Source organism: Falco punctatus, assembly GCF_963210335.1.
Source record: "Falco punctatus genome assembly, chromosome: 2".
In the NCBI taxonomy this organism is placed as follows: domain Eukaryota; kingdom Metazoa; phylum Chordata; class Aves; order Falconiformes; family Falconidae; genus Falco; species Falco punctatus.
In genome coordinates, this window is record NC_137581.1 from 89,485,536 (window position 1) to 89,557,624 (window position 72,089).

The window sequence follows — 72,089 nt, forward strand, 5'->3', positions numbered from 1 at the left end:
CTGTGAAGCGCTGCTCATTTGCAGTTCATCTGCCCCATCTTCCCCAGCCAGTGGAGTCAGAGCTCAGTATCTTCGTCCCCTTCAGCAGCATTTTGAAATCAGCTTGATGGGTATCCGCCTTCCTGGGGAGCTATTTACCACTTTAGTGTTCCATAAAACGATTGTATCCAAACACAGGTACCCCACTGCTTTGATGCTGGACGTACTGCTGTTACCTGGGTTTGTGACAAGGCTGAGGCATTATAGAAGTGAGACAGAAAAGGTATGTCTTTTCTCAGCTCACCTTCTACCTCTCCCCTCCCGCACGGAAGTTCCCGTAAGTGATTTTATGTGCTCTGAATTTGTCAGACGCAGTAAGGCTTTGCTATCAGAACAAACATTAAAATGTGAACTACTGTTTTTTAAAAGGAAAAAACAATATTTGCTGCTGAAAATTTCAAATCCAGCAACTCTGTCCTCCTCTCCTCCCCTTTCCAGTGCTTTATTTCCACTGGGCAACATGTTTTGAAGCCAGCTGTTATACTCTGCTTGGAGTATATGGAAAACCTACAGTTCTTCCTCACTTAGGAGTGGAATATTGAGCACATTTTGAAATTTGGTAGTGGTAAATGAGGCTCACACAATCACTGGTAATTGACCCTCATAAGATCAGCTGCCACTTAACAAAAATAATGGGAGTTTTACTCGCTTTCCAATTTTCTCCTTCCTGCTGTGGCCACCTTCATTTCCAAATGAACTAACAGAGGAAAGAGACAGCAGGTGCAGAAAACCTTCTAGGGTGAGTAAAACAGTTCATATTTTAAAAAATGAGTTTGATTTAAACAAGGTCTCTTTCACCAAACAGTTATCTCAATAAAACCTGCAATATGAATCTCAGACGGGCTGCGTAGCATGAAACCAAAGGCTGACAGCTACCAAGCACTGGAAAAACACAAGCGTAAGCATGCCTGGATGGCATTCACAGCACATCTACACCTTAGCGCATTTACAGAGTACCACAGAGGCCAGTTTTTCTTATCAGCTTGTAAAGAATATCAAAAATATGAATGCCCCCTTGTGCAAGGCTCTCTGTTGAAGGATTAATAAAGCTTTGCCCCACAGTGGCTTGGGTAGGGCTCGTGTCCTCTTACACCCATGCTGGTCCGTGCTCACCTCTGTGTCCCGGGTCTTTGGTCACTCGGGCAGTGTCAGAGGGACCATCTGCCTCAGAAAGCCCACTGACAAAACAAAACTCAGCCTTTGGCTTCAAGGGGAAGAGGAAAACAGTCGTCTGGAAAATGATGGGCTGTGCTTTAAACAAGTGTTACTAGCTATAACTCCCATGAAGTCTGTGGAGGGGCACTGATGTACACAGAATGTATCATTATTTTCCATCATTTCTTTCATTTCTTCCATTTCTCCCTTACCCAGGCTCCACAGTTTAAAGCTCTGTTGGTTGCAGTTGTCAATAATTTCAAACTCTTACCTTATTTTCAGTCTGGTGCTGGAAAAGATCACCTGAAGAGCTCTCCAGGGCTGTGAGTACATTTGGGAGTTTTCCTGTGCAGGTTTTTATGGAGTTTTCTACAATACATTTAGGCATTTCTTATCCAAGTAAACTTCTTGTCTCCCTTTACTTTCCAGTTTCCAATACGGATTTGTCATTTCTACCTGTGAAATGTTCTCCATAAATTTATTATTTGCTTCTCACTTCAAACATTTTGTATTCTGAGATCTTGGCTTTTGAAGCACACGCTGGGCAAAAAAAGGAACTCACCAATGTTAGCAATCCTTTCCATAATTCTGAAGTGACAGTATCTCACCTTCGGATTTCCCCTTTCTAAGCTCAATTGTTTTAACCCTTTCCTATTAATTAGATTCTTCAGGCTTAGTGTCACCACCGACTGTGAGGCAACAGCCATCCCTTTGATGGAGAGGTTTGGAGAGTGCCGAATGAGTAGTTTAAATGCTATTTCTCTCTCTTTACTCTCCCCATTTCTGCATATTACAAGATTGTTGTATAACATCCCCACAGATGGTGATACTAAATATCATACGATGTCCTGACACTGAGCTTTGAATGCTTCTCCTTTCTAAATCTAATAATATATGTTATGCCCCTCATATGTATCAGAGGTATGTCAGAGCAGCAAAATGCATTGGCTTTCCCGTGATAGCTGCTGTAGCCATCCTTCCAGCAAGATCCAAGCTATTGACAGAAATGGCTCTTTTCAGAGGGGCTAAAGAGCAGGAATAATCCTGAAATTATAATGTGGCTTCTGCCTCTGGAGCCGACACCAGGAGAGACTCAGCAGAATCGCACCTCCCTTGCACCAGGGGTATGGTAGACTGACTGGCAAAACTGTCAATAGACAAGTCTGGAACAGCTTGCAATAGCATGCTGAGAGGAAAGAAAAAGAGAGGAATTCAGTTGCAGATGCTGTTGTCTCAGGAATCACCTTAACGCAGCTGGCATTTCCCACTTCTCGCTGTAGGTAATGTGCCTGAGGGCTGACTTTGTCCAGAAAGAAAACTGATCGCTTCTTCAAAAGGAAAGAAAAAAAATCCGTCCAACACATAAGTATTTTTATCAGGAAGGTATGGCTATTTCAGAAACATTAAAAGTCAGCTGCTCTTCTCTAAGTAAGAGTGGTACAAAAAAAGAGTGAGGGTCCATTTATTATTTTTCAGTAAGTTATGAGCCAGAATCCATCTGACTCATCTCTTTTTCTGTATGATACTGTATATAAATCATGCTAAAGTCTCCAGCTCCGGGCTCCAGCTTAGATTGTGAATGATATCCAGCTTTTATTCCAAAGCAATGAGGTACTGAATCTATATTTGAATTCATATAATTAGGCAGCTGTGAATTTTTATTTTCCTTACATGGATAGACCCTGTCTTATTAGACAGCCTTAATATACATTAGAGCTGCAAATCTTAGATACGCACATATAATTTTGCTCACTCCTCACTCTACCTTAGACCTTCCTTCCCTTTGCAACTCAGAAGTTTTTATATCATTTCTCTCCCATCCACCTGCCACAATAAAACCTGAGCATTTTCCTTTCTCAACAGCTCTGCACTTCTGCAGCTAGCTTCTTTGTTCCTAAACTCTTTACCAACTTCTCTGTTGCTCCTCCCTTGCTGATTCATTACTAATTTCAGGAGAGCAAAACCATTCTTCCTAGCAGCTTTCAACTATGTTTCTAGGTTGGCTTTTCCTCCTTTTTATATGGAGCCAACTTGACTTGGGCGCATAAAACCCACATAATTGGTATGGGGGTGTATGCACTATATATACATTACTGGGGCATCTATTTTTTCTGAATATAGCTGACAAATATGAAATAATTTTTACTTGCAGCATCAGTGAACAGATTGCTTATTATGAAATATAATCAGTATGTGAAAGCAAATTTTTTGCAAATTGTGTTTTCTGCCATCAATTTGTTTGTATGCATTTAAAATTTTGTTTCCAGCAAACTTCACCTGTGCAACTCAATAATTTCTAGGAAGATAAGTGTCACCCTTTCTCAAAAGCAGGCCTGCTCATGGAATAGAGCATATTTAAGGGGTCTGAATGTGGCCAAAGCGAATCAGAATAGAACATTCTGCAGTCGTTTATAACATACTCTATTAGATATAGCCTGGATACACAGCTGCTAAGGTCTTTAGGATGATTCTTACATTTCCCATATATTTTCAAGTGAACTTTTATTTCTGCTGATGGACTGTTAGATGTCTTATTCCCTGGTTCTTTCTACCTAGGTGCTTGGCGTATATTTCAGTTATTCTCTGTCATCTGAAATCAGCAAAACAAATCCTGTTCTCCTCAGTAAGTTCTATATTGCCATTAACTTTTGCATGTTTAAGTGACACTTACAGCATGAGTGTAAACATAAGCATGCTTCACTATTTTGAGTCCGTAATCCTGCCTAGTTTCTGTGCGCGTATTAGTTATACAAATAAGGAAATGTGGTATTTTGGAATGACAGTATTCTGATTTGTACACAGCAGTGTAAAAATTGCATGTAGAATTCGGACATGCCGTTCGTCAGCGTTTGTTGGGCTCAACTGTATTCCTTGATAATCTAAAAAATCAGGCTTAACCTGCCTCTATTTTGAAGCTATAAATACAGACAAATTTTCAGAATAAAACATACTGATTACACATTTGGAAAGCCTGATTTTTGTAAATTGGATCTATGGAGAATGGCACCAAGGAGCTCTTGCTAGCACAGACAAACGAAGCACACCAACATCGTACAGGAGTTTTGCTCTTTGGGTTCCCCTGTGATGCTTAGATGTAGCCTCTCTTACATTAGATAAGCAATTAGAAAACTGATGTAATTTGAGTATTTGTTTCAGCCAGAATTTTTGCCAACAGTGCTCATGGATCCCGAATTTTAGGCGATGCAAGAAAGTGCAACTGGAAGGGACAAGGTCAGGAGCCCTACCAGGTGACACAAGTCACCTGCAAGCTGCAGCCCACACTTCCCACTAAAGCAGCTGAAAGCCCTTGGCAGCCAAAACCCCACCAGCTCCCAGGCCTGCCACTGTTTGTGGTGACTCAGGCTTGGGTCTGGCTCACCTTGTTTTTATACCAAACTGATTCTTATCTCATTGCTGCAACCAGGTACGACAGAGCAGCTGTAACTCTCCCCCTCATCCCTTGGCGTGGTGGTTTGCTCCTTCATCGAAGCAGTCAGTCCAGGTGGGCTTATGGGGGTGCTGCTCCCCTTCCCCAAAACATTGGCAATGGGTGGTCTTCCTGGGTGTGGGAAGAGGACAATGGACCACATTAATGGGAAGATCCTGGGCCAGTGGCTGCAGTTCTGCTGGGGAGTGTGGGGTGTGGGTCTCCCAGTGATGATGGGGCTACCTAAGTTTGTCGATGCTAAGGTGCTGGTAAGAAAATTTTAATAGTAATAATTTTGTTCAATAGGAATACTTCAAGTCTACCTACCAGGGCTTGGTAGGTCTAGTTCTTTGTGTGAGCAGATAACTCTGGATTTTTGATCAAATCAGACTGAGACTTTTACCTTAGCTGTTGGTTTGCCTGCTCAGGCTGGGGTTCTGCTGCTGGATTAGCTAGGAACCCCTCCAAAAAAAGGATTTGGATCCCAGTAACATAGAGATGAATAGAAGCGAAGCAAATGCATTTTCCCTGTGCTTGCTGCTGAGCAGTGTGCAGCCCACAACGAGAGAGGCTACTGGAGAAGCAGCGTGCCCTTCATCTTTGGGATGCTGCTGGCTCTGTGCTGCAGCAGTTGCCCCTGAGCAGCTCCACCACCCCTCTCTGATGGGAGCTGGGGAGGACACACAGCCTAATTGTTTGGGTTAGGCCAGGTAAATCAGTTTGTTAGGTTGGTGATGGCATGGGACTTCTATAGCAGTTTGGGAGCACAGGAAGCAAAGAGAGAGACAGCCATTTTATTTTAGGCTTATGCTATACATTGAGATTCATTGTACAATTTTTTTTCCCTAAATTAATACAAAAATAGTAAAAATAGGTTAAAAAAAGCCCAAACAAAACCCCCTGACATCTTGCAAGCCATTTATTTGACGCACAGATTAAGACTTCTTGGAGCTTAAATAACCTAGAATTATTTATGCTGATTTTTTTTTTCCTTTTCCCAAATTAAAAAAAAGGTGATGACTTGCAGAACGCCAACGACATCAGACCAATTCATGCCTGAGAGGTGGCTGCACCAGGCAGCCACAGGTGATGCTGAGGTGCCCTCTCTCCAGGCAGGAAGCTGTGCCAGGACCACAGTGGGGAGAGTGGTGGCACATTGGGGCATGTCACTCTGCCCCTGTGTGCCATGGGAAGGAAGAAGTTTTTGAATCCCCCTTCTGGGATGCCTTTGCCATGTCCTTCTCAGAAAAAATCCCCCCAGCAGCTCTCCCTTGTGCTCTCCTGGCAGCTGATGCATTTCCTGGGGGCCCACACCCACCACAATCTGAAGCTAAAACTCCTCCCCGTTCTCTAATGAGATTGGGGAGGGGGGGGATGGGGGATAAGGTTTCCCCTGCCCCTGCACTGGGCTGGGGTCCCTGGGGTCCCCTGCAGTGATGGTGTGGTGCCTGGCCATGGGTGGAAGAAGCTGCCCACCTTTGGGGAGGGAAAGGAGCTCCTTCCCCTCCATGAGCCCTCCTCATCAGACCTGTGCGCACCCCAGGAAGGCTTACTTACTTCAAAATATTTGTGAGAAAATAAATGACAAGTAATTTTAGTGATAAATGTAGGGATAAAGCCATGGAAGAAGTATTTTGCCCTTACGTAACTAATTGTACTATTTGATTTATATGGATTTGGGTTTTAATACCTGCAAAGGCAGGGGAGGAAAAGGCTCTGGGTAATCCTTTCTGACCAAGGTCTTCCAAAAAGTGGCTTCCCAGTGGGCTCACGCCTTACCACAGAAGCTCTGCTCTGGCAGAACCCAGCAATGCTGTCATAATGTGAGGCACACGAGAGCTAGCCGTGTGTGCACGGGAGCCTTGCTCTCTCAGAGCAAGGAGCTCTGCACGCTGCGGGCTGTGCACACCCCTGGGAGCCACTGGGCCGGGCTGTAGGACGGGGACGTGGGCAAGGACCCCCCTGCAGTGCCTGGTCTGGTGTCCCCAAAGCCCACGCAGCAGAGCTGTCCCTGCCCCTCCCGCGCTCCCATCCTGCTGCCAGCTCCCGACCACGTGGGAGCAGCTACATTAATTGGGGGTCCACAGCAAACTCAAGGTTAACTCTGCTTCCCTTCCCTGCACCTCCTGGAACGTGCCATCTCCTTCCAAAGTTAACAAAAAGAAACGCCAGCTTGCTAAGTTTTGAGGCAACCAGTTCTTCTCCCACAAAACCTGCTTGCAAAGAGCTGTTTCTGGCTTCCTCACTGTTTTCAAGGGAAGTTACAGCCTTCCTTCTGCCTCTCCCGAACTCCGCCCAGTTGTGCTGCCGCTCAGTTTTGTTTTCTCTTTGAATAAAAATAAACCAGGTGTTGGCTGAGGTGGGACTTGGTGGCTCACAGGAGGACAGTCAGCCTCGAGAAAAGCATTTAAAAGTACACCTTTCAATTTACAGTACACGTTTTACCTGAATTCAGTGCTGGCTCAGCTTCTGACAGCAGATGCGAGTCCTCACGTGGCTCAGCGTAACCTCAGGCCACTTTGGTACTGTTTTCCCTCCAGGTTCGTGCAGTTGACCATGATAAGTGTGTTTGCTCGTCTTTGGAAAAGAAGCTCTTTTCCTTTGCCAGACAGGTTTCTCTCAAATTTCACAGCTCCAATTTTAATCTAACGAGAACATTTTCACTTAAAGGTTTGGGCAGAAAATTCTGGCTTAATCAATTAATTTTTACACTGTTGTTATCCCAGCTATACCAACTTTTCTCTCTTCATTTTTTCCTCCAGTTAGAATACTTGCAAAGTGAAAATGAACTTGTGCTGAGACAACATTAAAATTTATGTTACAAGAAAACTGGACTGATCTTGATGGTCATATGCACTTAGGTTGGTTCTTTTCCCCCATGCTTACCCTGTGTAAAAATATACTGTACATCATACCTTACTGTACGGAAATTTTAATGTTTGTAGAAGATATATGTGCTCAGGGAGCCACAGTCCTATATAGTCTTGTTATCCTTAGCTAAATTTTTGCTGTTACATTTTAGTCTGTGCCTGATAGCGTGTAATACTCTGTTCTACTCACTGAATTTATACAAAAAATCGGGTCATCTATATTGCAAACAAAACCACAGTGATGTCTGGGCTAAAAAGTCACTTAAGAGTATGACAAAAAGCTACTTATGCCCAGCTAGTCTTCCAACACAGAGGTTCACCAGTAAGGATAAAATCCTATGCACAGTTAGCCACTGGGAGTGCTTTGGACTGAGAACAGAGCAGAGCATCTGCACCTATTAATCAATTGGCGCAGTAAGGACCAATCGACTTTGGTGAAGATAATTGCTCCAGAGGAAAAAGTCAAAGGGAAGGAAGGCCAAAGTGGCTTAGCATAGTCTGAAACCTTGAGAACATGCCATTTCTGGTTCATGTTGAGGTATTCATGTTACCTGTGGAGAAGGACTATTTGGTGCATCTCAGACACATCAAGATTCAGGCAGAAATGTCACAGACCTGGGCTGAGTATGCCTTGGACGTGTTCATGGCTTTACCGTGCCAGGCCTGGAGGTGGGGAGTGGAGTAGCTGCTTGAGATGAAACACGGTGAAAAATGTATGTAAGCTGCGTTTGGCTCTCTTTTGGGTTTCCTCCATTTTGGGATGCTTCAGAGACTGTCTCCTGCCTGTCCCGTCCTTCCCTGTGCAGATAGGGGCACGGCTCCTCTCCCTGCTCCCAGTCCTGAGTGGCCACCAGGAGTTTCTAGTTACTGGTGGGGTAACATGGCACTGGAGGGAACTGCTAGTGGAAGAATCTGCCCTTAAAAAGATTTTTAGGAATGGGCTGGACAAACATCCTTCAGAAATGATTTAAATGTGATTGGCTCTGCCTTGGGGCAAGGGGGTGGGCTGCATGACTTCTCACCCTGTCTTCTGTGGACACCCAAGCACGTCCTGAGGCACTTTGCCACAGGACTGCCTCCACATATTTTTTTCTGACAGGTTTGGAGACAGAGGAATAATTTTATCACTGGTTTTATCACCTTCCTTGAAGATCTCTTAAGGCTTCACATGCTGAGATTTAATGAGACATCTGTGAAACCAGAAGCTTGTCTTTGGACATCTCTTTAAAGGCTCTCCTATCTATGCATTTCAATTAGATGTGAAGAAGTTTATGGTAGCCATCTTTGCATCTGGTGTTTGTAAGTGCTAGCATCAGGGATAGCAGAGGTGTAAAATCAGTGTTTGCCATGCATTCCTCTCTGCAGTGTACAAACAACCTCTTTCACACATCTCCCATTTCCAGGTGTCCCACAAGCCCGTAGATTACTGCTGCCAAAAGTGGTTTGCAATTCCGCTGTAACTCTCAACTAATTTGCCAACGCTCTCAGAAGTTTAAGAGCCACTGCAGCTGCCTGTTGAACAGCCAGGTGATAGGGTGACTCTTATTTAAATGACATAGTGACCATCACAGAAGAGCTACAGTGAAGTATATTTAAGGAATGATTTTTTGCTGGAAAACATAACCCCAAGCCTGAGTCTAAAGAAAACAGGGAAAACAGATCTTCCTCCTAGCCTCACACTCATCTGGCTGTCTTCAAGAGAAGGGACCTATCCAGGGGAAGGTAAATGTTGCCAGCTGCACCGCTGACTTGTTTTGCTAGTCAGTGCGTAACGTTTTGCTTCAGGGCAAAATACCTGCTTATCTTATTTTCTGGCAGGGAGGAAGCTTCGGAAGTACAATAATTTTGCTTGAAAATGAATGTTCACTAGGTGGTATTTACGGGTTTTGCACAGGGCATTTGCAGGGGTCACTGTCCTTGGATGTTAAAGGGAAGTTTCATGCAATGAAGCACACCCTGGGTTTGTGACCACGGATATGCTAATCACCATATGGGTGACACCTGCAGTGCTCCCAGTGGTCCCAGTGGTCCAAGCCCCATGGCTCCTGCAACATCCCTTCATCTTCCAGATACTGTCCTTGAGGCAAACACTGCCAACTGCTGAAACCTTCCAAGTAACCCTGCTTTCCAGGAGAGCTGTAAAAAGGAGTCTGGTTGCAATACCTTCACCTTGCACCATAAAGCAACAGCCCACGTATTCATGAGCCCATCTGACACACCAGCCAGCTTCCTGCAAATGGGTTTTCACAGGCAACATATAGTCAGAATGCTCTCAGCAAAACCTACAGAATTGGCTTACGTATCCCTACTGGGGTTCAACTGCATGATAAAACCTTACAGTAATGAGCCTGTCACTCTTAAGGGTGGAGGGGGTGGAGGAGGAAAGAGATGCTGCTTTATCTGTATTACTCCACATCACAGATGCTGACAGAATTATTGATTTAGAACTCACAGCTCCAAAAAGACTCAGTAATGTAATCTTTTAAAGTTGTTTTTGTTGTTTTTTTTTAAATTCCCTCAGATGCAATGTTTTCAATAGGCCCCATAGATATGGGCTCTTTGGGGACGTTGTTAAACCTGCTGCTGCTAAACTGCAGTGCCAACCTTTGGTTTGTTCCATACAATGCTCACGATATACTGTCTCTTGGAAGAGCCCATAGCTGCAAGGTCTATTGCTTTACAGGTACTCTAGGAGATTGAGGGATTAAGTTATACATTATGTAAAACTACCCACTAATCCTCTTAGTGTGCATTACCAGTGAATGGCCTGAAATAGGCTCTCTCTAAAAGAGCCCTAACATTCACTTTCTTGATGACAGTTTAGTATTTGAGGTTTGTGTCATGGATTTTGGTGCTGAAATATTCAGTACACCATCTTCTGTCTGCTGCTAGACCCACTCACATGTGTTAGTAGAGTGCTAACAAAATTACAGTTGGTAAAGCAGATTACATATTTAACTAGTAGCGAGACGTATAAAATAGAATCATATATTTTCCAGAGTGACAGAGTCACTGGGATTTTTTTGTTCATTTTTTTTGTTCTTTTTTGTTTTTATAAGAAAAAGAAACAGCTATAAAACCATGATTAAAAATATTACAAGGGATGATTTACATTTTAAAATAATGATATTTTTAGGAAAAAAAAAAAGTGATTTATAACATAAAAATATTTGGAAAGCATTTGGTTGCTGTGTACTGCCTTCTTTCCCAGTACAGTTTGCTATCTTTTATACAGTCTTGCATAAATGTTTAGATTAGGGGAGAAAAGAAAAATTAAATGTGATGGCTAAGACCTATAAGAGCTGACTCACTGACTTGAGTTATTGCTGTGCAGAAAGTTTGTAAAGCCTTTACATCCAGCAAACATTTAGTGCTACTTCAGCCTTGACAGTTGACCTTTCAATCTGATTGGGTTTAGCCACAATAATTGCAGCATCTGCAGTACAGGCGATGCAGACGGCTGCTTAGGAACCCAACTTCCCTCATTAAATCTTACTTCATGTCTCTAAAATTCAACCCCTCTTTGCATGTGTGTGCAAATTCTCTCATAATACCTGTTATAGGAGCTGAGCAAGGTACAATTCCCTGGCTCTTTTTTAAAATTTATTTTTAATTTCTCCCATCATTTTATCAATATATCCCAATATTCCTGGATTTAGCTTAGAGGGGGGAATGAAAACCTCCAAACCCCTTCCTCTCCCCAGATATTTAGTCAGTACTGGTTTCTTTTGTTGTTTTTTTTTTCCCTCAGTAAGACCTAGTATAAAAAAGCAACAAACAAACAAGTTAGACTGTTGTAATTTGGTCAACCACTCGGGTGCTATCCATATCCACCATTTCAACACACTCTATTTCCTCACGGTTTTCAGGATTCTTCTTCTCTTTCCTCTTCTTCTTGGACGGTGGCAGAAAAGTCAGTATCACAGGTAAAATGGCAAAGCAGTGAAAGAAGGTGACTAATGCTATTAAAAACAAGCACCTGAACAGTGTACGGGTCAGATTTGAAGGCACAGCTGCAAGAGGAATCAGACCAACAATATAGCAGAGGTAGCTCTGCAAAATAGCTACCCCATGCACTTCCAGGGCATTTTTCACCCATTTAGTTCTTGTGAACTCTTTGCCCAGGACAAAGGTTGATAACAGTGGAGCACAGTTGTCAATTGTATAATTAATTCCGTAAATTAAGCACAACACAGAAATACAATCTAGTTCCACTTTCCACAAGGTCATAAAACCTATAACTCCAAATTCAACTGAGGCAACAGTTAGAGTGAGCCACACGTTGATCAGAGAGTCTGCCACCAGGAATGCAGAGAAGAAGAGCAGAAATAAAGCACTAATGCAGGAGTTTTGTAAGGGGGCTCCCACTGAAGAGGCATAACGATCCATGTACACAAACGATGGATTGAAAACAATGAATTTCACCTTGGAGGTGAGAGAGAGCTTCCTCAGGGTCTCCAGGAGATCATAAAGTTCTTCCCTCTTGGTTTCCATTGTCTTGGCCACCAAGAACATCCTGGAGGCCACAACATCGACTTCGTTGTTGTATTTCTTGGAAAAGATGATATCCTCTGAAAAATGGGCAAACTGAGGGGTCTTCAGGAAGGAGTTCCTCAACATATCAGTGAAGTTCTTCTTGGGCAATCCAGTAGATATGTTGAGTTTCCTAAGGTAATTTAAGTAGCTTTCAAACCAAGATATCCTCACAAAGCCCTTGGTATACTCCAGCACATCTTCCTGGACACTGGTGTTCCAGTACTCGATCGACTCGTAGATGTAGAACCCAATCACCGGGCTGTAGTTACTGAAATACTTCTGCTGGGCAGTCGTATATTCAATAGTCCGTGTTGCAGTCGCTACGATGTTGCTCAGGTCTGACCCTTCACTGACCTGCAGGTAGCCCATTAAGGCAAAGGAAATATAAACAAGGTAAAAGAGAACTACAAAAGGCTTGACGTAAGTGTTTGTTATCCAGTCACAATAATAGCGTTTCAGGAACCACACCAAAAGATGACTCTCGTAAGTGTTCGTTTCCTCAGAATCCGCCGTGTCCTCGCTGAATTTGGCTGTCAGAAGAAACCTATACCATGCAGGCTTCTCTTGCAATACCTCTGGCTTTGGTACCTTTCTGCAGAAGATACTATGCTGGTAGTTGTTTTCTATGTAGCCAGTAAACACCAGGCTGGAACCATAAAAGGAGAGTACATAGAGGTAGTTGAAGAAAATTGCAATACAGGAATTGCAGCAGAAAATCCTGGCTGCTTCAATGTTAGTGAAGGGACTGGCACCTATTCCAAAAGTGACCAGGTACATGGCAGTGGTCAGAGAAAACGAAAGCATGGAGTCTGCAAATACAGCTGCAGTCCTCTCTTTAACGTGTTGGTCTTCTCTAGTTTTTCTCCAGGAGGACAACATTTCAAAAGTCCCATACAACCCATGACCTACAATAGAGAACAAAGCGATCGTTTAAAGTACTCGAATCAATGTGTAGAAAAACGTAATGTGGACATGCTAAAAGACTCAAAGGAGACACAGCTGGCCATTACCAATGCTTCAAGTAAATGTCCTGCAGAAGAAAGAAATTATTACTGGGGCCTAAGCCCCAGGAGCACATTCGCTACCTGACTAGCAAACCTTACTGCCAGAACTTGAGGAGAGTTCCGTACTGCTGGCGCAGGGTTGGTGGGTCAAGAAAAAAGGATTTTTTTTCTGGTTGGCTATTTCGTTTCATTATTTCAGAGTGCCTGTGATGGAAGATGCTTTGAGATTAGTTTTTCCTGGTGACGGGATCTGACCTGTGGCAAAAACAAAGAAATATGACCTTGAAGTGCCTATGCTGGAAGAAGAGCATTAGTTGAATGCTTTGTAGAAAATCTGTAAAAAACGAAACTTTCATATAAGCTGAAAATTGTCAGTTAAATCAGTCACTGATTTCTCCACTTCCTACACAAGTTTTCCATCAGGAAAAAGAAATCCTAGAAATGGAACAAACAAAAAAAGCACAAATAAATCTTAGCGATGTAGAATATTAGAACTGGTATGGAACTGCTTAAGGCATTGGTCTCCTTACTTTAATGTATCTAAGGGCTTGTAAACCCAAATACATCTCTATTTTTCTTGGCAGTTCCTACATTTTGTAATGTATTAATTAACTCTTACAATGGACTCAGCATTCATGAAAGGAGACAAAGACCTGCAGACCTAAAATCATCTGTTTAACCCCAAAGTGCAGATAAATTGGGAAAAGTACATGGTTTTATTTTAATTCGTGGTTGGTCATCTTCCTCTTATGGTTTCTATTTTGTGAATAATAATGAAGGCACATTTGGAGGACACAGACCTCTGCTCTCTCATGGTGGACCCAAGCTGGGAATACAGCCATTCAACCATCTATCAGGTGAGAGTGGCTGAGATAAAAGTAGGTTGATGTTTTACAGAGATGAACAGGAAAATATAGTCTTTGTATCGCACCTAAAATGTAAGACTGTAATATTTTATCATAATAATTCTTATCATGTTCTTAACTTAGTAGATCCTTTCCATTGAATCCCCCCCGCTTTGCTGCTTTTTAATTACTTCTGCTGCTGCTGTTTTTGTTGTCCCATGCCTACCTCTCTGGTCTGCTCTTGCATTATCTTCAGAAATTCCCAAAGGCCAGTCCACGGTGTTTTGCTCTTACCCATTCCCTAATAACATTAGATAAAATGATCAGTGCTGCATTAGTTGCTGATGACACTGACCAGTCAGGCTGGTCAAACTAATTCACAGATTTCTGTTAGAATTTCAGGCTGTCTGCAGAGTACCAAAATTGCTGTATTGGCTCTGTTCTCTCCACCTGTAGATGATTATCACTTTTGCCACAAGGGCTATGAGCATCAGTGAAGAAACCCCCAAACAAATGAGGCATTTTGAAGGACCAGAAAACCCTAAGACCAGAAAATATACCAGGGAGGTTGAAACTAGACAATCTTTAAGGTCCCTTCCAACCCAAACCATTCTACGATTCCATGATTCGATGATCATGCTTACTCTTAAAGCATCATGGAGGCTAAATATTTAATTACTCTGACAAAACACCCCTTTTGGGGTCAGTACTTTTTACTGTAGGGGCAGCTGTAGCTGATTCACTCCACCCTATTTTAACAGATTGCACAGCTGGTCATTGTTATTGCTGAAAAGAGTAGGTATGGGGTATTTTATAAAGAGTTCAAAATACAGAGCTCATAATATGAGACAATAGGACAGCTGGTGTATTTCCTTATCACGGTCATCTGGTATTTAAAGTCCACGCTCTCATGTTTATCAGATATCTTACCTGTGTTGTTATTTGGAGTCATGGCATGAGCCACGAATGTCCAATTTGTAGCAATATTACGGTCCTGGGATTGGTATAGCATTTGGCATTCATCTTAATTTTCCCAAACAATATTTTACAGCTGCTTTCAGAGGCCAGGTCAAGACTGTCAATTTAGTAACTAGCACTGTGCCCCCGCTTAAAGCTTATGGGGAATGCTGGAACTCCCCAGATGTAAAATCAAGCAAAAAGCGCAGTCAGTGACTGGCACCCTGTTGCTAATTATGCTTCAAATAGTTATGTTCTAGGCTCAGTAGGGAAAGCTATTAAGCTTGCTTTCAGTGTGTTCTTTGTAAAGACAGACTGACCTTTATTTAAATGTAACTGATCACTTGCCAAAGCAGGGAGTGAGAGGTTTAATCCATTTATGGCTCCCATAAGTCCTGCAGACAGGCTCGTCTGAGAATTTCACATGGCATCATATGCATTAGCTTGGAATGAGCAAAACAGAATAAAATGAGGTCATTGAATATTACAAATTACTTCCATTGTGAGCTTTAGCTATAGCATGTTTTTGTAAAAAAACATTTCCACATTAATAGGCTCTTGCCTAAAAGTACTCAAATAGCCACATTAATTTGGAAAGCCTGACTATGCGATGAAGAGAAGAATTTAGAGCTAGTTAAATATGATGCTGAGATGGCTTTTTAACAGGTATAAGATCTTGGATAATATCTGATAACATGACTCCTTATATCACATATTTTCTTTAAGCAGGAAACATAAAACCACGATTTGCCCTTACATAATCTTTGAGACTACCCTAAAAAGGAATCCAATTTAGAGAACTGCTCAAGTAAATGCATGAAGAGGCATCACCGCATGTGCTGCACAAAGCCAACAGAAAAAAATTTAGATACTCTCCTATTTTTAAGATATGTTCCTTTAGTTGTTTGCTACACAATCTTCATGGTAGGAATTCATATCTTCCTTTAGTTGTACAATTTGTGATTTCTCTGTCCATTTGTATAACAGCTAAAAATTTCTCATTTACCTTTAGGAAGACAAGCCCAAATGACAAACTTGCACTTTTTTTGCATCAGTGGTACTACTGACCTGATCCAGTATCCTCTGAGGAAAAGATTAAGCCCAAACTCATGCACAAATTAAGCATGGTAGTCCAAAGATCAGCCTTATTTAGCCAGAATGAGATTTACCTAACCAAATTTAGTCCTCTCAATTGCAGAATCATAGAATCACAGAATGGTTTGTGTTGGAAGGGACCTTAAAGATCATCTGGCTCCAACCGCCCTGCCCTGGGCAGGGACACCTTCCACTAGACCAGGTTGCCCCAAGCCCCATCCAACCTGCCCTTGAGCACTTCCAGGGATGGGGCATCCACAGCTCCTCTGAGCAACCTGTTCCAGTGTCTCACCTTCCTCACAGTAAGGAACTTCTTAATATCTAATCTAAACCTACCCTCTTTCAGTTTAAAGCCATTCCCCCTTGTCCTATCACTACATGACCTTGTAAAAAGTCCCTCTCCAGCTTTCGTGCAGGCATCCTTTAGGCACTGGAAGGCTGCTAGAAGGTTTCCATGGAGCCCTCTCTTCTCCAGGTTGAACAACCCCAGCTTTCTCAGCCTGTCTTCATAGCAGAGGTGCTCCAGCCCTCTGATCATCTTTGTGGCTTCCCTTGGACTCACTCCAACAGGTCCATGTCCTTCTTATGTTGGAGGCCCCAGAGCTGAATACGGTACTCCAGGTGAGGTCTCATGAGAGCAGAGTACAGAGGGCGAATCACCTCCGCTGACCTGCAGGCCACGCTTCTTTTGATGCAGCGCAGGACAGGGCTGGCTTTCTGGGCTGTGAGCACACATTGCTGGGTCATGTTGGGCTTCTCGTCCACCAGAACCCCCAAGTCCTGCTCCACAGGGCTGCTCTCAATACTTAAATACTCACTACAAGAACAACTTAGGGTGACAATCTCCAATATTTTCTAACTCACTGATGCTCATATAAGTCTAACCCACAGACATTAGGGCAGATAGCTCCATGGAAGCATTTTGTGAGAATTTCTTTTACTTTTCTGTCATTTCAGAGTTTCCATTTTTTGCATTCCTAACTGATTTGCATCAATTACCTCTATTCCTCTGGCTGGTGCTATGTCTACTCTATGTAATATTAACAAGAAGGCAGCAAATTTTTCCTTGCAAATAAATTCTGTAATTGCTTTAACCAATTTTCCCTTTTTAATAGAGATTTAGCCACAAATCTGTCATGATTTAGAGCAATTTGTTCATTATTCACAGTCATTCAGTAAATAATAAATATGAACTCGAACAGCTAATGGGCTACTGGAGATTTTTTCCTGTTGACATTTGCTATTATGATTCACTGGTTGTGCCCTACAGTCAGGCTGTACAACCATGAGCTGAGAAGAAGATGGGATTTTTTTTACAGAAAAGAGGTTCTGAAAGGGCAAAGGAAAACGTTAGAGGAATAGGAGGAAAGTTTTGGACAAAATGGGGACCAAACTCTTTTTTTCCTTATTCTCTTTTTCTACTACTTTGCTTTGTAGGAGATACTCCTACATGTCTTGGATGATGGGAAAGAAATTCTGACTTTTGTAGCCAAAGAAAATGAAGGAGACAGTCACTGTTAATTGAGGAGCTTAAATTTTTACCAGGCTGAGGTGGGCTACCTTTAATTTTAGAAGCTAGCAACAATACCAAGAAAAAACCCCTATATATTATGCCTAGCTTAAATACAGTGCTTTTATGAGTAGCCTGAAAACGCTATCAAAAGTTTCATTTGCCTCCTTCAGGATCAAGTCTTGCAATTACACATGCTTTGCAAAATCCATGCAGAGCATGCATGAGAGAAAAAAGCACTTGCAGGAAGTTATAAAAACTAAGGGAAATTTTTCTGTTTAAAATTATCAAATTACTTACCTCATTTTAGACACTACTTATGTGCAGGCACATAAACTGTTCTCTTTAGTACCATTTTTAAACCTCATTTAAAAAAAAGCATCCTTTCCCCTGCTAAGTGGTTGTTCAAGCAAGAGGCCTTTACGAATGGGCATTGTCAGCCTAGGCTTAAAGTTGGCTCTGCTCCTGCCTGCCAAACAGCGAGACCGAAGCAGAGAGGGGTGAAGGGATTTAAAGCAGCCCCAGAGCCTGTGAGAGGGCAGTGAAGTGACCTTGAGGTCACTGGAGTCACAGATCAGTTCTCTATTAGCTTAGCTTAATTGTTTCCCTAAAACAAAGGCTGCTGTCTGCTTTTGTTTTGTAAAGACTGAGAGATATGTTGAATTTTCCACTAAAATCATGTGAGGTTCTGATTTTATCGTGATAAGATGAGGTTTGGGTATTCAAATAGACTTCTTCTGTAAGAGAAAGTAAGAGGAATGACTGAGAACATGGTTTTGGTTCATCTTCTTGCAGGTTTACCCATCTATGAAAGTAGAGAATACACCGTGGGCCTCATTTTTTTGTTCTTCTGTTTTGAAGGTTGTATGTCTGTGTGTGTGTTTGATGCTTGAGTAAAATGTCTCTGAATAAAGTACCACTTACACGTTGGAAGTTAGAGCATTCTGTGTGGAAGGTCACATTTTCAGGGTAATTAATTTTATTCATCCTATTTCAATGCAGTGGCACACAAGACACTACTAATAATGATTGATCTCCACCTCAATGAAGCTGAATGCTGCACCAGTGCATATGTTGCCCATTAACTGCTGGAATTAAGACTAATAAAGTACTAAACTGCCTTCCAAAGGGGGGCAGACTTCTCTAGCAGCAAAGCTGGGATAAGGGGTGTTTCCCCCTTCTCAGACACTGGTTCCCCTCCCTTACTAAAGTTTGTTGCTCTCTCATCGCTACTAATTCGCCTACTACAGGAATGGCTGGGATTAGGAACATCACCAACCTTTTTTTTTTTTTTTTGAGGGTTACTTTTTAATCTGAAACCTTTTCCTGACACTGATGGCACAAAAGATTGGCTGAAACTGGTAATGAGTCATGGTAGGGAGCCTTGTAAACTGGGTGAAGTGGAAGCATGCTCTGACAGAGTTACTGAGGTTAAGTCTGGATTTTGATTTAAGGTTTTTGCTTGTATTGTAATGGCTGCATCCTTGTAATACTATCAGCTCAGCTGGGCAAATACTGTCTCAGTTAGGTTGATTTAAGCCTGGAATCATCCCACTGAATAGGAGCACTTGTCTGCAAGAGGAACTGTGTGTGCTGTGAAAAAGTGTGTGAATTTACAGAGGGCCTAGCTATGTTGCACCAGCTTTCTTTGTGGAAATCTGTGAAGGACAGCTTGATTCTCATTCAAAGTGGAGTGAAATATCATCCACAGAGACAAACACTGGATGAATTAACATGGAATAGCTAGGATAACATAAATTCATATCCCAGCTTGCTGCCAATGCAGGCAATGTCTCAAGAACTGCACTTGCACAAAATTAGTACATGGGAGATCAGAATCATACCACAGGAATTGCACTTTCCAAAATGATACCTGTAATAACATATGATATAATGAAGGTGCAATGAATTTTCCTAACAGACAGTATTAAAAATAACAACGTACACTGCCCAACTCAACAGTAATGTCAACAAAGAGGCTGAGATAATTTCCCCCTGCTGACTTATTTTTTCCAGCTAGACCAATGAGCTCATCAGCTCCCATCTTCTGAAAAGCCAAGTGAAACTGCTAATCCGGACTCCCTTTGTCACAGGAGTTGCAATCAACCAGTTGTTGGCTAAATACGTGACCTGACCCATGTGGCCTCTCCCAGCAGGCACGATTTTAACTTGTAATGTATAGCAGGTTCAAAGTGCTACTGAATACACAGGCAAAGCAAGAGAATTTGTATCCAGTTGAAGCAAACATCTGGCCTCATACCCCATTCTCACTAAAATAATAAAATACTGCAGCAAGCCAAGATCCTTCAGCATGCAGACAGAACTAGCACCAAGCCTAACTGACACAGTTTTCACTGAGTTTATAGCAATTTAGTGGCATGCATTGTGCCAAACAGTTAAATCATCATTAGCATGCTGTTGCAACACACTGTGGGTTACTCTAACCGCTGTGCATCTTCGTAGTCCATAAAAAGGGCCCTGGAATACTACAGTTTTGCTGCGTGAATGTCAGATCTCAGAGAGCGTGTGTATGATCGGGCATCCCACAGGCAGTCTTGCCTGTCCCAAACATTTCTGTTGAGCAAAGAAAATGCACTGCAAACCCTACTTGCTTTTCCTACACTTGCCTGAGTATTTCTGGGAGCCCAGTTCACAGTGTAGGGTAAAATCCTATAGGATACTAATACCCTATAAGGTACTTATCTGTTCTCAACTGTGTTTCCAGGCAGCAGTGTTTGTCTCAGGGGAACAGTGTCAAGGGGACTGAGGGCTGTAGACCATTGATTAGTCTTAAATGCATCCTCATTTTTAAAGTGAGTGAAGTGCCCAAGCACAGTCTGACTTCATTTCATACCTCCAAGCACAGGTTCAAGAAAGCCTTAATGCTCCATGCAGGTGTGGTACCTGGTTTAAGAAGAACACACAAAGAGTGATACAGGATGGGATGTACTGGTGTAAGCACAGGCTGCACATATTGCAACACTTTCTTTACCTCCTGTCACACAGACTCTACATGTCTGTATCGTAACTGAACTACAGGCATGACAATATACCTCTTAAATATGACAACAATGCTGTCAGGTAGGTTCAGTATTTGCAATTATTGTTTTAAAGACTACTAAATATTACACATATATCACTAAGGTGTACTATGCCAGCAGATATTAACATCCGAATTGGGATCTTCCCAACAGAGAAACATACCGAAATCAGATATGTCAGCGTGTTAGGCATCTAGGCATTATACCAGCAGATTAATCTCTGGGATTGCTTTACATTTGAATATTAGGTATTCACACTCAATTGTAAGGCTGATCTCTACAACCATGCTTACAACAGCACCGGCCATCCCAGTCAGAAAGCCCCAGGCATGCCCATGTATTCCTCAACTTGCTGCCAGGATCAAAACCACAAGCATCCTGGCGCATTCACAACAAATAAAAATCTGCCACAGTCTCCAGAGAGAGAGTTGTGTTTTGTGCTGTATCTGCTTGGCAACAAAATAAGAGAAACCGCAATGTTTAATAATACGCTCCCAGTATCTGCTGCGTTTCACAGCTGTGGGTGGCTGTGCCCACAGACACACACCGCTGAAGAGAAAGTGTCCCCATACAACACACTGTATCGGTTGGTGCCTGCACAGAAGAAATTTTCAACTGGTGCTCAGAGCTTCATGCTATGAGACCACAATGTTATTTTTAGTTAGAGATCCTTCAGAAAGACTCTCTGGGCCGTGAAGCCTGTGCTCACACTGCTTAATGCACAGACAGGAGAACAGGGTGCGCCTGGAAATCTGTACAAGGTTGATGTCTCATTTATGTCTCGTGTAGCGCTGCCAAGCACAGTTTAAAAGGGGGCTACGTTCCTCCTAAGACTCATACGGATCTGCTGCACCACAGTCATTTTGATCCCAGTCTTCTGGCAATGGATGTCTGCCATAATATCCTACATTTTTTATGTTCCTAAACTTAACTTTTGGAAATGCAGCACAGGACTAGCTCTCTGTTCTCCTGTGAAACAGTCTGTTTTGGTCAGGCGTAGTCCCTTCTGAGTTAAAAGTACACATTTGCACAGTGAATGCACTGAGAAAAAGGAATCACCCTCATGCTCTTGGTCTCACCCTAAGTGGTCGGGACACAGTCAGCGATGCTCGGGGTACATGATTCATCCCAATCATAAACTCCCCAGTACAACCTTTCCTCATGGCAAACAAGCAACAACAAGCCAATGTTTTAGAAAACGGTACGAATCACAAGCTAGTTTTAAGAGCATGAACTACATATCACTATTTCAATGAAAATCATTCTACATATAAATCCCTAGCTCTGAAGAAACACACACAAATATGCAAGACACATGTAGACACTCCTGTCATTTTTCTACCTATCTAAGGGGAAAAGAAAGGAGAAGAAGTATTTTAAATAAGTAGGGTTAAACAATGCCTCAGTATTCATAGTCCTAGTCCTCACCATGATCCCTAATCAGCAGTGGCAGTAACATGGTTCACCACTTTTTATTTTTGGAGTCTGTGATTTTAAAGCTATTCATTATAAAAAAATCATCATCTCACTTGATATTGCATTTTCAAATTATTTTTTTAACTCACACCAAATTCAATTCAAATCAATAGCATTTTATGATAATGATTATATGGATAATTTAGCACGTATGTGGTTAACCTTGAATAGTCCCATTGATTTCAATAGAGTAAAAACTACTGATTCAGGCTTTGGGAAAATGCTGGAGTTTTTCCTTGGATCACCCTTTTTTACTATAGAACCAATGTAATATTTGAGGGTTTTTGTTATAGTGATAGCAAAAATGTCAGATAAGCACATTTTAAAAACAGAAATACATTTGAGAGAAAACCTGAGTGGCTCCTTTATTTGGAGAAAGGAAGATAAGCAAAGCAAGTTATAGTTCAAAATCTATTTTTATGTATAAAGTGAATATCTAATTCCACTTAAGAATCGGTAAAGGCTTGTTTTGGTGTTTAAATAGCAGGCTGTCAGCTCTGTTTAAACGTGTTGACTTGCTCTCCTCTGTTTTCATGAAAGACCTGGCAAAAGTTAAAAGTCGTATTTCGTTCAGTGCGACAGAAGGAGCTGAGTGTTAGTGAAACCTGGTTTTAGCTGCTGGAATATTTATGCCTGCACAGCATGCTCATCTACTGACTACCCAGCCCTTGTGCAGATCCAAACCAAAAGCATTTGAGCCTAACCTGTGCCGTACATGCAAGCCTGTGGTTCCGGGGCAAACAGCAGGGGAGCACCAAACTCCCGCTCGTCTTCAAAGGGTCTCCCTGCCTGAGAGTCCCCCGCTCCTCCCGGGGATGCCTCTTACTTGTCTTTAACTCGGAAACATCAGAACATCCCCCAGGAAGCACAGCGCTCTGACTAAGCTGTTATTTGATGAGACAGGGAGAAGGGTTTAGTTTTGCCGCATGGAGGATGCCAAGAAGAGGAGGGCACAGGGCTGTGGCTGCCCGCTACCGCTGCTGGCATGGGCTATAGACTGCAGGGTGTGCGGGGGGAGCCAGGACCACCCTCTGCACCAGGGGAGCTGCACAGGGTGGGAGAGCCTGATGCCAGGATAGTAAAGGAATGACAGATGTGGCTGGCAAGATGAATTTCCCCTCCAGCGCACATACCCCACATATCACTAGTCAAGGAGGTGGTTCGATGCAGAGTTAACATGTTAAGGACCAGCAGGCTTGTCTTACATATGACATGCTTAGATTTGTATCAGCAGACAAAATTGCAAACTGATTTTCTCCACAAAGTAAGTTTTTGACAGATTTTACGCATGCTGCATAAGAAAACTACTTCGAGGTAAATGAAAGCCATGTGCAGTCACCTGTGGAAGGCTAATGTTTACCGTGTTACAGAACAGCCAAGTGACACACAGTACATGACAGCTCCTGAAGACCAAGACACAGTGACTATATCTAGGGCAAAAACATGTTTTAAATCTATTTTAAATTTCTAAGACCACAAGCAAATACAATTTGCTTCTAGGAGTGTTGTCCTAGTGGAATATGGGCCCACGGAATATGGATTGGTTTACCACACTTCAAATTCCCCTTTTCTGGTGAGAAAGCTGCAACCAAAATATCTCAGACATACCCTTAAATTGTCCTGTTTAAGCAATGTTTGTTATTACCCTCACTCATAATACATAGGTCATCCATACATGAAACACTATGTTTAAAAAGTTGCAAAACTTCAGTTAAAGCATGTAAGACCAATTCTTTTTAATGATTAAAAAAAATATATTTATGAGTTTGGAACTCAGCTTGGGCTTTCCACCAAGCACCCAGACTTAACTTATTCCAATTTAACTTAATCCATCTCTGCCAGTGTCCTCTGCCATAACGCAGAAGTCTCATGACCTGACAATGGCAGGTCCCCTCCCTGCCGCCCGTGCCTCTCAGCTATTGCCTACGTGGGGCATGTCATTTCTTAGAAGCCCCAAACGTGCATCGTCTCTCTCACAGAAAGACCTAAAATGACAAGTCATGCCAGTTCCTGCTGCCCTTCCCCAGGTCTTCACTGACCACCCAGGTCCTGTATGCAAAGCATACCACAGACATTTATTTTTCCTACCTTTATATACAGAGGTAGCAAAAGGTTTCTTTTCTCTAATCTCTGAACTTCCGATGTATTTTCATATATGTGGAAGTTTCTTTTGAGGGACTTCACTACTTGAAGAAAATTGGGACGTCAGAGCCGAACTCTCAGTCCCTTTGACAGTCTGGGCCTCCTGGGGCAAGGCCCTCCATTAAACCATCACACACGCTGACTCCTCTGCAGCAAAAAGAATGCAGACAGTAACAGTCCTTCTGCTACTTTTTGCATAAATGCACGCTCAATAAATGTGGTGCATCACCTGTAGCACACTTTTCATATGAAACAAGTGTACATTGGAGTGCCACCAGTCAAGAGGAAATGCCTGACCTTTCTCAATGACTATACAGCACTTGGTTTCAATATTAAACTGTTTTCTGGACTGACTTCCTACAGATACAGCTCCTCTTTTCCAAAAAGCATTATATTTACTGAGTCATCCCGCTCTTCTGAAGCCAAGAAGCATGTATGCATGCAAGGATTTCACTGGTGTTTGTGGTGGTGAGGGGGGAACGTGGACACACATTGCCTGCGTTGCCATCACATGCTGGCCGGCTGCAAGCTCTACTTGCTGCTTTTGCACTGCACGGGAAAGGGCTGGCACAAGTGTCTAAAATATTCTGCCACCACTTGTGTTTTAAGTCTATTTGCTTCCCATGCATTAGAGGCTTCTTGGTGTTTGGGTTCCTCCAGGGGCTTCAGGAGAACTGGAGAGAAGGAGACCAGCAGGTGGAGGAGGTGGTTAGTTACCTCACCTTTGGGCAGAAACCACTGACTTTGGTGAGGACTCATTGGTACACTGAGTGAGGAGAGGGGCCTGAGGGCCCCCTTCTGCCCATCCCTGTGAGGAACAGAAATGCCAGGTGATGCTTGAGGGACTGCAGAAGATGCGTGGCTGGGGAGATTGCTCAGGGAGAGACTGAGGGACTGAGGGGAGAAAAAAGAGAGGAAAAAAGGAACGATGAGGGAAGTGACATATCTGGGATTCTGCTCAGGTTAGATAAAATCATGTAGTTTTATTTATCTCTTAGAAGGGGAATGAAAGGAACGAAACACAAAAAGTTTCAAGACTATGACTGAGCTGCGCAAGGTTGAACTGGGACAGTTGAGCAGATGGAGTGACAAAAAAACCGTGTACTTCCAGGACAGTCTTGGAGTCACTTGGCAGTGTGAAAAAAGCAAAGGATGAATGGTGGAAATCACTGGGAAACCTGAAGCACCTGAGATACAACTGCAGGGTATGGTGAGGACCTGTTTGGGAGCCAAGGAAGTTATTGAAGAACATAGGGAAAAGGGTAGGAGCAATGGGCCCAGTTGTGGCTGAGGAGAGGGGAGGACGGGAGAGAAATTAAAAAAAAAAAACAACAACCGAAATGGCAAAGGGGACACACTGCCAGGAGTGGGGAAAACAGGATACAAGATGAAGATTTGGGAGACCAAAAGATGCTGAGAGCTGTGCAGGCATCAGGAAGGTGATGCTGTGGCCTGGAGCAGGGTGACAGGTGAGACCTGCTGGAGGAGGCTACCAGAGCCTGCACATGAGATGGATGAGAGGGGAGAAAGGGGCAGGGGGGCAGCAAGCTGGGGCAGCCAGCTGAGGGAAGGCATGCTGCTTCCCGGCACAAAGAGGCAGCAGAGGGGCAGCTGGACAGGGGGAAGAAGAAAGCTTAGCTCAGGGAATACAAGAGAGACTCAGTAAACTTCACATTTCTGTTAACTGACAACAGGAGAATTGGTGGGAAAGTAATTTACAAAGTCAAACATTTGTGTGTGTATGTGTTACCTTTGTGTGTGGACTGAAGGGCACCGGCGAGACCTGTGGAAGGACTGGTTCTCTCTCTTTGAAACTTTCTATATGTAACCAAAGTTGACACTTCAGTTTTATTGAATATAGCAAATACTTGGGTGCTTGACAGGGAGGATAATGAAGGCTTTTAGGGCGTCCAAATCTGGCTTATGTTGCAATTCCCTACCAGCACATTCTTCCAGAAAACTGAAGAAGGAGCTGAGCCGGGCACCTTACTGGCACTGAGGTGCACCCAGGGAGCCCCGTGTGCTGGCAGGTCCTGACCTGCGCACCCTCATCCTCTCATGGTTTTCGTGCCAGTTGTCAGCTGCTCTGCTTGGTTTAGCTACCCATTGCCTTCATGGCCGCTAACCTTCAGCAATTCTCTCACTTGCCATCCTGTGCTTTTCACTTCCATCATCAAACACATCGACCTCGCCTCTTCTTCTGTTTCCTAATGTCTTCTTTCTGACTTTCTTTCCCAACTGTCTCTGATCTCAGATCCCAGTTTTGCTGCTCCAACTTTCTGCATCTATAAAGCCCTTGTACAGATACCTCAGCTCACTTCTCCCCCTACTGCAACTCTCCACCAGGCAAGCCATGTGGTAGGTGTGCACATCCAACAAATTTATGTTTCTGAGAAGTGACTGGCACTTCTCTGCATATGTGAGGTGCTCCTGAGAGTTCGGGTACCTGCAGGTACCTCCCAAAGCGTTCTGCACCTCTTCTGCTCCTGTGCCCCCTCCTGCCAGGCACAGCCCTATGCAGTCTGCTTCTCCCCCTGACTTTCCCCCCACCCGTGACTGAACCTCAGGGGGACCCTGCCTGAGTCCTACCCAACACTTCCACCTGCTCCTTCCCAGTCATCCCTGTGTGGACGTGCTCTGTTGACCATTTTCCCCTTCTCTCTTCCCAGAAAGGGCATACTAACAGGGAGGGACATGATGGGAGGACAGAGGGAGGCGGTAAGAAGAGCTGTTTGCAGTCATCCCTGTTTTGCCGAGTTTCACACAAGCCTGGCTATCATTTCCATTTACAGCACACTGCAAGCTCAAGCCACTCCTGTAACTGCTAACTGGTTTTCCCCTGCCAGCATCAGAGGCTAAATATAAGCCCGTGGAGCTGGCCCTGCATCCCTGCCCGTATCTGGCAGTGCCTGGCATTCAACCATGATTTCACAGAGCCGATGCTTTTCACGAACTTGGCAGCTGAAGAGAGCTGCCTCTCCCCACATAAACTGTAGGAGTTTCTGAAGGAATAGGAAACAGATTGCTAGTTTTCTCTTCAGTGCAAAGGGCAATGTTGCAATTTCCTTTTAGGTCCCTAAGTTAAATGTTGTGCTCCACGTCTGGGAAATAAAAAAAGTCATGCCAAAAACTTCTTCAGCCAGTGCTGCTTATTGTCCAGTGATTTGTTTTGTAACACTCCAGGCTTTTTGAGGAAACTGGTATTTTTGAAGGATTGGCAGTTATTAAACAGCATTTAATGCATAAGGGAAACTTATGATGGATATGTTAGCATCTGTGCCAGACCAAACATCTGTAGGTTTTAATGGAGCAGGCAATAGAAAATCAGAATTTTAATTCTGATTTTCAGCTGACACTGTAAGTCAGCTATTTTAAATTCAACCAAACTGGAGAATTTAATTTTTTGGTTCTTAGGGTCAAAAATTAATATCCTTAGTTCAGCAAAGTGTTCCACATGAACTAGACATGTGAGTAATCTTGTCCTTAAATCACCTGTTTACACACTGATAAATGTGGATGATAGTTTTCAACAGCCACGGAGGCATATGCTAATTCAAAATATGCCCAGATGAACGGTGGGAGCCTGCCAAGTTTCATAGGTTTTAGGCTTCACTTTCACATTAGAAGTACCTGCATAAATTCAGAGCTGAAGAAAAAAAATCACCAGTTCGACATGACACGATATCCCTAGAGAAAAGAGCAGCTGCAGCCAGCTTGCCCTTCTTTGCTAGCTTGTCCCCGTGCAGCCCCTCTGCAGGGGCTCCAGCCATCGCATGCCCCCCTGCTGTGCACTCACAGCTGGACCTCTGGGCACCGAAGGGGACCTCTGCTCTTTTGGTTCCTGCTGGGGCAGGAGGTCTCTGGGAACATCTCTCCTGGCTTCAGTTTTTGGCATTCAGGTTTTGCCAGGGAGGGCTAAAAGGAAACCTGCCGCAGCATAAAACCATCACGGTAGTAACATACTTCAGACTGTATGTGTATAGTCATCAATGACTGAGTTATTCTGACTTAATGAGTTACCTTTCACGAGCTAGGTTACAGTAACATGCCTTAATTAAAGAATAAAACAAATTAGAATAAACTACCATGAAGGTGATTAAAACCAAAGCACAATGTGGTTAAAACAGCATGTCATATTTTAACAGGTGGGGTAGGCAAAAGATGTTCCTGCCTACACTTATGCAACCTGAGCTTAAGAGTGCAACTTGGAAAGCCACGGTAATTTACTAACTTCAGATTGTCCTATTGACGCAAAAGCTAAGGATTCAACACCTACAGAGGCTGGTACCCTTCACTATAGCTTGTTTGTTCTTGGAAATGGCTGATGCAGAAGGGATATCACAGAAAATGGGATGAATGAAATCCAGTATTACAGAGCATGTTGAACGGAGTATTTTGCAGACACACTGTCTAAATCATTAGAATGGGCTTCTGACTGGATAAACTGAACTACTCAGAAAGTAATTCCTGAAAATATGAAAAAGTGGGTAATCGCAAAACATGGCTGACCAACTTCAGTTATTGCACCTTGGAAGGGCAGTGATGGTCTCAGGATGAACTTAAAGAAGAGGAGAAATGGTGTGAGATAAACAAACTATATTTCAGCAAGGACAAGGGCAAACTTCTACATGCTGGTTGGAATAACTGATTGTGCAAACAGGGTAGAAAGTGACATGAAGGATCTGTGAATTACCACATGCCACCAATCAAATGCCAACCATTTCATACTACTGAGAAAAAAATGAATGTCATATGGGGATGTATGAACAGGATTGCCATATGTAAGACGTGTGAAATCATCCTCGTACTCTACTGGCTGCTGAAAGCCTCAGCCTGTATCCTGCACCCGGATTTAGGCACTGCACTCCACAGAAGATGTGGAGCGGCCAAAAGCAAGAAGACTGCTGGAAGTCTGGTAAGCACAGTATGAGGAGACCTGGGATGATAGGCAAGAGGGCCGGGCAAGTGAGAATGGTCCCAAACATGCAAAGAAAAAGAAAATAAATTGCTTTCCAGATGCTGTGGCTAAACAAGGAGGACTGCTGAGTTGCAGAAGGGGAATTCAGGTTAGACAAAATGCAGATGCCGTAGTGGTAGTGCAGTGAAACGCAGGGAGAAGTGGCCCAAGGAGGAGACAAAGTGCATGGTGAGAAGTATCTGTTAAGAAAGACATAACCTTGCCCTGCCGCAGAGGGCAGATGATGTCTGGAGACTGTGTCCCCCCGGCTCTGTAATGCTGACAACAGGCTAAAAATCCTCAGCTGTTATAAACTGGGGAACTTCATTAATGATTTATACCAGTAAAGGGGCCTTGCCTGAAATGTGTCCAGTGCAATCATTTTTTCTAATTTTTGCTTTTAGCCATGAGATTACGAGTAATAGCTACCGGGCTACACTGTTAGCCAGAAATCCTTTAGCTTTCTAAAGGTCAGTTAATCTATGATCTAATCTGATGGTCACTGAAATTAAGTGGAAGCAGTTCAGCAGGCTATAATGGAGAGTGGTTTGTGTCTCTAGCCTTCAGATACCTTGAGTTAAACGACCCTTTATAAGCAAAACAGCATGTAGGCATGAAATAAATTTTGAAATGCGTGCTGAATCTTTCTGTTATACTGCAGGGAAAAAAAGGAAACCCTGCCTTTCTAGCTATCTGCCGGTTTAAAACAGTTCTCATTAGAAACTACAGAATGTCTTTAGTGCCTGCTGTTCACCTGTTGATATTCCTGTCCCTCGGGAGAGATTTTATGCAGCTGGGAAAGCAGGCTAGATTCACATGAACTTGGCTGCTGTCTTGACTTGTTCACAGTGAGAGCTGAGCTGCATATTTGAAATTTACTCCTTTTAAGAGGGGAATACTTCAACTAAGCAAGACCAAAAAAAAACCCCAGAATAAAAAAGGCAAAGAAAAGCAGAGTTGGCCATACAGCTCAGCAGTTAAAGAAGCACTAAACTCTTCACAGTTATCCGTGAGTTTTCAAGGATTTCAAGTCTCAGCATAGTCACTATTAGTGAATTAAAGATCTGAAAGGTTGTCCCAGTGAGCAGACGCTTTGATCCCTAAACACAGCTGACATTTCATATTTTTGAGTCGCTCTCCCCAGGTACTTTCATTTCATATGACTGATTTTCAACTACTCCTACAACACACCTGGAAATACCCTCCTATGTAATACTGTATGTAATATACACTACTTAGTGTGAGGAATTACATTTTATAACACATGCACAGGCATAAAAACCAACAAAAGAAACCAAAGACTCAAGTCAGAAAGCTAGCCTTCTTTTGACTCTGACTTTCTTGTGCTGCATTTCCTCTAGATTATGATACAGTTTAATTTTCACGGATGCCATCTGAAAATGAGAGCCGAAGTAATGTAGCTGAATTCTCTTTGTCACTGAATATATTCTGTATGTTAACTGGTAGTGCGATGCACTGAAGCATAGTCTTTAATTAAAGTGCCACAATACCACAGCTACAGTACGCGCATGGCGTAGGAACCCGGTGCTGGATGTAAAAATAGCTGTGCTGAAACATGTCACATCACTACACGATGTTACTAAGTCAGGGGAGACAATCTTACACTTGAAACCTGAAGTATTACTGAGCACTGATTTTCAGCAGGGGAAGCTGTGATCAAATCAATGCATGTATTATTCTCCACAAATGAATAATGGTGTGAATGAGGACATATTAAATACCTACAGCGCACAAAGCTTTTCACACTGGTTATGAACCAAACACAAACAAACAGGCTGTGAACTCTCCAGAGCTCTCGTTTTGTCTCCATGAAGTCCTTCCTGCCTGTTTGGATACAATGCACGGCATCCCCACAAACTTCCTGGTGCCAGCATGAGAAGGCACTGATTTCGGTCGGGAGCAAGCTGACCGCCCTTCTCTCTTCCTCTTTCCTACTCTTGAGGAAAATAAAACAAAACCACCCTGTACCTGTACCCCACAGTGAGTGAAGGCGGTATGAAAACCAGAGCGATGAAGACGCCTCTGCTGGCACCAGAGCCTGGGACCAGCTGATGCCACTTCCCTCTGCAGCCCTCCGCTGCAGGATGCGCTGGTGCTAACCGGACAGGTCCATTCCTCACCGGGGGAGGCAAATCTATCCATTCCAGGGCTGTGAAACCCTACCTACGCTTACTCAGCCAACACAGGGGCTTCAACAGAAACACAACCCAGAACTGACCACTGCCCTTATCCCATGGAAGGACATCTGCCAAGCCAGGACAGCACCGCTCTGCTCCCTGAAGGAACCAGCACTCTCCAAATGCCCAAAGCACGCAGCTCCTTTGACTTGCTGGCACAGCTGACGCTGGCACTGCTTCATGGGGACCTCTGCAAAGGGTTCCCTTCAAGGCTGGACACCAAAACCAGAATCAAACATCCACAGAAAAGCAGCAGCTGGGCTCCCCCTCTGCACAAGGCATGGCATTTGCACATCCTTGTTCCTTGCTACCGAGCAGGCACCACATCCTATGGTAGGGTGCTACACCACACCAGAGCCCCAGGCATGATTTTAATGTCCTGGCACGGTACAAACAGTTTAGGAGAAGAGGCTGTGTGGATTTGGCACAGGGCAGCATTGCAGGGAGGAGGCACTGGGAGCCATGCAGTGATGGTTCTCTGCCTGCTGGGAAATGCATCAGGGAGGCACAAACACACAAAAGAGAGAGGAGATAGGAGATAGTTACCTAACATGACGAAGGGGATTCCCAGGAAGGTGGAATTGTATTTCCCACCAGTGAGATTGATGATCCCAGCTGCAGTCAGGGTGGCAAGGGTCACGGTCAGCAATCCCAGCAGGCCAAGCCAGGGTTTGCTGCGGACACAATCCTGCATGGAGCAGCAAAGAATGGCCAAGGTGACCACAAGGACCAAGCTTGTGATCAGGTAGCGTTCTGACACCCTGCTCGTCTTCTGGAAATCCTCCTTCAGCGAAGAAGAAGTGAAAGGATACATTTTGACTTTCCTGTTGGATTTCTGGAAAAGTTCAACAGTGTCACAAAAAATGGATTCCCATTTCTCTGCCACCATGTCATTCAAGGAGTTGATTGCCTGCAAGTAGTAGGTGAGCTGAATGGCTTCTGCAGACTTCACCCGGTCTTTGCTGTGCACAGTAACCCCACCAAGCTGATGCCCATTATACACTTCCCTGCCATCCTTTAAGTGAGTAATCGGATAAGTGATTGCAAAATTAGTTCGATTAGAAGAACGAGCAGCCTTTAATTCCTCCAGTACATGCACTATGTCGTCCACTATGCATGTCTTGTCATTGTTCAGGATACATATATGGGCAAACGTGTAATTGAAACCAGGTCTTTGAACTTGGATCCTGGTCACAGCAGAGTGCAACTACAAGGGAAAGAGAAATCACACACGTTATTCATCGGTTCATCTTGCACAGTAGCAGCCAGAACAACAGCAGCTCCTCACCTTGGTCCCTTTCCTATTTGATGTAAATAACAACAACAAAATTTCTGGTGACTGCAGTGTTAACAGCAGAATAATTGCAAAAAAAGGAAACATGCATTAAAACAGCAGTATTATTTCCCCTACGCCCTTTGCCGGTAACTTGCATCCATGCCATGTGCATATGCCGTTTGGCCTCTCTAAAATAAACAAAACTCAAAAGGCCCAGACCTCCACTTTCAAGTGATCTGGGCGAACATAAAAGGGAGAACTACTGCCTGACAGTGTCTGGGGACACTGTTGTGCTCGGGTTTGCAGAATTACTCTCTCGACAGACAGACTTCAGGTACAGGAGGAAGAAGAGCAACGTGACCAGGGGTGCCACCTGTGCAGGATGCGCAGGCAGCCTGGCTGCTGGCAGTGGCAGGGGACTAGCACTCACTCGGAGTAAAGGGACGACCACAGCTGCACGTCTTAAGTGCAGAGGCTGTCAGCATAGCAGGAATAAGATAGCTGGCAATAATTAATTTTTCCCTCTTTTCCCTTCCTTTTTTCCCCCATCACATCTTCAGCAAGTCTGAGAGTGGGAAGCAATGGCAGAGACTGCCACCGGTTTTCTCTTTCTCTCTCCGAGACGTTCTGTTAATCAGTAAAGCCGCCTAATTTTAGGGCCTGTGGGTTATTACTACTTATTGCTCGGTCTAGCAGATCTTAGTGCAGTCTCCTTTGTTAAGTTGTTTTGCATCTTCTGAAATTTGCCATGCCTGAGTTCTGGCCCAATGTGCATTCAGTTATTTTTGACCATCAGAAAGTCAGAAGAATTACCCTCTCTTCCTGAAAAAACACAGAAAACTTTTGCAACATTTTCTAAATCTGTTTTAGTCAACACATAAGAAGCAAGAAACCTAAAAGATGGAAAGGGAATAGCCCTAACAGGCTGGGGTTGCAGTATTTTTCAAAAGTAAACTACTGAGTTTGCCAATGTTGGGAGCCTTAGCAAAGAGCAAGCTGGGTTTTTTGCACACTTTCCTTGCAAAACGTGCAGGCCTCCCCCCCCACCCCCCCCATCACCATTTAACTCCTTCTGTGCCGCCCTAGCTGTGTAGAGAGTACCAAGACCTGTAAGGATGTTGCTGAGGCCAAGACTATGTTACCCAATGCCAGAAGCCTGAGCAGACTTTTCCTGCAGCTGTGATGTTCTTCACAGCAGGTAGCCACAGAGTTCAGGAAGGGGCTCCCTCTGCTATTTTCTAGGTGGCACAGGGGGTACCCGATATCCCAGAAGCTGGGGGTCCCTGCACACCACTCCGTACATGCTTTGTACATGGCTCAGTGAGGTACAGGATTCTCTCGAGGTGTGAGCAGGGAAAAAACAGAGGGGCCTGCACCTTTTGTGCTGCCTGGTCCCAATGAGCCTGTGGATGTGGCAATCTGTGCAGCCCGGTCACTTGGGTGGCCAGATCTGCTGCCACTGGGGGAGCAAATCACCTGATCTGCTTTGAGGAACTGCACGGATTTATCCTTTGGTCCCTCTTATACCAAGGGAAACGGTCATAGATGCATTGCAAAGGTGTGGTGAGAAAAGCAGGGTTGATAAAAGAGAAGGAGAAGCCTCCTTCACCTGCAAAGCAGGAGAGCACAGCTCTTCCAGAAAGCCAAAGGCCCAAATTAATGATGACTCCCGACACCTTTTCTTAAAAGGGGGAATATTTATTTTTTGCCTTCACGTTTTGAGCAACACGCAGAGAACTGGCTATGGGGACACGATCCCTTTTTTTTCTACTTGCATGTGCTGGTTTCTGCTGTAATTCAAACTGGGCAGGAGGCTCTTATGCCCAGTAAAGAGGCTGGGATCAGGTGACATTTAATGGAATTAGCTCCTTTCTGAAGACAAAACAGATTTAAGAAATAGAAGACAGGGTAGATGCCAGCGGCAGAGCTTATATACTTCTTTGGTGGCAATGGTGGCAATGGACAAAATGTCTAATAAACATGGCTAAAATCCCGCGTCTGTTGAAATTAAAGTCATAATGACTTCTGTGTGGTATTTCAGACCTATTTGCAGGAAAAAAAACACATTTATATGATACTATGAATATGACTGTTTTGTGATTACATTGCATAATTTGTGCTGGGTATAAATTTAGTTATGTTGCCTCCGTTCCTCACGATGATATGACATCATATAGGCAAAGATTACAAAATTCCTATATTATCAACTTGTTCCTCCAGCAGCTTGGGGTTGTATTTTTCCACATTTGAGCATCTGAGTAGTTTTTATTTTTGATAGACCAACAGTTCAATATTGACATTAGAAAGATAGGTTTGAGAAATGAACTGAACTAACAAATCTTTTCACAGGACTGTGAGAACACAATACGTGGCCATGGTGAGAAGCAAAATTCTCTGTTGTGGTGGGAGAACAAATAAGTGTCTGTGCAACAGATTAGGGGCTTTTGCACAACTTTCTTCTAAAACAAAACAAATTAAAAGATTTGCAGGAATGTGCTAAAGGAATGAACCTGTACGGCGAATTCTTCTTTCCAGTTTGTGTCTGCAAAGCTCCACTTTGCAAGAGCTCTTATGGGGTACAAATTCAAATGTTTATCACTACAGTTTGGGGAAAATGGCCTGATTTACTGAATCAAAGTCAGATATTTGATTTTAAATTTTTTACAATTGCAGCTGTATGTTTTGCGTTGACAACAGTTGTAAAATCAGATGCCATATAAAGAAGTGCAGCTGAGGACAATTAGGAGCAATAGAAGGAATCTCCTGCCTGTATTAGATTCACAATACAACTCATTCAGAGAGGATCCATCGAGTGACACAATGCAGGAGAAACTAAACTGTGATGCAACTTTTACCAAACAACGTGTGTTGCTAATTTCCTACCCTGCCTCACTGCTGCATTTGCTTCCTTCTACACCTTAAGCACTTTCTTTTAATATTTAGGTTATAAAATAACTGCATCTGTCACAGCTGTTACTTCATCTTTAGCGAAAGGCTAGAAGCTAAATGTCATGCCTAAAACACTGATTTCTTCTTGGAAATGATCATTTCAGACTGAGGAGCCCATCCTGCAGTGGTGGCCCAGTGCTTCCTGCAATGCCGTGCTGTGCTGGGCTGGGCCAGGCACCATGTGGGGGGACCTGCTCATCGCACCTCCCAGTGATGGGGTTTGGGAAAGAGAGGGGAGCAGGCAGGCAGCTCTGCGTCCTGGCACATCACAGCAGCCGAGCAGGCCCCACAGCTGGCTGCAAGCTCCAGCAGTTTAGAGCAGCTATGAGACATACTCCGAGCTTTGCCAGTGGCCACAACGTTTGGTCTTGAATTGGAGGCAAACAGCCAAAGAGGAGGAAAACCTGCCATTCCATCCATCCCAGCTAAGTATGCCCAGCACTGCCCCAGCGCACCCAAGGATTCTGGAAAGCCTGACTCAAGATTCATCCTTAAAAGAAACACACCACTTCACCTGCACTTTGCTTTTTCAGACTAGATCCTAGAAAAAACCCCTCTGATCCCTCAGCACAGGGCAGGGGTGCGCTGCAGAATGGCTGCAGGCTGTCTCTCCCCCTCTGCTTGCCCACTGCGGTGCACAGGCTGCCACCTCTTCCCTGCTGAGAGCTGCAGTCCCACAGCACCCTCCTCTCTGCTGCCATGCTGGGCACTCAACTGTGGCCACGCAGATTTTTCCAGTTGAATCCAGAGTGCAGACCCATTGCCCTAGGTCACTGGCTTCCACAGAAAACAGAAGGTCCAAGAGCTTACAAGGGTATGTCCTCCAAGTTTTCAAGGGATTACACGGTCTGCAATTTGGCTTGCCTATGGTACACCAGGAGATCCCCCAGGAAACTTCAGTTTGTTAACAGGAAATAGTAAAGGCTGTTGTGCGTTGGGGACAACATTAGCAATATGCTAATGCATAATGCACGTTGTGCTCCTCGGTGCAGCAAATTTTAATAGGAAGTAACCATATTCTGAATAAACCTGGCACTAGTACTGGGACAAATGACTGACCACCAGATTCTCATTTATTCAGCTGTTTTCTTATCCTAACTGTTCCTATTAGGAGAAAGGGAGATTTAAAGGAATAAAAAAAGCTGAATAAATGTTTTTTCTTGAGGGAGACATGCCCTGCTTGCTCATCACTTACAGCTTTTTCAGCCAGCTAACAGTGCAAGGAACCAAAAAAGCAGTTTACTGCTGTGATGCCAGAGCACTGCAGCATGAGAACTGCACAGCATCACCTAAGCTCCCTTGCCATGGTGGCACACTGTCCCTGAAAGCGCTCAGGCACAAAGTAATAACTTCCACCTCTCCCTTTCATTGTTGTTTAAACAGCGACCATCACTTGCAATTCCCTTCTCCCTTCTGAAAATGCTGTTCATGTGTGTCCCACACCACTCCAGAGACTTCTAGAACAGCATTTTCTCTTCCTTCTGCCTTTAGTCATTTGCATTTTGTAACATCTTGGTCTTGATCTTTGTTTACTCTAAGTCCTGTGCTCACTGGGTTATTTATTTTAGACAGAGAGGAAAGATGGCTTCAACCGGGAGACAAATCCCTTACTGCAAATACCTCCAGGTGAGGGCTGTACTGGTCTCATGCCTCCACACCAAGCCACGTTTCAGCCTGTGGCACAGCTGACAGATGAGAGGTGGTGAAATCACGCTGCCCTGCCGGCTGGTTTTGCCCGTGGGCTCAGGAGGCGATGCCAGGAAGCATAAAGCTAAAATCCTTTCACTTAACCCGGGCCTCAGAGAGCTGCGGCTGCAAAGCTTTCTTCAAGCTGTTTTTGGCTGCTGGGCCCCCTACCTCTGCCATCAGCACTGGAAGGCTGGTGCTGGGAGCCAGAGCCCCCGGTAGGCTCTGTTTGGCTGCCTTCGATGGCCAAGCCCCCACACCGGGCTCTACGAGACAGCTCTTCCCCGTACAGAGCTTGGCATAACTTTCAGCAGTGGCAGCAAAGCTGAACCTGAAGGCGAAGGTGTTGTGCTTAGAGATGTATATTCAGGATAGAAAGGAAAGCTTGGTTTTGTTTTTAAGTCCATGCAAAAAACGCACGGAGCTACAAACAGGGGCGAAGAAAACCTCCAGCCCCTTTGCTTTGTTGGGAAGTCCTATCTTCAATTCAAAAGAGAGCAGGTATTACTAAAATTTTGTCAATTTAATCAGGTAACAAAAAAGTCTGCAGCCTCCCTGTGAAGTAAACAGATCCCATCCCAGCAGGGAGGGCTTAGAAACTGCTGATTCATTTGCAAAATGGTCCAATCGCAGTGAGACCATGTTACATAACCTGCTACCCCCATCAAAACTACGGGCAAAGGGGATGAGGCACGAGGACCCAGCGACGGCCACTGGTGTCCCACACAGGTCTCGCCACGCTGGCGGCACAGCTTTGCTCCCCAGGAAACTCCATCGTGACAGCGCCAGCAACATGCAACGGGACGCTGCAGTCTTGCCAAGCTCCTATTCCCAGCTCATGGAAAGCCATCCTGACTACTGTGGGAGCTGGATCAGAGTCAAACCCACCATTTTTAATATTAAGGGTGTGTACAGCTACCTCCTGCTTATCATATATGCATATATATATATATATATATATACACATATATATGTATACACACCACAACAATATGCTTGGGTTTGGTGCTGAGCACACCGGGACATCACTCATTGTAAGGACTTGACTGTGCTTTGTTGCTTGACATACAGTTGAATGGCTAACTAGACAAAGCTAGCTAGATACACAGATAGCCTCCTGTACTGCGAGTGATCTGGCATGTTTTAGACATGTTTTACTCACAGGAGTTAGAACTTTGCAACTACAACTTTTTGTTGTTGTTGTTGCTATTACTTGACTCTATTTAGTCTTTCAGTCTACATCTGATGGTCCAAATTCAAAATGGGCTTCGCTCTAGACAGTGTTGCCAACTCTTACGATTTTTTTTACTGTCATTTTCACCAAGTCAGGTTTTTCTCTGAGCCCTGGAGCCTGAAGTATTAGGATTTTTTTTTTTTTAATCTCAGTTTTCAATACAGAAAAAAAAGAAATGTCTGATCTCATGGTTACGGAGGAAACACTGAGAAGGCTCAAAAATAAACTGAAGAATGAACTCATTATATATTACTGCTTAAAATCTCATAACTGTTTTGTGTTCAAGACTGAAAAACTAGAAAGCAGGATGAAGACAATGATTTTAAATATAGGCTTCATTTTCATATGAGGCTGGTTTACTCTCTTGGTAATTTTTACAGGTAACTTGTGCCAAGGAAAATGAAGAGGAGAAAAAGCCTTTAATGGATAGCTATAAATTTCTCCACTTTTTCTATGATTTCAGTAATCTCTGGCATTTCATATCTTTGCAGAGTGCTTTTTTATTCACTTCAAGAGACAGCCTCAGTCAAAATGTAAAAGGGTTATGAGAGGGAAAAGACTTGCACAGCTCCCAGCTTAATCCATGAAAGAAAACACTGTGGGCTCTGCAGACATGGGCAGAATTAAATTATTAAGAGTGTATTTTCACTGGAAGAAGGTGCGGAGTGGGAAGGCAAGGGAGCCCCTGCGTGGGTTTGTGCCCTGCTGCCAGCCTGACACCGTGGGTCCAGGGCAGAGGTTCTATGGGGGCTGCTGCACAGCAGCCTCCTGACCCAGCCAGTCTGGCTGAGGGATGAGGGTGTGCGCACAGCTGATGGAGGAAGCCAACACGTCCCAACGGCTCAGGATAAACATCAGAAGTTGCAGCTGGAGAGTGCACAGCGAGGATTGCTCTGGGTAGCTGGGCTCTTTTTCTAGAGGTCCTACAATCAGGTTTCCTGAAGAGACGCTAAGATATGAATTATGCAAGCTATGTATTTTTGCAACTAATTTTTTCAGCTGTCTAAAACGTGGTGAAATATATTTTCTCCAAACAATTTTCATGTAAATAAAGTCTAAAAATTGTTCAAACTACAAGTCATCAACTGAAGGACAACTCATAGTGCTCAAAGTGGCAGATGTGTGTGCATTTTTACATTTCCATCTGTCTTCGTAGCTACAAAAAATGGCCAGATCTGATTTTCCTTTTCTAACCTGAAGTGGAGATGCTTTTGTAATCAATACTGTCTTAATTCTCAAATCACCCTGGTAATTCTGCCTGAATTTGTCCCACTGAGAGAAGCCCACTCTGGTTTTTGGTCTGATGCTTCCAGAGGACAGGATGCCTGAACAACAGAAACCCCTCTGCACAGTGTGGTGTGTAACTATGACAGATTTTTCATGGTGGGAAAAAAAAAATGAAGACTTTGCTCCTGCAGCTGATCTTGCATCAGCTGTACCACTGATGGCTTTCTTCATGTGCCCCAGACCTCTCCATGAACACCCCTCCACCCCTACGATGCTTCCCAGGGGGCTGGGCACATGGTACAAGCTTTTTCCAAGGGCTCCTCCAGCAGAAGTTTGATGAATGGTCCCTTTCTCGCTGCAGGGAAAACCTCGGTAGCTGCAAGTTCACAGCCCACTGCATTAATTAACAACTCGGGTACTCATTCTCCCTTCCAACAGGACAGAGCGGATTGTCCTGCTGTAAACCCCAACTTAAAAGCAGCTCCAAGTCACAGCTTTCAGGAAGCCCAAACGTGGTTTCTGGGGAGCCTTGGCAGCTCTCCTCAAGCTTCACGACACTGCCTGGGGCACCAGTGGCCTGGGCTCGGTGGCTGGGATGCAGAGGTCCCCAGCCTCTGATGCCTGCCCTGCCCTGCCTGCCTGCTGCGCTTTCCCAGAGGGTCACCTGGAGGCGTGCCATTCTCCGCCGCACATGTCCAGCCATGCATTGAGAAAATCTGTCCCCTGTGCGCTCTATTTGTTAGATGGGAGGTGAGGTCTGACCTTGCAAGGCAGGAAAGGCGATGCAATGCAGGGCTCAGGGTGCTCTGGGCACGGGCCGCCTGGCTGGCTGCAGCTTGGGGTGCAGGGGAGCATCACTCCAGGGCATGAGGCAGGAGGGAGAGTGGAGGGGCCCTGTCCTGGCCAGGCTGGTGCTGCTGGAGCAGGGCAGGGGGGCAGCAGGGACTGGTGGGATGGCATCGTCCTCTCAGGCATGGGTAACTTCAGGACTTCTGCTCCAGCCGCTGACTGGTGCCTGTGGGAGAGATCAAACCCTCCGGCCCGCAGGAACCATGCCGAGGAGCTGCTGCTGCTGTCACCAGGAGCTCAAGGGGGTGTCTGCACATGCTTCCACGCTGTCCTTGCAGCATGCTGTTTATCTTCTCTCTTCCCTGTCTGTGCCCAGATCTTACCTGCGTATCTTAATTCTCATCTGTTTTCGCATAAGATACATTTTAGCCCTGCAGCATTGTGCTGCTATGACAACAGGCTTGCACTTCTGCTGCTTTCACACCCTTGTTTTTCTTGTATTAGGACTCTTCCCCTCATCTTACAGCCTTCCTCTAAAGACATGACTTCATCCTTTTTTTTTGTTGTTGGCAGAATTCACTGTTTGTTCTGTTGACTGTTTCCCTAGAAGTGTTTTTAGTGCCAGAGCTACCTAGAGAAGGTAGAGACCTACTATATCGATTGCTAGATCCACAGCTGACTGCCTGTGACCAGGCATTCAGAAGTAGTCAAAGTTTTAAAATAAAGGGCACCTTACGTTAGCCAGGATTGTGACAGACCCAGCTTTCGGCTCTGCTGAACAACCAGAACCCACTTCCACTGGCTTTGAAAATAATGGCTTGTGTGCCATGTTTGTACAGCAATGCAATTGGAAATACCACAGACACGGGAACATAAATACGGTTGTTTCCTCCACCAGTTTACTTACACGTAGGAACCAAGTGAGGAAATCTGGGAAGACCACAGACAGAACATCCAGGGCGTAGAGAGTCAAAATAAAACCCCAACAAATATGAGGTCTACAAAATTTTGAAGTTAAACTGTTCTGTTCTGCCGTAATCAAAAGTTATGCAGTTCTTAAATAAACCTGTCCTTTAAACAGAAATACCTAATTTTACTATTTGCTTGCATGTTCAAATAGATACTTAATCAGTTATCTAGATCTACTAATGACCAGTTTACATGAGAAGAGCGATGTATAAGCACTGCCTGAAAATGTGTAGTTAGGAGAGGTTTCTTTAAAAAAAAATAAACCCTCATCTACAGATTTTCTTAAAGGCAAACGGCAAATACAATCCCCTTCAGTAAAGCATGTTAACATTTCAATCCCTTTTCATCTTTATATCTTGTCATCTTAAGTGAAGTTTTTGCCAAAAAAATATTAGTACTGTGTTATTGTTATAAACACAATAACGTAAATGGAAGAGAGGATATTCTTCTGCAAAAAAAGGAAAGCTTCCATTTAGAAAAAAAAAAAAAAGTCTTTTGTAGTATAGCGCAGTTAACTCACTTTAAGTATGGAGGAATGAAGAGGCTCAAAAGGATGGGTGTCTCAAATTCCGGCTAAAATCACCAGTATATTCTCTAGGGTTCAAAAATCTGGCTAGGTCTGTATTTCCAGTCAGTGTGTATGCCTTCAACCTATGAAGTTTCTAGTTGCACGTGGAAATACCAACACGAAATGGTAGGGGGCTGCTCTAACACTATTTTTAGGTGGGACTCTAGGCTTAGACAATTTCTACAGACTCTATATAATCATTGAACTTCTGCATGCTGGTCCATACCAGATACCCAATTATTTTTGTTTCTCCAAGCACTTGGAAATGCAGAGGTAAAAGCACACTTTCTTCAGTTAGGTGTTCTGACTTCCTACCTCTCTCTCGAAAGGGTGAAATCTTGACGAAGAAAGGTCCTACACACCAACAGCACGGGATGCCAGTGCCCTGTGCTCAGCTAAACAGCATGTACAGCTGCGAGTAAAATTTCATTATTGCCCTCCCACAGCATCTCAACCTCAGGATGCACCTCTTGCATATCCAGGACTTCACTGAGGCTTTTTCTTGGATCATCTATTCAAGGCCAGTGATTCAGTATATGCTTAGGTTTCTCGCTTTCTTCTGCAAGTGACTATGCCAGCTGGAAACACAACATCGGGATGGCAGGCCTAGAATGGTTTAGGCATTTATGGGGAGTTATGAGAACTATGGATGGAGATTTATACAAAAGTAAAAAAAAAAATAAAAAATAAAGGGGGTACTCGGTATCATCTCCAAGTCAAAACTATTATATAAAGCAGCAACACATCTCCCTGCTGATGAGCAGGAGAAATGTGTGGAACAGCTTGTACGTTCAGCAAGACCTGCCACTGCTGTGTGAGCAGCCAGCGTTGCGCTGGCAGATGCATGCTGTCAGCGGGGGGTCCGAGAGCAGCTCCTGCTCTGGGAGTTCCACTCGCGATTTGGGCCCGAGACAGTCGTGAGGCTGAGCCCTTCCCTGAATCTCCTCCCAGTCAGCCAAGAGGGTATCGTGCAGTAGCGTTAACAGCAACTTTCTCGGGCTGGTAATGTGCCCACAGGGAACTGCACAAGCTAACCAGAGTATTTTAGAGATGCCACTAAAGAAGTTATTCCATTAACTGATTAATTGATTAGGATGTTAGAGTGATTAACTTTTGACGGTACCAGCTATGTTTCAATTTCAACTGCTCAGACCCCAAAACTCTGTATCCCTTTACTAAGGGGACAATAATGGAAGCTGACTTCTCCCTCTGCTGCAGCCAGATGAATCTCCTTCGCTTGCCATGTGACTAGGGTAGCTGTAGCTGTTCAAGCACGGCTCGCTGCCTTCCCTCCTTGGCTGATAAGGTGGGATACTGCAGGTAAGGAAATGGAGAAAAGGTGCTGCAAGAGCAGCTGGCACCTGCCTGGGACAACCATCCTTCCGGGTCTCCCACCCTCCTGCCAGTGGGTGGAGGTGCAGCAACAACCATGCGCAAGGAGCCAGTGTCCGACCCGACGGCTCTTCTAAAGCAAAACCTCTCCCTTGGGGAGGTCATCCTTCTCTAGCAAAGATAAGCCAGTGCTGCTGTATCAGCTCCCGGGCCTGACGGTGCCTACATGGCAGCATTTTCAGGGAAGTAGGTGGGATGACTCCACAGTTTCACCCAGGACGCTTATTTACAAGCGCCGAGTTGGTGGGCTCTCGACTGGGGCTGGGGCTGCCTTTGCTTCCTTCTCCCCTTCATGCAACTGCACATATATAAGAAAACCTCGATGGCCACCTTGTCTTTTCTCCTTCCCTTGGTGAGCCCCGTTGACACAAAATGATGTAGCCCTGCATCACCACAGCTGCAACAATACTGGGAGCCAGGAGCCCTCCCTCCTGTTCTGCTGCGCTTTGACCCACAGGGCCATCCACAGGGCTGGATAGGCAGCTGCCTGAGCCTAGCTCTGCCCACAAACAGCAAAATAATTAGGACAAAGGACATAATCTAGTCCACACAAGACATACTGGAATGAATTAGGTAAGTAAAGAGCTGGAAATAATGCATCAAATATGCCTGACAATGTCACATTAACAGTAAGAGTACACAGTTGAATGGCAGTGGTGTCCATTATCTCACTAAATGAAAAATAATCATTTTGTTAGTAAATTCTGTTTATTAAAAATGAGGTAGTGTTAAATACTGACAGAACTTTCTAAGTTATAGCTGTTTCGCTGATGCGATAAATCTTCTGCAGAAGTTTGGTTGCGGAAAGATTCTGAGTGCCATTTATTTGTGTGTCACTATGCTATTGATAAAACTACAGATCTCTACAGAAAGCAGAACACAGAAAAAATCCATTATCATTATTATCCTATGACTGAGTAAATGTGCACATAGTGGATGCGAATGCAATTCATGTTACAAGAAAATGAAGGAATGAAAATCATCTCTCTGGAGTTTTCTCATTTGCCAGTAACGTTCCTGTTACTGTACTTAGTGAGTCGATGCTCATTAAATCTGTTTGCTCATTACCGTTGGGCAGTATGTCAACAGAAAAAAAAAAAAAAAAAAGAAAAAAGGAAAACATAAAATACTGAGTGGCTCTGTACTATAGTTCTGTATGTGCCTACAGTGGAACTGAAACATAAATAAATCCACTGTAACAGTTATTTCCTTGTTCAGTAAAGAGTGAGGTCTCCCCAAAGTCTCTTACAATAGGTATCTGCATCTATTTTTTCATTTTAGAAGAGACACTCCCTGAAGCGCTTAGAAAGAATTAACATTGGCTTTTGTACGGGCTGACAGTCTGACATTCGGTGGGGGGTGGGGGTGGGGGAGCAATGCTGAGTCTCCAGTGTTTCCACAAGGCAACAGCAAAAACGTGCAGGGCTGAGCTAGCCACACGTCTGGTGATCTGCAAATGTCCCTTTCCTTTTTCATGGGTGAACTTGACCCTCTTAACGCACAGGTTTTGCGTCTGCCCTCCCTGTTTATCCTTCCAAGATTGTCTGAAACTACTGGGATGTAAACTAGAGTACCAGCTCCCACAAATGTAGATTTCCGACATGTTATGACATATAGTACGGTGAGATGTCCTGCCAGTGACTCACACGCTCCGTGCCGCTCAAGTGACAGGGAAAGGCGCTGCCCGCCCTAACTTGAACCGGCAGCACAGGCTACACCATGCCTGCAACCTAGAGCCGAGCTGGATCTCTCTTCACCCATGAAACCAGCATTTTCCGTGGCGGTGGGTTGGGAGTGGAGGGGGAAAAAAACCCACTACCCGCTAAAAATAATCAGCAGAGTTATGTCACTTGCCTTCATGAGCAGCGAGAGGGAGGCTGTGTGCTCTGTGCCACCCCTCTCCAGGCAGAAGTGCAGCCCTGACACAGCAGCAGCCCCCAAAGCATTCTCGGCAGCTTGGCACCTAACTGTTTTTGAAGTTTGAGTTTACCAAAGCCCGAGTCGCCTTAACTCGGGAGCACGGCTGCAAGGCGAGTACGGCGGCGCCGAAAAATCGTTTCAGCGCGCAGCCTGCCCTTCTCGCTTGCCCAAAGCAGATAGAAACCAAGACAGGGGAGAAAGAAAAGGATTAAGAAGAAGGGGGGAAGGCAGCGGAGCCCGCGGCGCTGGCAGGGAGCGCGGTGCCGGCTCCCCGCGGCGGGCAGGCATCCCAACTGTTGCAGGGAGGTGACCGGGGAGCTGCGGTGGCAGCGCCGGCGGCGGGCAGGCAGAGGCCGGCGCGCACGGGCGGGTCCGGGCGGGCGGGCAGGTGCGGGGACCGGGCTCGGGGCGGGATGCGGGCCGCCGGGCCAGGCGGGGTGGCGGCGCCCGGGGCCGGGGACCCGCCGCGGTTACCTTGAGGATGAGATCGGTGTGGTGCTGGTCCAGCATGTTGGCCTTGCGGAAGGAGGTGATGATCACCCTGCCGTACCTCCCCGGCGTCTGCAGGTCGGAGTAGAGCCGGTGCTTGGAGCGGTTCACCGGGAAGAGGCTGTCCACCAGGTTCCTCTCGATCTTGGCCAGGCTGTGCGTGGGGGCCAGGAGGTGCTCCACGCTCTCCTCCACCTGGTAGCGGCTGAAGCTGGCGCCCAGCAGGATGGAGATGAGCACGGGCGCCGAGGCGAAGAACACCGGGTGGCTGGCGACGAAGTGGCCGAGCCGGGAGAAGGACGTCCCCAGCCCCCTGTGCAAGACCTGCCGCAACATCCTAGTGCGGAGGGCGCGCAGGAGGGCGAGCGCCGCGCCGGGGCCCCCGCAGCTCCCCCACGGCCCCCGCAAGACCATGGGGCAGCCCCGCCGGGCGCCGCCTCCCCCCCGGCCGCGGCTGCGGGGGGCCGGGGGCCGCCGCCGCGCCTGTGCGTGTGTGTGCGGTGTGTGTGCGCGCCCGCCCGCCCGTGTGCGTGCGCGGGGCGGCTCGGGCGCCCGTCCTCCCGCAACGCCACCGTGCCCGAGAGGAGTTTCCCGGCGCCTCGTTGCCCGACTTGCAAACCCGCCGCCCCTCGCCACGGCCGCGGAGCGGCGGCGCGGACCGCCGCGGGGGGGGGCAGCCCCGCCGCCGCCGCCGCGGCCCCACCGCCCCTCGCCGCGGGAAGGGGCAGGCGTCGCTCGCCGCTCCCCGCCCCCGCCGCGGAGTTTGCGCGGGAGCGGGGCTGCCCGCAGACTGCTGACTAATCCCCCAGCCGCGGCAGGCGGGGCGGGCGCGGAAAGCCCTCCGCGGCGCCCCCGCCGCCGCCGCCGCCCTCCGCCCAGGGGCGCGGGGCCACGCCGGGCGGCGCCTAGCACGGGGCGGCGGGGCGCAGCGCGGCGCCTCCCGCCGGGGCCGCCCCGCGGGCCGCGCTCGGGACGCCGCGGCGCGCCCCGCCCCGCCCCGCCCGGCTGCCGGCCGGCCCCGCCTGCCGCCGGGACGGGCGGGTAGCGCAGGCTGCCCGCGGCCCCGACGGGCGGGCGGACGGGCGGCGGCGGCGGGGGGTCGGAGCCGCCGCCTCTCGCGGAGAGGGACTCGGGTGTGCTTCGTGCGGGGGGGCTCGGCTCGGGGGCCGCCGCCAGAAAGGTCTGAGCGCACCCCCCGGCGGCGGGGGGGGCCGCGTCCCGGGGGTGCCCGACGGCGCGCCCCGCGCTCCCGCCGCGCAGCGGACCGCGGCGGCGGCGCCGCCAGCGCGGTACAGCCCGCCGGCCCCGCGCGGCCCGAGTGGGCATGTGCGGCGCCTGCACATGCCCACTAGGGAAGTCGGGCGCCGGCGGCGGGGGTGCCCCTGCCCGCCTCGCCGGCCCCGGCCGCGGCAGCGCCCGGCGTGAGGAGCCCCGGCCGCTCGCCGGCCCCGCCGCCGCTGCCGGCCCCGTGCCGCGCCGGGGGAGCGCGCTGCCGCTGTCCTCGCCGCCAGCCGGGGGCCGCCTCGGAGGCGTGTGGCCGAGCGCGCTGCCCACCTGTGCGCAGGTACGGCCCGGCCCCGCCGGCGCCCGTCGCCGTGGAACAGCCGGCGGTTACAGAGGCGAGCGGAAATGGCCGTGTGGGCGCGCCGGCTGAGGCTGCGGCGTACCGGGGCGCCCCGGTTCCTGCTGCTGGCAGCGGGCCCTGCCCGGTTGGCATTGGGAGCCCGGCTACTGCCCAGGCCGGTGGTTTTACAAATCGGCGAAAAGGAAGTTTCTGTTTGACAGCGGTTACACGTGTTGCCGCATGAAACAGCGGCAGCGCCCTGTTTGGGTTATTGATGGACTGGCTGACAGTCATCCTCCCTTTTGCATTTCAGTGGTGTCTGACCTAAGCTAATGTTTTGTCACGGACGCTTCATGCACAAACCCTCCCTGACATCACTCCCATCTCCTCACTTGCAGCGCGGTCACACAGCTTGAATGCTAAACTCTTTTTTCCATGTCTCACCGCTTTGAATGTGGCGAGCGAGTGAATGGCTTGATCAAGCAGTGCTGAGTTACCGCCAGCAAGGTCCTCGTGTCCCCTGGTGCTTCTGGGTGCTGAGCCCAAGCCCAGGAACGCTGCGGGCAGTGCTGTGCCCGCCGGCCGGGGAGTGCCCAGCCGAGGGGCGCGGGGTCTGTGGCACGGTTGTGCCCCGGTTCCACCCCCACAGAGGTGACCCCCCACTGCTCTTGTCAGACCTACATCAGTTTAAGTATTTGATTTGAATATAACTCAAAGAAAACCCCGAAGATGGAGATGGAAGCGGAAGCAGAGGCACGGGAGAGGATCGGGCCTAGGAGCCCAGGCCTCTCACCCCCCAGCCCAGTGCTCGCCCCGCGCTGCCCGGTGCCGGCGGGGCACAGCCCGCAGCACGGCTCCGTCTCGTTAGTGTGTATGAAGGGGAAATGCTGGGATGTGCCTAGTGCTTTGTGACATTAGCAACAAGTAAAGAGCTTTTGTCATTGCTGCTGACAGTATCATCTGTGCTGGTATTTTTTTTTTTTTTGGTCTTCATTAAAAGTATTTTATCATTATTAAAAATGAAGGGGATTATTAATTATTTCAGTAACTATCCAGTAGCTGATTCGCAGTTCCCCGGGGCACCTCAGGAAAACTAGTTTGAGTGCCTGACATCCAGCCCAGTTCTCGGCACGTTAATGCGTAAGCTACAGGCTGACTCCAGGAAGAATATATCCGTTTTGCGGGGGCAGAGAAGAAAACCGATGTACCGGCATTTCTGCTGGATGTTCCTCTGTCTTCCCAGACCGGGGCCTGTTTTATGGCATGTTGTAACCAGCATCGGACTGCACTGTTAGCTGCAGTGGAAATGATGTCTTCCCAAAGGTAGTCGTGGGGTTTCACGCCACCAAGTTCTGCCTCCCCTTGGCCCAGGGAATTGCCCTGCCTTTGACAGTGGGGTTGCCCGTAGGGGTGGGACATACAGGGGTGGGATGTGAGGCAGTTTGACACGTGCTGTTGGAAACACAGCTCAGCTGTGTGTGCTGTAACCGCACTGAGTGAGAATGTTCTAACGCCATGAGCGTGTCTTGTGGGTGTCACCAAACCGGAGGGGAAACTTTCTCCTTACTCCTGACTCTGCAGGCAGTGAAGTCACCTTGTTACTGACCATCAGCGCTCTGGTACTCCAAAAATTGGCATCAAAATATGTTCTGTGTGATATGGTTGTCGGGAGTGGAGCAGCTCGAGGCCTCCCACCAGTACTCTGTGAACAGCAGAGCATGGCTGAGCTCTCACCTCTCTTCTAGGGGAAAGCTCCAGTAACTGGAGCTCTTGCTGTTAGCACGTGCCTGGCAGTGCACATTGACCTCCTAAGCATTAACCAGCTCTGCCTCTCTTGTGGAGGAAATGGAAGGGTAGGATTTCTATCACACAGATGTGCTGCTCTGCTACAGCTCCGAATGGCGCTTTACAAAATAGATAATGATGTCTCATTGCTCTAGAGAGTTTCCAAACTAAATTAAGAAGAGAACGATGGGAAGAGATGACCATACAATGAGGTGCAGATGCTGGGAAGCGGGAGGGGGAGGACAATACAATTATGTCCTTTCAAAGCAAATGCCTCAGGGCAGCTACTTTTGGGGACAGAGTGTAAGAGGGAGATGAGGAAGACGTGACTCATAAAGACAGCATCTGCACAGGGTTCAAGTCTGCTCGGCACTGTGAAACATTTGTTGACTCTCAGACCTGTGCAAAGAGACTGTCTCGACCCATGCTCAGGACCTCTCAAGGCCAAACAGGCCCGGTGGCATAGCATGAGGCCATGCTGTCATTCCTGGGGTCTGCAAAGCCTGGGTGGGTCATGCACCCCACAGCCTGCGCCACAGGGCTTTAGCTCTTTGTGAGCACGAGCAGGATGCTTTGAACATCCAGAAACAGGCATCTCCCTATGCATTTGCTCGAATTTTGTTACAGTAATGAATTTTAAAGCTACTGTGAAAGGAAGAAGTGGACAAGGTTTTATTTAAAATAACCTCTTCCTCCTACCTCCTTAAAAGGGGTCCAATGAAAGAAAAAGCTGAGAGAAGTGATGGGAGGAGGGGATTCCTGATGAGTAACCTCAGATGAGTGAAGAGGGCCTAGGGGAAAGAAAAGGTGGCAGGAGCAGCTGGGATGGCTGTGGGAGGTATGCAGAGAATCAGGATTTTGCCTTGTTTAGTTAGGCATGAGGAACCAGAGAAGATATTTTAGGAGTGTGTGCAGGGGATTTAGTGCTGCAAATGTGGAATGATTTTTGCAACAGAGCACTGAGCAATGTGATGCAGGTTCCAGCTGGAGCTTGGAGAGAATGAGGTTACCCACAGTGAGGAGATGGGTAACAAAGACCTTCTTTTTTTAAAGGGAACTGTAAAAAAAAAAATTTCAAGGAGAGTTTAATAATTATGGCTAGATTCTTAAGGGATGCAAAACATTTTTCACTTAATTTCTCTGTGTTATGCTCATCTATACCTGCTGAAAGTCTGGCCAGTGATGTGCAAAGACACTGTGCTTTGTGCCAAGAGATCAAAACAACATGTAGCCAGCCCAGGATGGCTGGGGAGTGCGGTAGCTCTTATTGCATCACCCGAATGAGCTCTGCTCTGTATTTCTTGGCCTTACATCTGGGACCTGGGCCAATGCCAATTAAATTGGTGAGGGCACAGACAAGGTTAATGATGAAGTTAATCTCCCATTGCTGATTGGTGAATGAACCTCACAACTTGTAGCTTTTGTCCATTTTCAGTTAGCAGAAAAGTGAAGCAGGAGGAGGCCTCCTCCTTATTTCGAGCCTGTGTCCCATCCCAGTAGGAAGATTACCCAAAAGTATCACTCCTTTCACTGATACATGCAACACTTCTACAAGGATGGCAATTTGCTTGTACTGTAAAGGGCTTCCTAGAAGCAACCGTTGGAAATTGTAAGCCAGTCTCTGTGCAGTTAATAGTTTATATTTAAACAATGAAACTGTTCACTTTTCTCTTTTCATCTCCTCAGTCCCACCTTCTTTCGGATGACACCAAATAGTGGGGCATCATGAACACGAACAGCATGATCACAGTTTGAGAACCCCAAAACTGAGGTGATTTTTTAAACTCTGCCACCAGAGAAAGCAGAAACAAAATAGAGGATAAAAGCAGTATTTTTCATATGTGTGATCTCTCTCTGAACAAGTCCTTTGTGGCATGAAGGATGGAGATATCTGAACAATAGCTGCCTTCTTAACCCAACATACAAACCAAGAAGCAATACTGTGCCAAGGGATGGCCATACATTTTGTGGTCTGCATCTACAGATTTCATTGCCAGAATTCAGGATGGCTGATTTCTTACCTCCTGAAACAGGCTACTGACAGAATCAATCATGTTGAATTTTTTCCTTCAGTATGTCCCTAATGTTCACCAAATGGAATGGAAGAGAGAGGTAAAGATGAAGAAAAGCTATGGCTGTGCACGCACTGTGGCATTGCACTCCCCAGTGCCCTGACGTTCTGCCACCCGTGACAGGACATACATACTCTAATTGGACTTGCTAATGCAGATCTTGGGAGAAGCCACAGGAACTGGAGTAGCTTTTTGCATCAGCTAACAGGAAAGAAATCCTCCCTCCTGCTCTTGCATGACAACATCTCTTTTTTTGCAGCCTGTCCTGTAAAATGTGAATACGTAAAAGCTCCTTGCTGGCCTGTTCCTCCTACTGGATACAGAGATATATAAAAAGAATGTAAATCACCCAGAAATACTTTGACAGCTGGCACCTGATTCTTTCCCGAGTGCCCTAATGGTCACTCTTCGGCAGCTCTTTGCTGATTCATGAGGACTGCTAAGAGAAAGCGTGTGAGACATCTTTTACAGTGTAATAAAAAGAGGGAAGTGCCCTGTGTGGCTGGAACTGCAGTTCTGTGGTCTGTCTCTGAGATGCTCCATTAGCCTGCTGCTGGCAGTGATGACACAAAAATTGGAGATCCCCGATTGTACCATTAACATGAACAGATTGAAAAAACAAACTGGAATCTAACAGGGAGCCTGTGCTTTATTTTCTCTGCTTGTATGAAAACTCAGTAGAGGGGAAGGGTGGTTCTGTTCCCTTGCATATTGGCATAGGCTGCACAAAACCAGCTCTGCTTTTATTAGGGTTCTCCCATATCATGTTATATCTAGATTTACTTCTTAGGCTGAAACCTTTGGATCATTGCTCTCTGGCTATATTTTTGGCTAGGCTATCTGATATTTGTGATTGACCAGATGATTAATCATGGCCTCTCACCTGTTTATTTTAAAACAGTGATTGCTGACACTTCTGTCAGCCTTTGGAAAGGGTCTTTTCTTCACCATAAAAAACAATGGCCTGAAAAAAAGCCCTTCCTTGCAGAAAGGTGGATTAAGTTCTTATTTTGAAATGCAGTCTAAATGGTCCTGATGTGCTGAAATGTTACAGCTAATATAAGCAGACGAGTCAATTTACAGCTTTCATACTACATGTTAAGAAACAAAACAAGCAGACAAGACAGCACAATAAATCTGCCTGCTGTCCCTGTGTGGTTGATGTTAATTGAATGCAGTTGTATCAGATAACTGAATGATGCAGCTTCCTAAAAAAATAGGAAATGCACAAAATTTGTCAAGATCATGAATTTGTCCAAAGAAGGAGAGGACAGACTTAAATAATATATTCTTTAGGAAAAAAGACTGTGACCCAATGAAGAAGCATACTTATGTAAACCTGTGTACATAGTACAAAGTTCTTATTAAAACAACCTTGATGATACTAGAAAAACAATTATATTATTCAGAATTCAAGAGACCAAAAGAAAAAAGTGATATAATTTATGGATAAAGTATTTTAGAAAAATAGGAATTAATAATCCAACTATCACAGTTAACTGTATAAAATATATGGCTTCTTTGCTTAAAGAGTAAAACACTGCTTTAAGAGACAAACAAATTTCAGTATAAAACAAAACATTAACTGGGAGTTTAGTAAATGTCTGGAGACACTGGGATTTCGGCAGAGTGTACCTCCTAGAATAGTGTGAATGTTTCTTTTCTGTTTATGTGCCTTCATACAAAACTGGGCAAAACAATTAGCTTACAAGAGAAAGCAAAATAAAACACATGGAGCTACTGAAGTAGGTTAGCATCTGATTTCTGATTTCAGATTTAGAAATAAATACATATGCACCCATATATGGATATATGTACAGCATATATATATATGGCATATCTGTAAACGCTTATTTATATATATTTACAAACAGGCTTAAATGAAAGCAGGGGACATTTAAGTCAGATACTAAAAAAGCTTTTTAACAGTAACTTTCTTATAGTAATGTGGAGCACTAGGGTCACCTGGGAAGGGTGTAGGCTTTCCAGTATTGGAGGATTTTAAAAGCAAGCTGGATAAATGTGTAAGGTGTGACCTAAGTATTGCTAATCCCACCTTGGGGTAGAAGAATGGACTAGGAGTCTTTGAGGACTTTCTCAGCCAGCAGTCTGTGTGACGCTAGGATATAGCCAAAGGATAGGTTAGGTGTTACAGATCCACATCTGACAAAGTATAAGAAAAATAGTCTGTGATTTGCAGATGCAGAGACACTTGTTACTGAGCACAGAGGACAGCTCCTCTCTAGCTCACCTACAAGAAGAGAAAACACAGATTCAGTAGTAGTCCCTGGCAGAGGAGCCAAGCTGTATAGACAGGGCTGATCAGCCTATTTCTCCACCGCTTTGCTGCTTCATATTGTGACTTATGTCCCATTTATAGCCTTTGGCTAGGCTTTGTGTCTTTAAAGCTGTTAGTAAAGACAATTATCTAAATATAAATTACGGATGTACAACTTTGGGACAGCACACTCTGACTCAGAATCGTCTTCATACTGCTCTGTCACGTTCTTCCACCTGCATCTAGATGGCATATTGAGTCATATTGACAGTGTAGTTGGCTATAAAGTAAAAGACCTTCAGTAAAGGACATTTTTTAAAAAAACTTAATTTTTCTGCAGTCTTTCAGAATGTGTACATGAACTGATATCAGATTGACTAGATTTTAAACAGTGTCACAGAGGTTTTGCATCATTTACAGGACGTAGCACAGACAATGGATCAAGGACTGAAAGCTGCAGGAATCAGGTTCTACCACTGCTGTATGGTCACAGGCAATTCACTGTTAATTGCCTCTTGCCTCAGTTTCCCCATCTTTAAAACTGGGATGATAAAGGTTGTCTTCCTTGCACAGGGAGTAGAATGAGCATAATCAGCAATTTAACAGCACTTAGGAAATACAGAATGATATACCAGCATGGACCTGTAGAGTATTCAGACCAGAGAACCCTTATTTGTAAGATCATTCTTAACGTTATGCTTTGTTATGCTTTATTGGCTGTTATTAAATGTCAAAACGGGCCAAGTAATACAATAAAAAGTAAAGGGGAAGTGAGTTTTAATTACTCCTTAACCAGCCCATTTTCAGCTTCCCACAAAAATATGGATCCTGTATGGCCATTGTGACAGCCCTGCTCCAGTGCTTTCTCAACATACACCAGGCAATTGCACCAGGTACGTGCTTGATGAGTTTGGATGTACCTCCATGCTGGTTTTCTGCTGTGCCTTGAGCTGCTGCTGTCCTTTCTGTTTGTCACAAACATGTCTTTCCCCTGCATTGCTGTAAGCACCCATGAATGAAGTCAGGGACTGGCTACAATCAGGAGGAAGTAGTAGAAGAGGACCCTTAAGTAGCAAAACAAACAAATGAAACAAACCAGCCACATTATTTTAAAGCGGAGGATTTGCCATTCATACATCCCTTGTATGTGATCACTAAAAATGTGCCACAGCCTTATTTGAATAGCCCTTAAAAATGCCCTGTTACTTGCTCACCCCACGTCTCCATGTAAAGAATATGCAGGACAGTAGCTGAAGATTTATTTGGGGACTGTGTTTAGGGCAATACAACAGTCTGCATGGTTTTATTTTTAAGCACTAAAAATCTCTCATGACAAAACACGGACTGTATGGTGCTGGAAGAAACCCATGGCAGTAAGTCACAGGTGTACATTTTACGAGCAGGTGAAATGCATACAGCATTTGATAGAGAGCAGTTATTCTTAAGGCGTACATTTTCAGTTCGGAAGCATTAGATATTTAAGCAGGTGTGTATTCAATGTAAGAAAACATCAGATTCCTTTTTCTCTTACATGCTTTTCATAGGAGTGGCTTGATTTTCCGATTGTTCCTGATGTTCCTAAGATAAAAACAGAAGCAGGGAATTATCCTACTGTATGATGTACATTTGATCTTTATAGGGTTTTTGGGTTTACTTTCTATGAAAACTGCATTCCAAGCAGTACTTTCTGCTCATGAATATAGAATTATCTTATTACTGTAAATGTAACATACTATTTTACATTTTAATTGAGGAGCTGGTGTTCTACCCGGGTAAATGCCCATCAGTATTACATGACACACAATTAAAGCAGAGTGTCAAAACCTAATTTTCTAAGGCAAATGTTTAAAATCACATATGTGCCTATTTTTGGATCAAAACCCCTTATCAAGCTGTACTCTAGCTTTCCTAGCAAATACGAATGTGCAGACCATGGCAGTATGAATCATCAGCTTGCCTCTGATCAGAATTCAGGGTATATTCTGGTTTGTGTATAATACTAATTGAGTTTGGCTTTGCACCTGAAAGCACACACTTAATTTTGACTGCATGGGACTATCATACGAGGAATGACTGTTTTATATTTCAGTGAAATTTACTCTACATTTTAGGAAATCATTAAGCGTATTTTTTTTTCCTCCAGGCTGCTGCAAGCTTACATTTTGGTTCATGGGAGATGAATGTTATTCCTGAGACTAAAAACAGTATTTAATTATTCTGTAATATTTCTGTCACAGTAGTACTTAGAACCTCCTCTTGCTGTTCCTGTAAAATTCTTCCCAAATTTACTAAATCATAATAATCTCAAAAGTCAGTATTTGCACACGCTTAAGCAGATGGTTCCTAAGAGATGGCTGCTTAAACCACTCTGTATTTAACATGCTCAGTTTGGGGCTTTGCAATTGCTTTTTTTGGAAGCCAGGGGCTGCTCTGGTCCCTGGCAATTCTGCTAAGTTCAGGGAGATTGTTTTCCTGGTTGGGGTTTTTTTTTGGTTGGTTTGGTTGTGGTTTTTTTTGGTCGGTTGGTTGTTTTTTTTTTTTTCCAATGCATCCTCCTCTGATATCATGGAAAGTGAATTAGTCTGAGTGGAATGGAGATGAACAGAGGTTCATGGAGATACAGAAATCTTAGGAAGCTGATGGGGAATAATGGTGCAGAGGGAAAGTGGGGTCAGCAGGTGGGATAGAACAGTAAGGGAGTGTATCCCAGGCTTGGGGAACACATTACTTACAAGAGTGGAAAATGAGCACAGAGATGGGTCTGTAACCACCACCATCCACCTCCCCAGTTTGTATTCCTGGGTCTCTTCTGCTGCCAGACAAAAGCAGCGACAATCACAGCAAACGGTGTTTCATCCTCCCTTGGAAAGTTTGTTTCCCTCTCAGCTTGTAAGGCCAAAGTCTATATATTAAGAGTTCGGATCAGTCCTTTGAGATGATACTGCATGCAGGAATTCATGTGGGGGAGGGGAAGACATTTGCTTTAAAATCGCTTCCCCCCTTCACACCCCCTGCCCCCCCTGTTCCAGAATACAGATTTATATCTGAAGAACATTCAGGTTGCAGAGCACTGAAATGTTCAGAAACACCTAACTTGAGATGCCAATATGACCTTAATTTGGCCTCAGTGTGCACACAGATTTTACTTACATGATAATGCATTAGTTTTTTTTAGGATTAGGATTTTTTAATTGATTAGGATTAATTAAGGAAGCAGAGTTGCATATGGAATGAGTCTGTTCCCTGGAGGCCAGACCCTGCGTCATTTGCTGTAGGTGCTTGAAGGAAGCTGTGATTGGAACGAAGAGGAAAGAGGAAAAGAAGAGGAAAGATTCACGAGTTATGTAGCTGTATACCCTCCTGCAAATCAGATTTTGTCCTTGCCTTTCACTGCTGTGTCTGACTGCCTGAGGACTCCGATACTTGACAGCTGGGACACATGATTTTGTCTGGGTAAATGTATGGGAGGAAACGGCTTGAGTGGGGGCGAGCTGCAGAAAGATGGGTGAACTCAGCCTTGGCTTCTGAAATTTCTGTCTTCTTGTCAGGCCTGGCATATCCTCTGAGTGAAAGAGAAAATCAAGATAAGCGACACTAATTCCTGGGTCACTGGTCTGTAGCCAGAGGTCCAGGTGGCTTGGAATGGCCTGGACAGAGGTGAAATTGGCTGCAGCTGGAGAGAGGAGGAAAGGGAGCAGGGCGTGAAGAGTGGTCAGGCTTTGGCACAATCAAGCTCACAGATGTGAGAAAAAAGGTAACGAGAAAGGGAAACCTTCAGTAAGGTGGAGTTCAGGGTTGACAGGGATCGTGAAACTCTGCTGTCTCTTGGTAAAGCTTCGCAGTTTCTTCCCATTTGCCACTGCTGAGGCTGTGCTGCTTTCAGCTGTCACTGGGGATGCCACCAGCCCGCCGATGCAGTGGACTGTCAACACAGCGGATTACCCGCAGAAAAAAAGTCAGTCAGTTCTTTTAAAGAGAACAGTGCCTTCCATTTACACTGGCTGCGATGTTGTGGTTTCCCCTTGCCTCCAGTTCTTGCAAAGAGCCCACGAAGGAGCTTGCTGGCGCCGTGATGGCATGGTCGGCCAAGTCCCGGCCGCGGGGCCAGGCGACATCCCCGCTTCTGCCCGGTGCACGGCGCGTCCTCGTGCCCTGCTTCCGTACCAGATCCCGAGCTTGCTGCTCTCCCTTGTTCTCCTTTAGTCCGTCCTCGGTTTCCCTCTCCTCCTCCCCACACCTCCTCCCCTCAGACCCCCGCGGGCTCCCGCCGCCCGGGGCCGCCGCGGGCCCTCCCCGACGGGCAGCGGCAGCGCCGCGCGTTTCCCGCCGCGGGGAGATACCGCGGCCCCGAAGGGCTGGCGGGGAGGGCGGGCGGCCGCGGGGCGGCGGTGTTGCGCAGCGCTCCCGGGGCCTAGCGGGGCCGGGCCGGGCCGGGGCCGGTGCTGCCTGGCGCAGCGGCCGGCCCTGAGGGCCCTGGCCGCCCGCCTTGCCCCGCCGAGGGACGGCTCCGCGGAGGCGCCGGCGCTTTGACGCCTCACGGGGCCGAGGCGCCATTTCGTGGCCGCGGGTGCTGGCCCCTGAGGTGCCCCGGCCCCGCCAAGCCGGGCGTCCCGGGCCAGCCGTGAGCGCCTTGCTCCGGGCTCCCGCTGTCGGCCCTGCCCGGCAGCCAGGGCCGTGGGCGCGCCGGGCGGTGCCTGCCGTGGGCGGCCGCGGCGGGGGAGCGGGGCGGGCGGCGGGGAGCGGGGCGGGCGGGCCGCTGCTGCCGTGTGGGGAAGGCAAGGCAGAATCTGTGAATCGGACCCGTCAGCTCCCCAGCTGAAAAAGCGGCCGGTGCTGCTGGTGTGAGGCTGCTCTAAGCGTGTGGGCGTTACCCAGCCGGCATATCGAATTCGAAGCACACAGTATTTCTGCCCAAAAGAAATGGTCAGGTTCTATTCTTCGTGGGTTTGTTTGTTTGGGTTTTGTCACCTTCCAGACACAGGCGGATACTGCTGCAGAGAAGAAAGGCAAATCCAATGCCATGGAAAAGCAAGACTGAAGGTGCAAGCAGCAAGGGGCAGCCCTGGTACGGCGCCGAGGTGGAGGAAGTCAAAGCATTTCTGAGCAGCAGCAGACGAGTGTCTCTGAGCAAGTGTCAGAGTGTCTTGGCAACAGTACAAGATGTCTGCAACTTTCCTTCACTTATGCAGAAAACACATCATGTAGGCAGTGCAGTGGTGCGTGAACACGGCAGTGTAGGCTAGGTTTTGAAATATTTGCATCGAAAGCAAAGACTTGTTTGGTCGGTGTAGGGAGGCTGAAAATTTTGTGACAGGGGCTATGGCATTTCTCTCTCTGGCCATTAATTGGTTGTTACAAATCTGCAGTGCAGTCATGGCTTTTTTTTTTTTTTTTTTTTTTCCCTTCCCCTCTCCTCCTTTCCTCTCCTTCAAATTATTTATTCTTAATAGTATTAGTAGTTTTAAGTGCTGTAGAACATCAACTAGTTTCTTTGGTAACCAAGTCGGTTACACACCCACACAAAGTTAGAATCTGCTAGGTGCATTTTCCCTTTTAGAAAAGATGTCGGGTTTGAAAACCACAGCAGTAGGGCAGCAGTCTGTGTTCTCAGGGAGTCATTCCAGAAAAAGTTCCGTATACCATATGCAGATTTATGTCTAAGTCCTGATCTTTTGTTTATACACACATATGGAACTTGGAATATACTACCTATATATTGATTTTCCCAGTGACTTCAGGATTATATACTTCTTTCTCATCCCAGTATTTCATCATTCCCACTTTCGCCCTCACTCCTCCTCACTTGTGGAGAATAGGTGGCTGTGAAAGAGCACATGGTAGAAATACAGCACAGGTGAATAAGCTTGCAAATGCATGCTGAATTGCTTCTTACTTTATTTGGTAAGTAAGTAAAAATAAGGTAAAAATTTGCACTGTTCCTTAATCTACCCCCTGAAATTATAGAGGTGAATGCAGTGGCTTTTGTAGATAGCTTCTTTTTAGGGATTTGAATATAAAAGTGGCCTTTCTGTTCTTGGTAGTTTTTTGAAAGCAAATAGGTACACGCAGGATTACAATTAATTTGTGAGTATGGATTGTAATAATTAATATGACTAAGAATCCCTGTCATATTGTCTTGATCATGACCAGTAGTTTAGTCTATAGCAGAAGCTTGGAGACTTTTATTGCACTTTCTCTAGTGACATGTCAAATCCCCACAAAATTAAAACATGTACATTTTTAAACATATTTCCCTTGTTTCTGTATATGAGGCGAGATGGCACTAGTATTTGAGAAGTGAAAGATAGCCATAAACACAGGCTGAGCCTGACAAGGCCATTTCATTGTTCTTGTCTGAATGAAGTGCTAAGAAGGAAACAATAAACAGGGAAGGGTAAATTAGAAGGTTTTACTTTCTTTCCTTTCCAGTTCTGAATCATCAGTCATAAACCAGAATAGTAGGTATGTTTTTAGTTAAATATGGGTTTTATGCTGATGCGATGCCTTTTAATTGCAGTTCTTCTGGAGTGGGAAAAGCCTGACACAAATACAGAGAGCACCTGAAAGTACTCTTATGCGGTACTTGTCATTTCATAACACCCCTTCCTGCGCTACAAGTACATAACATGCTGTGTAATTCCGCATTAGAAAGCTGGAAAGGTTGCAACGCCTAGTTTACAGGAGTCTGATGAAGATTGAGCTGGGTGATGTGCAGTAAGCATTTTTTGTAGTACTGCATAGTTAAAATTTAATCCATTATAAATAAGAGCTAATGAAAACATTAGCGGGAAGAAAAGCCTGGCTTGAAGGAGACAGGCACATATTGCTATCCTCCTCTAGGTCATTTATGTCAGCCTATGGCCACATCACTTTCTTAAACCTGTAGGGAACATTTCCCTCTGGGCTTCTGCACATTCTGCTGTCTCCTCCTGGTGCCAGACACAGTCCTTTCTGCAGCATCTTTCTTGGGCGCTTCCTGTCTCTCATTGCCATAGAGACAGAGTGTGCCTATTAGAGACACAGCAGAGTTGTGCTCACCCAAACCCAGGGATGGCTGGAGAAGGCAGACCACGAGCAGACCTGTAGGCTTAAGGTGCCGTGGAGAGGATTTTGTGGCTGGGTGCTGATCTGCATAGCTGTTTCAGTACAGGGTCCAAAAATCCTCCGTAGGTGAAATGAGCCTGTGGATGCAGCCAAAAGGCTTAAGGAACTCTTTCCCTATGCCCTGGGTTATCTGAACCATGGTCTAACACTATTTCTGTTAAAGATGATGCACAGCATTATTTCATGTTCTCAGTAATAACCAAAACGCTGCATAGAGCAGGAAGGCTGGGCTTGTAATACAAGAGCTAAGCAAGGACTCAAGACAGCCTTGATTCTTGCCTCTGGCCCAGTGTTTCTGTATGGTTCTGACCAAATTGTCTCCCTTAGTTTCTTCTCTTCAGAACACGGGTATTATTTTCTTTCACCCCTTTGCAGGGTAAGTGGGAGCCTATGGCCATCATCCAGCCTAATGTCCATGCACATACATGCTGTCAGTCACTTTCGCATTTGCTCCAGAACAGGCCTATTGCAGCCCCTGAGTAATTCAGCAAGCTTGAGTGCCTTTGGTGCCTTGCTATGGGCCTGTAGTCGCCTGCATCCTGTTTGGAGAGGCAGGTGCCAGGCAAGGTGCCTCAAAGCATGGTTGGTCCACCACCAGTCATCCCAAGTCTTGTTTGTAGTAACTGATGTTGGCACTTGCGGTCTAAACTGTAGTTGGAATAACAGGAGTGTAGGTGCAAAGTACGTGGTGACAATGTTTACTGTGTGTAAGCCTCTGCTTAGTCCCAAACCTGAAGTAGCACCACTACTGTAGTAGGAGTGTATATGGTTACCCTTACGGTGAGCAGCAGCTATAGGGCAGAAGGTTGTTTCTGCTGAACTGCTGCATGCATGCCTTCTCCCATACCTGCATGTGAGAGTGGTGGGAAAGAAATGGGGAACAGTCAGTCATGCCCCTCATTCCCCCAGCTGGCCACTGCACTGGGGAAACTGGGGCAGCACAATGCATCAGGGACGGACCCAGCACATGTGACACATCTATGTCCAGGCAGGTGCCTGGTGCAAAGACCCTCGGTGCTGTGCTGGCCAAGCAGTGTCCCTGGATGGTAAGATAAGGTTAACAAACATGCACTTCGGCTAATAAAGCTTGACTCTCAATGGGCCTAGTTAGCTTCTGTACAGCAAGACAGCAAAATGAGTGGCAGCTCTGCAGCTACATCACTGGGCACAGTCCCATGCACAGCTGCTGTTTTCCTTGTCTGCTTGGGAGAATCTTCTACTCGTGCAGCAGTGCAGCGGTGGTAAAGGCACAAGGACAAGGGATGCAGCTGCCAGTAAGGAGCTGAGGTAGGAAGGTGGTATCCATCATTGTATCTGTAATGACAGCTAAAAATAGCAAAGGCCATCATTTACAGATATGGTTTCATATTGATATTCTAACACTTTCAGCCCTGGTTAGCCCCATTTTCCTCCTCTTTCTTTTCATGAAGCACATCTTAGTCAACAGCAGCTCTTAAAAATGTGTAAGAATATGTTAGCATGTGGGCTGCACTAAGCACTAGTGTTATTGACTGTGAAGAGAAACCAGCTTGTAAAACCCCTTGATGTTAGCTGTACAAAGAAGCACAAGGGAACCTGTGCGTACAAGGTGAGTGAGTATGCGAACTGCAGAGGGATGTTTGGGGAAGGAATACATTGCCCCAGAAAGGAAGCGATAGGGGACAGTTCCCCAGTTTTTATGCTTTCAGCCTTCTGTTGTGAATTAGCAACTGAAACCCATCATACAGCTCTTACTTATAAAAGCTCTAGCGTCAGCATTTATTACTTTTGGGTTTGTGTGTATGTGCTTACATTTGCTTATTTATTCAAGCCACAGCTGTTGCCCCCACCTTCAATGGAAGGGATGGAGGACATGGCTCACCTACCCACAGTGTGTGGAAATCCTTCTGCATATCTGGTCCCTGGGTCAGGCCTGAGTTTCCTTTTATTTGGAGTCTCTCAGTGTTTAGGTTGCCAAACAACACCAGCTCTGAAGTAGAAGTGCCTAATGTTGTAAAGGCTTTATAAAAGCTTTACGCTACTTTCATTGAAACTTAGATTAAACTCATAATAATGGCCTTCATGTGTTGCAAATGCATTAACACGCTTCCCTGAGACAGAGCCTGCTTCCATTACGCTGGTTCCTGTGGCACACAGGAATTGTTGCCTACCGGAGAAGTGTTAAGTGAAACGTCACCAGGGGATTATCGCTTCTCATTCCTGCATGGTTTTGCTAAACTGATGGGAGAAGAGGAGCTCCCACCATCTTGATAGGAAGCCTTGAGGAGGAACCCTGGTTTGTGCTTTGTTTTTCAGGTTTTTTTTCAGTGAGAAGGGAAGAAACATTGTTTTGCTCTATGTTTTTCTGGTATGAAGACTTTCCATTCCACAACACGTTTCCAACACTGCTAGCTGCCTTTGTGGAAAGCGTGGCATGGCCCACAAAGATTCACCTAATGTGAGGCTCTCCCTCTCCCCATTTCCCTGCATGCTCCAAATGAGTCTCTGTTGGGGTTTTACTGTCCGTACATTGCTTACAAGAATCAGCTGTAAGTTTAGATGTTGGTACCTTTTGAATTCATTGTATTCCTCTGCCAGCCTTTGCTGCTAGCAAAAGCAAAGGTTTTTTGACCTTAGTGTTTTTTTCTTGTGTTGGTCACTCTCATCTTCCCAAAGATTAATGTGCTGTACTGTGAACTCTGGTTATTATTGACTGTTATTATTGCCTAATTGTGATTTATGCAAAGCGATGGCACCACAGACGAGGTATATGTACTCCCTAGTTTGTGTACACATGCAACTGACGACAAGATGAGAATTCTTTGACATGTTGGTATTTTATGATGTTAGATGGGTACATCCTGGAATATATTTCAGTTGTGTAATGGGGTAGTAGCAGGTGATTATAAGACATATAATGCCTGGGACAAAAATGCACGGATTTAGGCAGTGATAGATTAAAAACTAATTGTGGTGCAATGCTGATGCCAGTTTAAAAGGTTAAACGTTGAAAACAGCATTTGAGGTTTTCAAGCTTCTATCATAGCAGTCCTATCTTTGCCAGGCTGAAGGGCTTGCCTCCTCTGTATTTTGTGTTTTCCCGTGTGCTCCCAAGCACACAAGGCACTTGATGCACAGAAGCAAAGGTGCAGCCCCTGCCTGCGGAGGGCCCTGGGCAGGGCACAGGGTGAGCAGTCATGGCTTGGTGCTGGTGGGAGGACTGTGAGCTGCTGCACCACTCATGCCTGCCAAATATGGTCCATCTTCTGCGAAAATATTATCTAATCTTTGTGAGAGAAATAAAAATCATAAGCAGGCAAATGGAAGCGAGGGAGGAGAGAAAGGGAGGTGTGGGGAAAGCAAGGATAACACCATTTCTCATTGTAGCATGAATGTATCTCAGAGTCCATTTAATTGCAGCCTTTCATTCTCCCTGTCTTTACTTTCCCACCCCCTCTCCAGAAAACTTGCATGGGAATTGGAGTGAGGCAAGGGAGATGCTTTGGGAGTGAACTGAATACAAAGAAGCATGTGGAGCAAAACACAAGAGCTTGGGAAGAGAAGCAGCAGGTGTAGGGACTAAACAGGCAGATGTCCTGGCAAAGGTCCACAGCTGAAGGTGACTTTCAAGTAGAGCACATAAAATCCTCATTGTACACCTTTCCAGAATTGTGGCTGGGCATACTTTATTGAGAAGAAATTTAGGAGGTTTAGGTTGGAGGTGTTGACAAAGTAGTGGTGGTGCTGGGGCTGCAGGAAAGGTCCATGTCACAGGGGCAGTGAGGAGGTGATGTGTGGGACCTACATTGCTGAAGGTACAGCTGGGGAGTTCGAACTTGGCACCCACAGAGTGGAGGAAATCGTCTGCTTGTCGAGTTGCAGAACCAACACCTAGCAAACTTTGGCTTCTTGTAAGGCCTCCTGTGAGAGGCTATTTTCTGTGACTTGGCTTCCGTAACTGCTGAACAGAACAACAGTGTATTTGTCAATGTCATGGGAGTCAGTGCGTCAGTGCTGGAAAGTCACTGTGACGTCTTTGGGTGGACAGTACCATGAAAAGCACTTCAGTCAGAGGATTGTTGTAAAAACACTCAGCCTGATATCTTACCATTTATGTTTTAAACCAGGTATTCTTAATACCGTGTTCCACAGGTTGAGCTAGTGTTGCTGTTAATTGAAAAGTGACTTACAATGTCTTTTCCGGTTTTGTTATTTACAAAATGCCTGCTTTCTTTTGCTTGCTGGCTCCTTTTAAAAAAAGGAATAATTTGTCTTTCATTTTTTTATTTCATGTTTGGGAGATGTAAGGTTAGAGCTAGATGAAAATTGGCAGGTTTTTTTCGAATGTTGACTTTCATCTAGCCAAGAAAAAATGTTGAATTACCAAATTTTAAAAATTAATTCTGATAGGGAAACAATGAAACGGGGATATGAAACAGTTTCTGAACTACAGGTTTTTTTTAAATTTTGTAGGCTATTGAAAATGTTACTGTCATTATTTTGCCCCAGTTGGAGCCAAATGTTGACCTTGCATATTGTGGGAGAAGGCTATTTTGTAGCAGGGAAGATGAGTCTGGGAAAACTGGCCCAGCCAAAACCTGGGCATGGACCTATAGCTCACAGCAGGAAGATGTACCATTACAATAAAATCCAGCTGCATTTGTGTCAAAATAAAATACTTACATCCGAATGGGAATACCTAAGCCATGACATTTTTAGTTTGTGAAAACAAAAAGTAACATCCGATATCCTTCTCCCCACCAGTATTTTATTAAGTGGGATATGCACTATCTGCTGAAAAATCTTTCCCATATGAAGTTTTTAGTCCAATTCTACATAGGATGAATCCAAAACACAGTGGATGTAGTGACTGTCTCTTAACCCCTCCCATACTTTAACATATTTGTTATCACTACTGAGATTAAGCATGTTCTAAAATGTTAGCTATCTGATAACAAAGAAGGATGATGTTCTGAGAAGCATTTTGCTAAATTAGTAACTGCGTTTCAGTGGGAAGTATTTTAATATGTTACCTTACTCTTTCTATAATTTATTCAAATTGAGTTGGATTTAATATTGTCTGGCATGATACAACTGTGAAGTTAGGCCTATACAACAAGACATGGGAGTTCACATACATATGTATGTGATTACTCCTATATTTAAGAGAAATCTGTTACATTTAGGACCCAGATTTTTAGCCACCTGATATGATACAACACACTAAAAAAAAAAATCTGAATTCTACCTGTGTGTTGTTGCTGAAGAACCAGAAGGAAAAAGCGGCATAACACCTAGAGCAACCTATAAAGATTTCATTTGCTGCAGAGTCATCCATCAGCAAAACGATAACTAGCCAACCCTTTTGTCAACAGAGCACTATTAAATTTATCATTTAAGTTGGTAGGTAAACAAGAGAGTTAATGAACCAGAGACAAGTTGGTCACGATGGACAAGAAATATAGGGATTCTGCATTGCCTTCTCCCTTGTTCATCCTTTCATACCTGTGCTATTTTGATTTGGCATCAATTTTACTCCTGTTTTACACTTGTCTTGCACTGCAGTAAATAATTACACGAAGATGAAGACAATTGCAAATCAGGCTTGACATATTTCACAGAGCAAATTGCAGGAATCATAGTTAGGACTCCTTAGGTGCTTGCCCTGGTTTTGCAAATCACTTGCTATGTGACCTTGGACAATTAACCTTCCTGTGTTTCTGTTTATCTAACTGTACTACCTCCTGGGGTGTTATTAGGCTTAATTGATCAATCACTCAATATGCTTTTGTAAAATATTTTGAAATCTCTGCTGAAAGAGACCAGGTAAGTGCAGAATAGTATTTATAAGGATAATTCATCTATTAAACTTGGCTTGTAGCTTTTTTGATTTACTAGGTTTTTATCAAGAGCCTTTCATCCCAAATATTTAGCATGTGGAGGTGGAGAAAACCAGGAGAGGGTTATCAAGACCATGGATATTTAAAAAGATGAAAGTTTTCAAGAATTGGCTAATGGGTGTCTTTAGGCATGATATGACACTGAGTCTTTCAAACAAGCTTAAATAAATTAATATTTACATAAATATTAATTAATGAGCATTACTCAGCAAGGTATTCTCAGTGGTTTTAGTTTGCAAGCCAACCATGAAAGTCAGGAAGATTTAAAAAAATAATATCTGTAAATAAAGCTAGTCAGAAAAGACAATTTCCAGTTTTCTTCTTACCTTTTAAATGAAAGTTTGTCACCTCAGAAAGAAGCAGAATTTGCAAGGTACTTTTCTGAGCGCATGCATTTCTGTGACTGTAAGTTTTAAGATTGCAAGTCCGCACTTGAAGTAGGCGGGAAAGCTTTCTTTTGGCAGAAATTCATTCTTGGATGTAGGAAATCTCCTTCACAGAACCAAATTTTCGAATGAAGATGATTATTTTTGGTCAGAAAAATTCTTGTCTAGACTACTTTGTAAAAAATAATAAACTATAAACTCTGTCTGAAGTTTCATCCACTGGAGACTATCCTTTACTGTCCCTACAGCAGCGCAAACTGGGAGGGTTTTGCAATGGCTGCTTCAAAGTTTACACCAGAGGAGGTGAGAGCAGCTGGAAAACTAACCCCAGACTCACAGGTGCCAAGGGAAAGCACAGCAGAAACTAGAGACGTGATGAATGTATGTATGAAGCAAGGTGCAGGTGTAAATGCCAGTTTTTCTGCTTACTGGAAGAGCACCCCAACATTAGCGGGAAGGAAAAGAGTAGAGCACTTTGCAGGTAGCCTGTTGGACACGTTACACTGTGCACAGATAATAAGGAAGGCAAAACAGATATGCAGCCATCAGGGAAGGCAACCATAGAACTTGAAGGAAGTAATGTTTTATAATGAAGAAAAGCTCAGAGATTGTATTGTACATGGAATGATTCAAGACATGATATTAAGACTGTATATTGCTTCATTTAGAGATCAATCCTGCATGCTAAATAGCTGTGATAACATCATTTCATTCCTGATTAACAAGGCATTTCTCCTTCTTCTGAAGGTACAGCACTGAAAAAAAATAATATCCCTGATTTTACATATTGTAATGTATATTCTAGAATTTGGAGAACTTTATTCTTCAACTAGGGAGAATAGCTGGGAGCCCAGCTCAAGACCAGGCTCAGGCTGCTGACTTAGCTTTTCTTCAGCGAGCACTGCAGCCCTTTTGCCTCCTACTTCTATCCCGAGCTGCAAACTAATAAGGTTTTTTCTCCTTCTGGCTGCAGAGAAAGAAAGCAATTGGAATGTTGTACCTATGCTGAAATACTTGTGACAGACTGGCATATTATGGGATAGGAGGGTCATAACAGTACATAGATGTAAGCGGATAATTAAATTGATGTGAAAGTGATTTTTGCAGTTTGCTCATTCTTAAACTGAAGGCACATCTTTATCTTTACATCTATTCTGGAAACACCATGGTTTATTCCTCTTTAGCAGGAGCTTAATTTTGTCTGATTTCAAATGAATGTTTTCAAGCCCAGCAGATGAATGTCTGATTCTCCACCGCCTCGCGCTCTGAGTTGTCTCTCAAGTTTGCAGTTTAATGATAAGTCTGACCCTGCCATTCACCTCCATGGCAGCATTTCTGGCTAGAGTATGGGCACCACCTTTGTGTTTCATCCTGCAAGGCAGAGGAGGCTCAGACCAGCGGACAGAAGTCACAGTTATGTTGCTGCTCAGTCCTCAGTATGGCATATCTTTATGTTTTTCATTCTTTTCCTCTAAGCTCAGTGAGAAGTGGTTGGATTCTTATGTGAACCTCCTCTGTTCAACCTTCACTAAGTCTGGATTAGGGGGTACAAGTTGAAGTCTCTCATGCTTTCTTTGGGGGTGCAAGCTTATTAGGGACAGGCGCAGGTGAAGACTCTGCTTGTAAGTTAGAAGCTTTTGAGTGTTGTGGCTACTGGGCTGCCGCATTCACCTTCTTGGAACGCCTGGTATTATCATACTTAGGTGAGTGATTATTATATCTTGAGTGATTAGTGTATCCTGAGTGGTTCAATACAGGCAATTTCTTTTATTATACGGCCATTCAATATAGGAGATAGTGGATGCCTGAATTTCCACAGAATGAATGCACTTTTGCCTCTGTTAGCAGATGTAGAATGAGATAACTTTGCTGGTAGAACAGTGGTATCTGGAAGCACGGTGTCCAGCCTGATGAGTCAGCCTGTTCTCGTCACTAAGTTGCTTGTGCGCTGTTCCAGCATCCCTTATGCAGGGTTAATAACACTAGCACAGAGGAAGTTGCTCTCTTGCTGGCTAGCACTCAACTTTCTATTCGGGACTCAACTCATTATGCCAGTTTTTTTTATCAGCCAAGAAGTTGTAGAAAGCAAAACCCTTTGAAAACCAAAAAATATTCATCACTAGGTTTATACATCAGTTGTTGAATAAATTATTTGTGAGCATCACTGCACTGCTCTTTGTGGAAGAGTTATAAGCCCCTGGCTTTGCTTGCTAAGTCCTGGCCAAGCTTTCCTTGGTCGTTTGCACTCTCTCTGGCATTTCCTTTTTCCATTGCTTTATTCATAAGGCGGTGACTTTTATCACTCTCTGCTCAGTAATAATGTGGTTCCTATCCTTCCTGCAAGAAGAAATTTCTTATTCTTTTTATTACATATAATCATTCTTTCCTTAATTTATAGCATGTCATGTATTATTCAGTGACATCTCTTGGCTCTGATTACAGGTTCTATATAATCTTACACACTTCAAAAATGATTGTTTAAATTACAATAAAATAATATCCAGCTCATTTATCTGCTGAATTTGTCTTTCATTTGCAGTTATCGGGGCCAATGTTTTATACAAAAGAACTTTCTTCAGGAGCCTTGCAGAGAGGTGGAGCTAATGTGCTGGGATTCCTTGAAACAGCCCTGGGGAGCACTTCATGCCTTGCGGGAAAGTTGTTGAGGTTTGGAGAGAAATGGCACAGAATCCGTAAATCACTGGAGGCCTGAACCGGAGTGCATTGAAGACGGTGGGAGCAATGTCAACTGATGGCAAATTGTGATCTCAGCAGGCGTTTTAATTCTTCTGAAGGTGGGAAACTAAATTAAGCGTTCTTGTCCTCCTTACCGCCTACAGACAGACTCGGAGCTTATCCTAAGGGGCATGTGAACACTTGGACCCTTATGCCTCCATCCCTCTGCTCTCCTCTGGTGGCCTGAGTCATCAAGAGCCAAGTGTGGTTTGCTTTGGTTTGGTTTGAGATGGGAAGAGGACTCATACAGGAGGTGGGGTCAGTGGAGGAGGGGCTGCTTTTAGGAAGTGGGGAAATGAGGAGAGGCTTGAAAAGCTCTTTGTTGACCCTAATGAAATTAATTTTCACAGTTTCTCAGGATCAATAAGGTCACCTGTGCTGTGGTGTTTTCCCATCAATACAGATACAAATTGCTTCTATCAATAGTTAAGTATTGTGATAGTGTTGTGCAAACCCTGTCGGAAACTGGGCTTCTGTTGTTTTCAGCAGTGGACACACACAGAGGGCATCATACCTGCTCCTTTTAACTGCTAGTTTCAGCCAAAACTTGCTGGTCCTTCTATTTACCTTTTCCCCATGTATTTGGAATATATTTGGTCCTCTCCTGGATCCCAGCTACCTGCTTTCTGTGTGTGAGAGAGAGAATTTCCTGCTGTGCTGTTGAACAAACAATAAAATGCAGTGCAATCATTCCTCGGCTAAACCCTGGATTAAAGCTACTGGAAGTATCTGGACTTTTCACTTTATGAAGATCCACTGCCTCAAGGGAGGAAACCTGTGAGTGGTTTTTCAGAGTGCTGTTAGGACTGAGTGCAGTTGATGGAAGTTATGGGTCTAAGCTGGTCCTTGTGAAATAATGGAAAATGTCCTTATGAATTCACCTTATTTCCCAGAAAGAACTATTTTTTCTTGCTCCTTCAGTCTACCTCCTCTTCAGGAGAGGCTACTGGATGCTCTTGCAGCTGGCGCAGCTCCTCTGGCCACCTCTATGTTTAACAGGAGCCATTTCATAGGGATGTCACTGCTGCATGGCTCAGCCCTTCTCCCAACCTTCTCCAATTCCCGATGCCCTGAAAGGAACAAAAATCCTGCCCATGAGTTTATTTTGTCTAACTTCATCTTCTCAAGCTAGTGGTACATCTAGGTCCTGACACTCTGGGCAGGCCAAAACTGGTATTAAGATTTTGTATCTTGGACCCACTTCTAAGCCATATTGTAAAAGCAGGACGGCACATACCAAGGAGTAGGCATGTTTCTCCCAGGGTTGCTTCAATCTGCTACAAAAGATACTGCTGCTGTGTCATTTCTGGCCAGACATTGAGATTTCAACTTCAGCTTTCTCACTTTTGAGGGAGAGAGAAGGTGCTGGGTATCCATGCCTAGTCTGAGCCCCTTTTTGCACTCACTGGGGTTAAGTGTGGGGTCACATGCAGTGGGCGACTCCTCATCAGCTAGCATTCCCAGGATGGCACAGAAACCACTTCTAACATGAAATCAGTTCCTATTAGTGAAACTGCCCGCTGGAAGCTTTCATTTACACTCCCAGTTCCAGGAAGAATAACACGTTTCTTACCCTCCTCACACAGACAGTTCCTACAGGCTCTTCTATGAAATAAAAGCAAGGGAGCTTTTTTTATTGTTGCTTTTTGTTGAAGATTCCCGACTGAAAACCTGCAGTACCCACTCTTCTCTCTCTGGTTAGGATCCAGCACTGCAGAAACTAATTTTCACTATAGTTCAGCTGAAAACTTTAAAGACTGCGGACAGGAGTTGGAGCAGTCTCTGGGTGCTGATTCTTGTCAGGTTTATAGATGTATTCCTAAGCAAGTCGTTTCTGTTCTCTGCAGGATGTTGCTTCTGTCTCTGAGGGCTAGGTTATGTAAAAATAATGGCAGAAGCCTGTCTTAACCTGGCAAAAACGGGGAATAATGATTGTTCAGTGCAATGCTGCCTTTTCAATCAATCCTCCTCCCTAATTAGTGCTGCATGGTGGAACTGATCTTTTAATAATAATGAAAAAAACCCCGTAATTTGCAAAGTTGATGATTGATGGGAGAAAACCTGAATACGTTATTAAAAGTAGCAATCAGCTGCATCTAGAGGGGGTTTAATAAAAAACATATTCTGCATATAGAGAGGGTTTAGTAAAAAACTTATTTGACAAAAATCATGGGAGATTTTTCAATAGGAATCACTTGAGCAGCTCCCCCGTGTAGGCACTGTATCTAATGTACTCTGGTGTGACCTGAGGGGGGAGGCAGCCCCACCATTTTTGCTTCATGCACTGGGAAAAGGTACTGTGGACCTCAGCAGGCCTTACTGGAAAAAATGCATTTCACTGGGGTTATTGGAGTGCACAGAAGGACAGATCGGACCAAGGCAGCCACGAGATATGGTTTCACAACAAAGCTGAATTGATGCACCTTAATACAAAGACTGATTGTGACTAATAATTGCTTTTTGGTTTTTTCATCAGTTCAGTTTTGAGGGTTGCTACTAACAAGTCTGAAATTGTAGGCCTAAAATGTTATACT

General features: G+C 45.1%; 1 protein-coding gene across 2 annotated transcripts; it reads right to left on the reverse strand.

The window, feature by feature from the left end:
- Positions 1–11,273: 11,273 nt before the first annotated feature.
- Positions 11,274–58,138, reverse strand: PTCHD1 (patched domain containing 1). 2 transcript variants are annotated; one of them, XM_080375220.1, is made up of 4 exons: positions 57,749–58,138; positions 45,737–57,711; positions 31,799–32,459; positions 11,274–12,932 (listed from the first exon to the last, which is right to left on the reverse strand). In XM_080375220.1, exons 2-4 carry the CDS (start codon positions 47,075–47,077, stop codon positions 11,278–11,280), a joined length of 3,657 nt encoding a protein of 1,218 aa, XP_080231346.1. In that variant the 5' UTR covers positions 47,078–57,711; positions 57,749–58,138; the 3' UTR covers positions 11,274–11,277. The 2 variants fall into 2 exon arrangements, with proteins under 2 accessions (XP_080231346.1, XP_080231347.1); XM_080375221.1 differs by having other exon boundaries at positions 45,737–55,028; positions 56,183–58,138.
- Positions 58,139–72,089: the final 13,951 nt, after the last annotated feature.

Bases quoted from the DNA above. Each gene is read 5' to 3' on its own strand.
- PTCHD1 (XM_080375220.1), bottom strand. From the start codon at position 47,077: ATGCCCACTCGGGCCGCGCGGGGCCGGCGGGCTGTACCGCGCTGGCGG. The intron at 32,460-45,736 runs GTAACCGCGGCG...TTTCCCTTGTAG, and splicing joins ACACCGATCTCATCCTCAAG to TTGCACTCTGCTGTGACCAG. The intron at 12,933-31,798 runs GTAACTATCTCC...TCTCTATTGTAG, and splicing joins AATCCCCTTCGTCATGTTAG to GTCATGGGTTGTATGGGACT.